Source organism: Dryobates pubescens, chromosome Z (assembly GCF_014839835.1).
Source record: "Dryobates pubescens isolate bDryPub1 chromosome Z, bDryPub1.pri, whole genome shotgun sequence".
Classification (NCBI taxonomy): domain Eukaryota; kingdom Metazoa; phylum Chordata; class Aves; order Piciformes; family Picidae; genus Dryobates; species Dryobates pubescens.
Genome location: NC_071657.1, coordinates 58162591 through 58223718, shown reverse-complemented (window position 1 = coordinate 58223718; position 61128 = coordinate 58162591). Strand labels below are relative to the sequence as shown.

At 41.3% G+C, this 61128-nt stretch overlaps 3 protein-coding genes across 3 annotated transcripts; 1 reads left to right on the top strand and 2 right to left on the bottom strand.

Moving 5' to 3' along the window:
* Positions 1–743: 743 nt before the first annotated feature.
* NSA2 (NSA2 ribosome biogenesis factor) lies at positions 744–4821 on the bottom strand. The gene is made up of 6 exons (XM_054178274.1): positions 4732–4821; positions 4323–4510; positions 3302–3452; positions 2813–2992; positions 1603–1795; positions 744–994 (listed from the first exon to the last, which is right to left on the bottom strand). The coding sequence occupies exons 1-6, from the start codon at positions 4732–4734 to the stop codon at positions 927–929; spliced, it is 783 nt and encodes a 260-aa protein (XP_054034249.1). The 5' UTR covers positions 4735–4821; the 3' UTR covers positions 744–926.
* Positions 4733–23342, top strand: GFM2 (GTP dependent ribosome recycling factor mitochondrial 2). The gene is made up of 22 exons (XM_054177777.1): positions 4733–4884; positions 5200–5371; positions 5947–6069; positions 6484–6568; positions 8249–8294; positions 9307–9404; positions 10390–10515; positions 10921–11009; positions 12158–12246; positions 12491–12551; positions 12646–12831; positions 15066–15146; positions 16155–16303; positions 16795–16935; positions 17018–17117; positions 17846–18035; positions 19854–19930; positions 20314–20452; positions 20593–20778; positions 22114–22229; positions 22457–22639; positions 23095–23342. The coding sequence occupies exons 1-22, from the start codon at positions 4733–4735 to the stop codon at positions 23221–23223; spliced, it is 2718 nt and encodes a 905-aa protein (XP_054033752.1). The 3' UTR covers positions 23224–23342.
* A 552-nt stretch (positions 23343–23894) lies between these two features.
* HEXB (hexosaminidase subunit beta) lies at positions 23895–40811 on the bottom strand. Its single transcript, XM_054178533.1, has 14 exons — positions 40525–40811; positions 40263–40420; positions 37609–37674; positions 36841–36887; positions 36519–36629; positions 33499–33600; positions 32104–32233; positions 30308–30488; positions 29205–29291; positions 28530–28602; positions 27866–28040; positions 27018–27108; positions 26699–26803; positions 23895–24254 (listed from the first exon to the last, which is right to left on the bottom strand). Exons 1-14 carry the CDS (start codon positions 40809–40811, stop codon positions 24191–24193), a joined length of 1677 nt encoding a protein of 558 aa, XP_054034508.1. The 3' UTR covers positions 23895–24190.
* Positions 40812–61128: the final 20317 nt, after the last annotated feature.

Here is a 61128-nt window from a genome sequence, read left to right as displayed (position 1 = left end):
TGTGGAGAAAGGGTGCTGAGGCTTTGGCTGGAGAAGAGATGTGGTCCTCAGAGCAGCTTCTTCATCTCCACGAGTTGCAGCAGGCGGAACTTAGTACACGGAGAGAGGGTTGGTTCAGTCTGCTTCTTCCAGGCTCCATGGCCTCTTTTCTTCGGAGCAGCACTGTCCCAGGCATTTTCTTCTCTCGTGCTTTCCTTCTTAGCGGCATGGTCCTTCTTCAGTGTTTGCCTTCATCTCCGTGTTTCTTCTGCTGAGCCAGTAGTTGCTCAAGTCTTTTGTACAGTTTTTTAGTCCTTAGGTATGTGTGCAAGTATTGTCCCTCAGGAAATCAGGGGCCAGGAAATCATCCTCCCTTCCCAGGGTACTTGACGGGTGGAGATTATCTCGTCTTACGCATATTCCCGAAGGTGGCCTCGGTCCATTGTTGTCAGGCCAGCTGTGGTCCAGTAAGCAATGTTATCTTTGCACCTTCCAAGAGTCGTTCCAGTGGCTCTGCCCAACACCTATCAGCTATTGTCTGGGCAAGCAGCAAGTGATTTTCTCTTTGTTGAGTCACACCAGGAGAGGCAAGCTTTTAGTCTCTCACAGCTCCTCTGTAGCTTTAGCTCTTAGAGCAGGCCATCACAGAAGACACTGTAATGTAGCAAAGCCAGGAAACTGCTATGAAAACTCCAAAAGGGTTTACATCAACTCCACACCACATCCAAAACCAATCAAGAATTGCTTTATTGGAACAGTCAGCCAAACCAACAAACACAAAAACCTAAGCAGTCAGCTCTGGCACATTTAGCCTCTTCATCAGCTCGTGGGATCCATCTTTGTGAATGGCTGAGGGTTCCAGAGTGGTTCCAGAGTTCTTGCAAACCTGCTGAAACTGCACTGCTTTTGCAGGAGCCCCTGTCCGAATACTTGGCGCCGAACACAACTCAGACGAGTAGAACTGCATTGATACAGCCATCATTTTCTGGATTGTTTGTTACCTGTGCGTATTTCCCTAAGGAGAAAAGAGAATGAAGTATCTGCAAAAGGCTGAAGTGGTTCATGTAATTAAGTAGCCTCTCTCTTAAATTTTCAAGTCAAAGCTACAAGCCTCTTTGAAGTGCAGAGAACACCTGTTCCAAACCTGCAATGCCTTTTGAAATCTAAAACTACCTTCTGCTGCTGCCCTGCACACTTTGGCTCTCAAAATATTTTATACAGGCTGGTTTTTGTAGATGAATCATCAGGAGTCCTGCATAGATGTAAAAAAACTCCACAACCATAGGGTCTGCTATTCTGCATGTCAAGCCCTCTGTTAAAGCAGTCAGCCCGATCCTGTGAAGATACTTCTACTGAAAACACACTTGGAGCGCTGCTTTATGTGAGCCATAGGCAAGCTAAGTCTTTGTTCTGAACTTCCCCTAACTTGCTTTGGAAAGTGTGAACAGAAAGCCTAAAATTAAAGCCTGCATTTTTAGAGTTGCCTAGTAGATGCTTTTACTGCAGCCCAAACCTAACATTTCACAGGGGATCATTTATGACTACAGGGCCTGGTCTTAAAAATACATCAGGCAATGAAGCTTTTAGAAGTAGTACTGTGGTACAGCTACTTTAACTACTTACCCCAGATAACTTTGCCCCCTTGTGTCACAAGGCCAAGCTCGCTCACGTTCACCTCTATAACGGTCCCCTTGGTAATGACACCCAGTGTTGTATACAAAGGAGAAGAAGGATTCTTTTTCACACCAAGGATAGGTAGGCAGAAAGTAGCTTTAAGTTCCGGATGAGTCACGTGTGCCTTCTTGAAACGTAAGCCCTGTTACACAAGGAGTGTTAGACTGAGTTAGTATTTACTTTAAACCCTTACAATGAATTTAGTTTAATACTTTGAGCATTGTTCTCAGCTCTGTATGTTTTCAAAGACTGGGCAGAAAAAGAACACAGAATGCAGAACGCTGTCTGCCTCGCATGGAACGCTTAATTCGTTCAAAACCCTGCCTTAATTACAAAGAAAAGCCTTCCATGTCAATTTTTAGTAGCCATATACAAGTAGTACTTGCTACCTCTAACGGCTTCTGTGAAGGCTACTTGAACATCAAATAGCATCAGAAACTGTGTCAATAAAAAGTTTACACAAGGTTTCTTTCTTAGACCATCAGAACACTAATGAGGTATGATTCAGCAGGAAGCTTACACAGTGATGATGGTGAGACCTGTGACCAAACAGGAACAAGTATTGACAGAAAAACTATGCTGTCCTGGTGAATCCAGTTCTTCCTCCCATGCAGTGCCACGCTGCTAGAGCCCAGACACTGCTCCTGCAGCTGCGTAAGAAAGGGGAAGGCTGAAGGTACAGCATTTCCCTGCCCAAGGTCGTGATGGACCCCCCAAACATGGAAATACTGTGTCTTGAAGACAGAGTGCTTGGATTTGATGATCTGAAAGGTCTCTTCCAATCCAGCCAATTCTGGGACTTGTGCAGCCAACAGAATCATAGCGGCTTGAAAAAAACAGCACCCAACTTTAGAAGCTATTCTCAGTGCCTTTGCTAATAACACTTAGCATGCCACCCGGACAGCTCGTAGCTTTAACTTCCTGGCATCATCCCCTTTAAGGGCTTAAAAGCAAAGCCATTTCAACACTGACTGCAGGGGCACGTCTCTGCCCTCAGGCTATTCTACATTTAGATTTCTGCCGGGAAACTAACAGGACTAGCACACATCAGTAGCAATCAAACGCATTATCGCAGAAGAAAGCTTCCTTGCCACAGGAACACAAAGCAGGAAGTATGAAGAATTATTCCTTCAACACTTGTAAGGCTCAAGAACATTACCATTGGTCGGATGAATCGTTCATATTTAGGAGGCTTCCTAGTAAAGCCATCTCCAACAAAACAAACTTTTGTAACCATTCTCTTCCAGGCCTTCTTCTTTCTCTTTCCTGTGCGAATTACTTTTAAAACTTCTGTTTCTCCCTGTGCACGGACCTTTGGCACAGGAACTTCCCATTTCCCCTGGAAGAGGGAAGAAAGAGTCAATAGTCTTACACACTGCATTGCTAAATAAAAGGGAAAAGCACAAACTCTAACTTCCTTTGAGAGCAGCGGTACACTGTACTTAAACAACTCACAGCTACTATTTTGGTTAGTATCTAAAGTGATGGAAATCAAGATAGTGCATATGCTTACTTTGTCCTAGATTGCTCCATGACCAAAGCTTTGTACAATACTAATGTTTAGACTTTGCTTGCAGGTTGTTGTCACTTTGGCATCAGCAGCACAGTGGTCCCAATAGCAGGCATCTCACAGTTAGTAGTTACTTACAGCTTTTTCTTTTCTTTTCTGCTTGATCATGTTGGAGAGAACCTTAGCCCGAGATTGGCCCTCTCTGTCCAGAAGGTACGCTGGTACAGCTCCTTTAGGTGTTTTTTCATCGTTCTTTTCCTTGGTATTTCTCTTTTCATGCATTTTAATGCTGCACGGAGAGAAAGCCAGTATGAAGAGTAGAAAAGAATTCAAAAAGCTCCTTTTTAGATCATAGATAAGTCTTTCTAACTTAGCTTGTGCCTGCTCAAAATTTTGTTTTAAAATTGACATTTATTTGTAAGGAATCCTAGAATCAATAAGGTTGGAAAAGACCTCAGAGGTCATCAAGTGCAACCTGCCACCCAAGACCTCACGAGTACTAAACCATGGCACCAAGTGCCACGTCCAGTCCCCTCTTGAACACCTCCAGGGACGGTGACTCCACCACCTCCCTGGGCAGCACATTCCAACAGCTAACAACTCTCTCTGTGAAAAACTTTCTCCTCCCCTCAAGCCTAAACTTCCCCTGGTGCAGTTAATCTCACCTAATAAAACGACAGACTGCAGAGTGCACAGAAGCTTGCAAATTCCCATTACGACAGGAACACAATTCTTATTAAGGAATTCCAGAATGACATAATGCAAGTAGCCAAGCACTCTGAGAGATACTAGCTTTCCTCTGTGACAAAGGAATAACACACTACTGCTACTCTCCAGAGATCTGATGGCAAATCTTACAAATCTGAGGAGTGTGTGTGTGTAAAAAGGGTTGTTTTGTGCATTTTGAGGGCATTTAGGGGGAAAAAGAAGACCCACAAACTAGTTAACAAACCTAATACCATTAGAAGCAGAACTGTTCACATCCACTGACAAGACTGCGAGTTACAAATGTCCTGTGGCAAACCCCACTTTCTCCTACCACCTGACCACTATTTAAACGTATGAAGTATGACGCAAGGAGTAAGCAGTCCTTTCTACCTACATTAACGTCTCATCTCCAATGTCCGTACGGCCAGACACGGCACAGGCAAGTACTTACGTCTTCTTCATCTGTATCTTCTCAGCATGCCGCTGCTTGTGGTAGAGCTTCGCCTTTAGCCCGATCATCTTCTTGGCCTTCCGGGACCGCTCATGAGCCTCGCGGCCCTCCTTCTTCCTCCTCCTCTCGTGGTAGTCCAGGCGGTAGCCATACCGCTTGCGGTGCAGCTCGATGTACTCGTTCTGCGGCTGTGGACACAAGGCAGAGCGCTGAGCGGGTAGCGGCAGCCCAGGCCCCGCACCCGAACCCAGCCTGGGCGCAAGTGGGATACGCGGCGGAAAGCCGCGTCCCGACGGCGGCAGAGAGTGCGAGGCCGTGGGGCCCGTGGGGCCCCCGGGGCCGCCTCCGCCTCTCCCCCTCCGCCTCGCGCCCGGCCGCCCTCAGGGCTCGCCGCCGCCGCGGCTCCTACCATGGCGGCGGCCTCCCCACGTCTCCCGCAGCCCGCCGAGCCGTCCGCACAGCCTCCTCGTGCAGGGCGAAAAGGGCGGGGCCAGGCGAGAAGCGGCCCCGGCTGGAAACGCTCCCCCGCGGTGCTTTGGTTCCTAGTGGCGGAGAGGCGGCAGTGCTAGGCTTCCGATAGCTATGCGTTCCACTTGCAGGGGCTGAGAAGAGTGGGGAAACGAAGACAAAAGAGCAGAGGGGCGCTTTTTGCCATCCAAGCCTGTCAGGTCCGGAGGGGAGGGTGGAACCCGAGGAGTTTCGGGGGTTGTGCCGGTGGGGACAGGAAGAACTGGCGCGCCTTCCGGCGGCATGGGGCATCTGCCGGCCGAGGCCGGGCTGCGGGCTCAGGCTTGGCCTTGTCAGAGCTCTCCATCTGGAGAGAGACGCTAGCGCAGGAGTCGACCAAATAACGTGCTGGTGCTTCGTAACACGGCAGACAGGGCAGCGTAGGTTTGCGGAGCGCTAGCGGGGAGCGGCCGCCTGGGCCGCTGGCCAGGCTGCGGCAGGCTTGTAACGTATGGCGTGTGGGCACTGAGCTCTTCCTGCTCTCCTGGGGAGGCAACGGCTCTACAGCACGTGTGTGTGGCTTGGCTGGGCAGGAAGTGGAAGTGAGCCGCTAGGCACGTTTCTCTGCCTTATTTTGGGACGGACAGGCAGTGAAAAATCGCAGGCACTGGGTAGTTGTGCCTCCTTCCCTAAGCAGCAGCTTAGCAGCAGTGAATGCTCTTGAAGCTTCTGCCCTTGGACTTTGTGTCACAGTGGTTTTGGTGACGCTTAAAAGCGCACCGTATTTAATACTTTCTCTCCCAAATGCTTTTTTTTCCCTTGCTCCTCTCGGTCCTTCAAGATCAGAAGAGCTATTTGCTCTTCACTGCTCAGTAGGCAGTATTCCAGAGCTTAGCATGAATGAAGAACTCTGATGTTAGTTTTTCTGCTTTACTGTTCACAGATTGCGGTGCGAAATACGTTTAGCTTGTGTGGGTTTGCATTTGTGCTGATTTTAGTCGCCTAACGTTCTTTTTCCAGATCTGACACCTGTTTCACCTGACAAGCAGTGATTTGAAAAATGATAACCTGATCTACGTGGAGCACTCTTAAGTTTCATACCTGATTTAAGCAAAGGCAATATAATTGCATTTTTCACGTCCTGAATGTTTTGTACGACTCTTTATTATCTTGGCAGGGGACAGCTTTAGAGATTGGAGCCGGTATGCTGAGAATTATGAGGAAATTCTTGGTGAGTGCCGTGAAGCCATCACGTGTTTGCAATGAGCTGTACATTCCCCCGGATTTAGATACTTTCTCTGTGAGCAAAAAAATAAATACAATTACAAATCATTATCCAGGCACAAGAAGATAATTTTGTATTGGAATTGGACTACACATAAGTCAGAATGTGGAAGTTGAATTTGCAGTTTTTCTTTGAACTTTTTTAGTTCTCTGGGATTTTGATTATGTAATGTTTGTCGCAGAAATAGACATATTTGAAATATTGTGGCTACTGACAACACATTTTGGTGCTATCAAAGGTTTTTTGTGGATGTTACCGTCTTCCTGCTTTCAACTATGTGTTGTTTGAAGCTTTTAGAAATATTTGGTAACTGTATCAGTTCCTGTAGACGTTTTTTGTTTAGTTTTCTGTAATGGGTTGAAGTCTAACTACAGGGTCATTATTTATAATTATTCTGTGTGTTGTTTGTGTTTTGTTTTTTTTATTAAGCATGCCTACTTCAGGAAGACAAAAATGAGAGTCCTAAGTGTGACACAGGAAAACTGCAGTCTAAGAAATTACAGTTCTCCACCAGGTATAAATTTAAATTGTTTTCTCAGTAAGAGTTAGTCCAAAACATATTATGAATGATTTCTATATTGTGTTCTATTGTGTCCTTTTGGTCATTACAGAATTTGGTGTATGAAGCACAAACAAAGCAGTTTAAAAATCCAGAGACTGAAAATGTGCTTTGTATTGCTGCTCTTTTCTCAGTTGGTGTGTGTTACACAGCCTTCAGAAAGCAAAAAAATATTTAGATGTGTGAGATGTTGGGGCAGTCCTGAACTGTGCTGGAACTGCTGTCCAGATTCCTGATGTATTATTTAGTTGTCAAGTAACTGATAACCAGTGTGTTAGCCCATGGGAGAAATGCAAGAATCTGAATTAAATAGAGTTTGAAGTTATCATTAGTGTATTTTCTTTGCAAATGCAGGCTAAAAGAAAAAGGTGTTTGGAAAATACCTTTTCTTTTTTTCCCTGTTTTTTTGAGTAGATACACTGACATTGAATAGAAATTCATTGATGTAAGGTCATGTTGGGAGTCAGGGCCACTTTTTCTACATCAGGATGAACATGGGAAGAAAATATTGGCAACTGGTTAAGCAGCTTCTTGTAATGGATTCAGTCCTGCATATCTTAGCAGAAGTCTTTAACCTGCAGTCTTGTGCCTGAGAAAAAGACACACTTTTAGTTGCTAATGGCAACAGTCTCTCTTGCTACATAATACTCTTCCTGTGTAGTTGGCTATAAAATATGTTCACCTTTTACTGTATTTATACCCAGTTTTGTTCTACTGGATACATCATTGTGTCACTTGGAGGCACAGCTTCATTCCTTACACAAGAAGATAATGTGACTGAGACAAGCAAGAAATCTTCAACATGCTAATGTGTTGTTTTAGAGACTGGAGGGGAAAAGGCAGTGTTAGTTGAGAGGTTTTTTTTGGGGTGTTGATGAATTTCCAGACTGTTATAGTCCACCTTGAATCTGAGGTCGGTCTTTCTCCTCATTGATACATTAGCCTCTAAGATGCCTCTTTAGTACCTCACTGGTAAATGGTATGATCTATAAGTAGATAAGGAAGAAATGTTAGTTTAAATACTGTTTGTACTAGGCAAGCAAGTCCCTGAAACACAACTTAAATGCCTTGACTAACTGAATTGTGGATCCGTTTAATAACGGATGTAGCTTGGCAGCTTATTTTCCAACTCAATAGGATGTGGGAGAGGAAGCACCTTTTAAGAAAACATGTATCTGAAACTCCTCAGTCCCCGAATTTCTTAACCTAGGTAATTTTGTGTTTTCTTCCTAGGGATTGTACTGTCTAGGCCTCAGTGTTTAAAGGAGAAATTACTTCTGAAATTTGTTACCTAACAGCCAGTTCAGATGAGCATCAGCATTACAGTTGTCTTCAGCTGTGACGTGTTTTGTTACAGCTTCTGCAGAGTAAGATTTTACTGTGCTTATGATACTTTACTGTACTGGCTTTTCCTATTGTTTCTAAAATACAGCTGATCTGAAAAGTTTTCAAGAAATTTGTTGAAAATTCAGTGTGTATCTTTACAAATTTGAAGTCCCAGAGACTGCAGGTTGTCATGAGTATTTTAATTTATTTTTTTTTTAAATTTTTTTTTTTGTTTGATTAAATATATTCAGTTTTATTAAAGCCTATCATTAGTCTTACAAATTGTTGCATGCTTTTGTTTGTCTCCAGGAGATGTTAAGTCTCTGCGTTCTGTCATTAATCCTCATATATCCAGGTACGTCTTGCCACCTTCTTTTTCGGATGTAACCAACAGTCAGAGCCGGTATTTTTGCCCTTCTGGCATTTCAATATAGAATGGTTGTTGGTGTTGGGGAGGTCTTGGACTGTCTCTTGTTCAGATCATTAGAATCAAAACAAGGGTTTCCATAGGGGAACTCCACATCCAAGGTAAGTTGCTGGGAGCTGAGCAAGGGGGAATACATAGAATACACCAGGTTGGAAGAGACCTTCAGGATCATCGCATCCTACCCATCAACCAATCCAACACCACCTAAACAAATAACCCATGGCACCAAGCACCCCATCAAGTCTTCTCCTGAAAACCTCCAAGAAATGTCTTGGCAAATAGACCGCTGTGTTGGGCAGGATTTTGCACTTTATGCGCATGCAGCACTCAGCTGTGTTAGATGGGGTCCTTAGAACCAGGGACAAGGTAGTTAGGGGCTGAGCTGCCAAAAGGAGTGGCTTGGGGTGAAGTTCCCTTGGAAGACTGCTGAGGGCAAATTCAGTTAGCATTAATGGTGAACAGGGGTGGCAGTTGCAAGCTTGTGATGCACAGAGCTAGTGAAGCAGTTTTGGAAGCTGCTGGCAAGGTACTTCAGAAAGGAACACTAGCTTGGATGGAGTCAAGGACAGCTTCATGGGAACTTGCATGCTGTATTTGGGGCATAAAAGGTGTGTATGTAGTGCATACATACAGCAGCAGATTCAACTCAACCCATGACATTCAGGCACTAGGGATCAGAACTGGACTAGATGAGAGTCTGGTGGAGAGGCTGCAGAGGGCAGATGAGTGAGTATGATGCCAAGAAGTGACCTTTTACTAAAATGAAGCATGGAAACCTGTTCCAAAACTTTTGGCTACTCTTGATCTGAAGAAAATCCACCATATTAGTACTATATTTGTCTAGTATGTTAGGCTCTGTGACTGTTAATTGTTTGTACAAATGGCAGAATCACTGAATAAAAAAATACTGTGGTAACAGCAATGTTCTTGCTTTATGCAGAATCCGAAACATTGGCATTATGGCCCACATTGATGCAGGGAAAACTACAACAACAGAGAGAATGCTGTATTATTCTGGATACATAAGAACACTTGGAGGTTAGAAATGGCTTCTTTGTATTTCAGTACATTTGAGAGATTTAACAGTATACAGTAACATGCAATGCACTTAGAGGTTGCTTATGGAATACCGAATGTAGAAGCCAGTCCTTCCAAAGATGGGCAGAAATACAGCAAAGTTTTAATGCACATTTCATTATGTTCTAAGGCATTTGTACTTGGAGAGATCATATGTTCATATTTTTCTTCTAGTGCAGTGGTTTAACATTTAATTAGAGGGTCTCCTTGTTGCTCATTGGTTGTTCTAATGAAGCTATTTCTTCATTTCTCTTTTGAAATGTAAAGAAATCAGATTAACAAAAAGTAACTGTTTATTCTGAAAGCCAGGATACAGGAAGAATTCCTTCCTTCAACAGCTCTCACAGAATTCTTCAAGATTGAAGGCGTCACAGCAGTTGCCATTTGTGCTACCTTTGGTCCTTTTAAACTTTAATTTCCTGTTCTTTACTGTGTATGAGAATGTTAGAAGATGTTAGGCTTGTGGGGTGATTGAACTTGGTGGCTTGCTTGTTTAAAAACGAGGAACTGCTTCTCTTCTTGTTAAAATTGTCAAAAAGCACAAAAAAAACATAATCTCTTAATTTTGTTGTGTTGTTTTGATTTGTTTAGTTTCAACGTAATTGCCTTTCATTTACTACATTTGGAAAAGTCAGTCACATTCCACACAGTGAATGCAGTTGGATTTTCTAAACTGCTAGCCTGCTCATGATTTTGAACTCTGCTTCAATTTTTACATTTCTGATGGTGTCACTAGGATTAAGAACAACAGAAAGGTTGTTGGAATTGTTTGTGTATGACTTATGGAGCATTTGTTCCCTGGAAAGGGAGCCTGGGTAAATTAGCTGACATTACCATTTTCTGAACAAGGCCAGTTTTCATGTTTTATACAATTTTTTAAGGGACAGGATTTCCAAATCTCAGTTTCAGATTTAGGATTATTTACCTACCTGTTTCTTGTTCACAGATGTTGATGATGGGGACACAGTGACAGATTTTATGGTACAGGAACGAGAAAGAGGTATTACCATTCAGTCTGCTGCTGTTACATTTGACTGGAAGGATCACAGAATCAATCTGATTGACACCCCAGGTACTATGCTTTAGCAGTACTTACCTTTTTAGGGAAGAGTAGATGAGGTGGACTTTCATAGCATGTAAGTCTTGGTTTTAAATGTGGTCCAGTATTTAACTGGTTTAATTGCAGGAGTAAAATGGCCTATACTGAGCTCTGTGCAACTTTGGCTACTTGTGGTTTGCTGGTGCCTAATCTAGCCTGTTTAAAGTGAGCTCACACCTTTCTGTGCTAAATTGCTCTGAGTTCTGGGATTGCAATGTGAGAATCTTGTGTGTTTCAAGAACTGATAGATTTATTTCTCTGCAAGTGAAGGAGAGGGTTGGTTAGATACCATTGAAAAAAAACAAATTAAAGTTGTCATGACCTGTTGATGTTGCCTGTTTGAATGATGGTGGTATAAAGGGAAGACTGTTTTTTTAGGTCATGTGGACTTTACAGTGGAAGTTGAACGTTGCTTGAGAGTCCTAGATGGCGCAGTAGCAGTGTTTGATGCTTCAGCTGGTGTTGAGGTAAAAATAAATGGTAGATTTTTTTTTTTGGTTGTTGTTTTTCTTATCTGATGAAAGAGTAGTAGTAGTACAGAGATGTTGCTCTGTATTGCCTCTTCTGATGCTTTGATGAAAATTCAGCTTCAGGAACCTGAGTATTTAGTTTCAAGTCCTGTAGTGTACAGGAATTTCCATAATAAGGAGAAAAGGATTCCCATTAAAGTCTGGGGTTTCGTTGTTGTTGTTTTGTTAGTGTCCTTTATGAACACAGATTGAGTTGAATACATCTGGTTAGTTCCACCAGTGGAAAGAGATGAATATCTGTTAATGTCTCATTTTCACATTTCATGTAGAAAATGAGTAATTTTGAGGCAGAATTTCTCCCTCCCCAGTGACCTGTTAACATGCAGAAAAGGTGGAAGCAGGCTGGAGTTTGACTTCTTTGGATGAGATGTTTGAGTTGTTCAATTCTGTATAAAAGTTACGTACTGTGAAATCCCTGTGTTCCATGGGACTTCTGTAGATGAGGGATGACAGAACTCTTAATCAGTATAAACCACATTATTTTACTTGTTGTTGGGAGGCATTTATATATGAACCAGAACTGATTAACAGCCCCCCACCCCACCCCAACAACAACAGAAAATTAGATCTGATTGCTTTTTTGGTTCTAAAACTCTGCAGGAAATTCTTGCAGTCTTTCCTTGTGTTGGTAAGAGACTATTTCTGAATTTGCACTGATTTTCATATATACCTGTTTTAACTTGCAAATAAAAATCTGTATCATAAATGGCTCAGCAATATACCATGGCAGATTTTATTATTGTCTGAGTAGGCACAGAAATGCTTGCCTGTCTGTGCTTAAGTAATTTGGCAATGAAATATTGAAGTCTTTACATCACTGAGTTTTTCTGTTATGTGTCTCCTGTAATGCTTATTTCTCTTCATGTTCCTCTTCCCACGTGCCTCTGTGCCTTTAGTAAAGAATGAGAGCTGACAACAGCTTAGGGAAGAAATGAGCCAAAGCTGGATGTGGAGTTCATCTGTGCTGCTAGACACAGGATTGTCACAACACATTCAGCAGTTTCCTGTACTCTGAGCACAGTAGTATTGGGGAGTGTATAGTTCAGCTATCAACACTAATGCTTCTATGTTGCCTTTTGCCTTAGGCCCAAACTCTGACAGTGTGGAGGCAAGCAGACAAGCATCAGATACCACGAATTTGCTTTTTGAACAAGATGGACAAAACCAGGGCAAGGTATTCAGCTATTTTCATCATTGCTAAAAGCCTTGTGAGAGAATCTATCTAATAAAGGTGAAGTTTTTCAGTTAAGCGTAGAATACAAGCCAGTTGTGTTAATACTTAATGTTTACATATTTGATTATGCAGGTGCATGTTTTTGTGTCATTGTAGGAATAATTTTTGCAGTAAGGAAGGAAGGTAAACTCTTCTACCATGCAATTAAACTTCGTGTGACTTAGTGTCTGTTGTTTTAATACAGTTTTACATACGCTGTTGAAAGTATCCAACAAAAGTTGAAGACAAAACCTTTGCTTCTACAGGTAAGCTTAGAAATTAAATGTTCATTTGCTTTCCTCAAATGGAACTTCCTTCTCAGTTTTTTGCACCTGTCTGATACCCTTGCTCTGTCTGCAGTTGCCCATTGGGGAAGCCAAGACCTTCAGAGGACTCGTTGATGTTGTGACTAAGGAACAAATAGTTTGGAAATCTGCTTCTGATCTGGATGATGGAAAAAATTACAAGCAAAAGCCATTGCTGGAGTCTGAAGATCCCAAGCTTTTTCAAGAAGTCCAGGATGCCAGAAGTACCCTAATAGAACAAGTAAAGTTCTAAAGTAAATACATAATATATTTAAAGCCATTATTTAGAAGATCAGGAAAAATATGCTGAAAGGGACCTCTGTAGGTGTGTGGTTCATGACGTGCTCAAAGCAGGGCTAACTTTGGCATTAGATGAGTGTTGCTCAGGCCTTGTTCAGTTGATTCTGCAAGTCTCTAAGGATGGAGATTACATGTGTCTAGGCAGCCTCTCCCAGTGCTTGATCATCCTTGTAGTGAAACATTACTGCTTTTTGTCCAACAGGAATTTACCATGCTGCAGCCTGTGACAGAATCACTTCCCTTGTGTACCTCTAAGAGGAATCTGGCTCTGTTTTCCCTAAGCAGGTCCACCACCACCATCACTATTTCATGTAGTAAGAGACAGCATCTGCAGCCTGCTTTAGCCTCTCTGGGTCAGACAAACCTGTCTCTCTGGGCCTCCAGCTGCACTCCAACCACCTTAGTGGTTTTCTAGTGGTCTTTCCCACTGTTTGTCAGTCTCTTTTGTGCTAGGGAACCTAACAGCAGACAAACTTCAAATGAAGCTTCACAAGTGAAGGGTAGATGGTACTGACCACTTGTCCTCATCCACAGGCTATGCTCTTGCTAATGAAGCACAGTATGCAGTTAGCTTTTGTCACCGTATGGGGACATTGCTGACTCTCACTTGTTCAGCAAGACCCTCTGACTTCTGCAGTTATGTCCTGTCTGTTGATCCCTGTTCTGTAACAGCATGTGGATTTGTTCTGTCTGAGGTGCAAGATTCTGCATGTGTTCTTATTTAACTAATTTCAGATTTTCTTCATTTCCATTTGTTAAAGATGCTTAATCTACAGTGGAAGCATTGATACATGATGGCAAGAATACACTGAATTGAACTCCCTGGCTGCATAGTTTGCACATGTATTACTCCTTGCTTTATAAATAAGGAATTGAAGAAAGTAGACATCAGATTTAGCATTCAGTTGGCTAACTTGGCATCTTGTACTGTCTTATATGCCAAAAGATATATTCACATGAGGCCTGGCAGATGTTACTCAGAACCTTCAGGATATCCATACCATTCTGGCATGAAGCTGGATGGGATATTGCAGGCTAGTCAAAATTTTACTGTGTTAAAGGCAGCTGAATCCCACCATAAGTCTTATTCCAAATGCATCCAAAAAGTCCACAGCAGAGATTAGAAGAGAACAGTATAAGTATTTCTTTAACATAGTTGTCATACTGTGAAGCTAAGAAAGATAACGGGAACTTGGTCTACTCAATACCAGGTTTCGCACAGTTGACCATTTCTAAGGTATGAAGAATGGAAGGGCTGATGCAAGTAATGGAAGAATTTGCCTGTTGAGCAGTGGTGTTTTGCCTGACAGCAGCTTTATCAGTCTGTTTTTGGGGGTTTTTCTCCCCCCATCTTTTCTTGAAACCTTAATTTCTGTAATGTTCTGCAGTTTGAGTTTATGATCTCTGATGCTTTTTACATAATCACAGAATCAACCAGGTTGGAAAAGACCTCAGAGATCATCAAGTCCAACCTATTACCTAATACCTAACACCTCATTACAATTGAACCATGGCTTCAAGTGTCACATCGAGTCCTTTTTTGAACAGTCCTTTTTTGACTCCGCCACCTCCCTGGGCAGCACATTCCAATGTCCAGTAACTTTCTGTGAAGAACTTTCTCCTCACCTCAAGCCTAAACTTCCCCTGGTGCAGCTTGAGACTGTGTCCTCTTGTTCTGTTGCTGGTGGCCTGGGAGAAGAGACCAACCCCCATCTGCCTACAACCTCCTTTCAGGTAGTTGTAGACAGCAATAAGGTCTTCCGTGAGCCTCCTCTTCTCCAGGCTAAACAACCCCAGCTCCCTCAGCCTCTCCTCGTAGGGCTTGTGCTCGAGGCCTCTCCCCAGCCTCACTGTCCTTCTCTGGACATGTTCAAGTAACTCAGTGTCCTTCTTAAATTGAGAGGCCCAGAACTGGACACAGGACTCAAGGTGTGGCCTAACCAGTGCGGTGTACAGGGGCAGAATGACCTCCCTGCTCCTGCTGGCCACACTGTTCCTGATGCAGGCCAGGATGCTGTTGGCCTTCTTGGCCACCTGGGCACACTGTTGGCACATGTTCAGCCGGCTGCAGTTCCTACTTTGTTCCTGCTCTGTTTAGCATATATCCTAAACAAGATTTGTGACTTGTCTGTGAAACTGCTACATGCCAAATAACAAAGAACTACTCTGTTGAAGGTTGCAGATCTGGATGATGAATTTGCTGAATTGGTTCTAGGAGAATATAGTGAAGATTTTGACTTAATACCAGCTGACAAGGTAATTTTTGCATCTCGGCATTTATAAATAACTGTTTACTGGCTGGTGTTCTGAAGGGCTGAGTTTTTCTTCCTGTGACACACGCAGATTAGGATTTTGCTGATGTGCATTTTTTTAATCCAAAAAGATCACACCAGCTTTTGGAACAAATTTAAAGTGCTTAGTATTTAGAACATAGTATATTCAAGCTTAGTATGAATTTTCTACGAGAATGCACTAACTGATTCTCAGAGCTGCTGGACACAATTTTAAAAGCAGGCTGCTTTCTGGATGGGTATTCTGGTTTTTTTTGTTTGATTTGTTGGGGTTTTGGTTGGGTTTCTTTATTGGGTTTGGTTGGGTTTTATTTGTTTTGTTTTACTTTTGTTTTTGTTGTTGGCTTTTACAATAGAATAGAATAGAATTAAGCAGGTTGGAAAAGACCTTCGAGATCATCAAGTCCAACCTATCACCCAACACCATCTAACCAACTAAACCATGGCACCAAGTGCCCCATCCAGTCTCTTAAACACTTCCAGTTATGGTGACTCCACCACCTTCCTGGCAGCCCATTCCAATGGCCAATCACTCTTTCTGTGAATAACTTCTCAGTTCTTTTGTCTTTTGTCAGAACTTTTGTCTTGGTTTTGGTGGGGATTTGGGTTTGGTTTTTCTTATGTTTGTTTTTTAAAGTTAGTCTGTGTTTAGGGACAGGTGAATGAAAGTTCCAGGTAAAGCCAGTGCAATGTATGTTGAACATGGTACAGTGTTCTAAATTAAAAGGACTGTTAGAACAAGAACAGCTGCAGATCTGCATGAAATGTTTAGAAATCTTAGAATAAGTGTCTCCTGTTCCATGTGGATTTATGGCTTGGAGCTCATTAAAAGCAGTGAAAGGAGTTTGTATGAGTGGTGTTGCATTTACAGACATACACTTTTGTGCATTTGTCAGCATATCTGATAGCTGGAATTGCAATTAAAGGCTAAATTGCAGTGTGCATGCTAACAAAAAGTGATTCTTTTTCGCAGCTGCAGTCAGCTATCCGTAGAATCACATTGGCTCAGAAAGCAGTACCTGTGCTCTGTGGCAGTGCCCTGAAGAACAAAGGAGTGCAGCCATTGATGGATGCTATCATTATGTATTTGCCTGCACCTAATGAGTGCTCATATGAATTTCTGTAAGTACAGGGTCAGGAATAATAAGTGGGAAAGCATGAAGGGAGAACATGAAAAATAGTTAGCAAAGCATTCATGTCTTTAAAAAATTTTGCTGTTTTTAGGTATTAAATAACAGTAAAGATGTGCAGACAAAAGCATGCTTACATACTGAACCTCCTGGTTGGTGTTACTGGAGTTGTGTTTATCTCCAGTTGTCAAACTTGCACCTTAGAGTTCTGAAGTCTACTTTTAATCTGAGGAAACTGATTTTACAAAATTTGGATCTCAGGATCATCTTTACTGTGGGATAAATCACATGATACATATCCTGGTGGAGCCAGAACTGATTAAGTTAATTTTTTTCCTACAAATTATTACTTTAAACAAATGCCTCTCTTAATACTACAATTAGAAACATGCTGCTTCTTAGATGAGTGGAAATTCAGGTAAATAGGAGTTTGAGTGGATTAACTGTACAAGTATGCTTTTTGTTGTGCTTTTTATTTTACAGACAGTGGTACAAGGATGACCTGTGTGCCCTAGCATTTAAAGTTCTTCATGATAAATGTCGTGGACCTCTAGTGTTCATTCGTGTTTACTCAGGGTCACTGAAACCTCAGTCAGCCGTATATAATATTAACAAGAGTTGCACGTGAGTAAGATCGAAGTGGGGGCTAGTGCAGCATTGGAATGTCTGTTGAAAGTCCTGAGTAATACAAGAATTTAACTTTCAGGGAGAGAATGAGCCGGCTGCTCCTGCCTTTTGCTGATCAGCAAATTGAAATACCATCACTCATGCCTGGCAACATTGCCCTTGCTGTTGGGTTAAAGCAGGTAATGGAAAATATTGATTCTGTAAGGAAGCTTGTTTTGTTAATGTGCTTTCCACTTCTGTGGCTTTGTATCTCGGGCATGTGTTTGATTATTGTGACGTATGTAAACTTCCTTTGTTTGAAGCCCCTGTACTTCTAAAATGAAATATTACAATGTACAAATGTCAGTAATTAATCTGGGAGATGCAGTACCAGTTGCATAGGAAGGACTACAGCCTGAAGAGTTCTGAGCTTGTATTGTATTGTATTGTAACTCTCAAAATACAGTGTAATGCTGTGGAGAGACGTCTGAGGAAGGAGAGTGGTGTACCAAATAAGTTACACAACTTAATTTCAAGCAAATTGTTGCATGCTTACTTCTATTAGTGTAGTAGTTTGATATTCTGTTGTCTGAACAGGCTGCATACAGCATCTCATCGGCAGAGATTTTCTAAAGTGTAACTAACTTTGGCATGCATAAATAAGTTTTCATTCACCCAAACTGTTCAAGTGTGGTTTCTATCTTGAGTGGTAAATTAGATCTAAAGTTCAATGAACAGAGCAAAGAAATACTAGTCTGAATTTCAATACAGTTTCTCCTCTTGCAGATAATTTCAGTTACTGAAGGGACAAGTTAAAGTAGTTGTTTGTAAATAAGTGTGGGTTTGGTGATTTTATTTTAATTTTTATTTTTATTTTTTAAATATCCCCTACTCGCCCCCTTCTGGGTCACTGGTTGTTGATCTGTAGAGTGCCACTGGAGATACCATAGTATCATCAAAGGCTTCAGCAGCAGCTGCAGCACGCCGAGCTGGAAGGGATGCTGGAGAAAAGAATAGGTCTAGAAGTGACACAGAGAACCTTCTGCTGGCAGGTGTTGAGGTACCTGACCCCGTCTTCTTCTGTACAATTGAACCTCCTTCAATGGCCAAACAACAAGGTACAACATATCTACCTAAGAGTATGATAAGATAGTCTACAAATGATGTATTCGAGCTTATTCTTCTGTATGAGGGACAGTACTCATCCCCAGTCCATGCACACCTGGTTAACGTGAGTGAGATGCACAAATTTGTCAGTCTCTGATCAAATAAGGTTCTCTTTGGTGTTTGGCACAGCTTATACAATTTAGATTGTGGTTGTTGGTATCTATGGCTGTTACTGTGTCAAGCAGTATTTGTACTTTTCTCAGTTTTGAGTCTGTAAAAGTGGTAGCTCTTCATTTTGAAAGAAGACATGGAGGCATTTTCAGCTCCTGTTGTCATGCCTAGCTTTGCTGCAGTCATACTGGTGTGCTGTACATAGTGTTTGAGTACAAACTTGAGAAGTGGTTTGTTTTGTTTTGTTTTTCAGTTAACTCTTACAGTTCTACTACATGGTGTAAAGTCTTCACTTGCCAAGGTCTGGTGGGTTGAAGTTTCCCCCCAGCATTAACTTTGCTAGATCAGCTCAGTTAGAAGTAAATGAAGCTGTTATGTGCAAGCATAATCTACACTCTATGATGGAATGCAATGAATATGCACTAAATATACAGTGTCTACAATATTATACAGATATTTACACTTGGCAAACAACACAAAAACCCGCTCGTCAAGAGACCAAGGAAGGCTCCCTGCTTCTCCCTCCCTGCCTCCCCTACCTCCCTGTACAAAAGGGACAAGAGAGAGGAGCAGAGAAGTTAGACTTAGCCAAAGCCAGCCGATAAGCAGGTTATCTCTCCTGAGCAAAGCAACACAGCCAGAGATCAGAAGAGAAAAGGAAGAATTGTTATGGTACAGCTCCTCTTATTCCAAATATTTACCCAATGAATTTGTTTAGAATAATATTTTGTTTCCTTTTTACACCCAATAGTGATTTGTTTATATTTTTCTACGTTTCTGCTCGAATCTGTAACTAAATTTTAACAGCATAGCCTAAAACCACCCCACAAGGATTCTATGCATTTGATTAGAATTCACTCATGCAGCTGACCTGTAATGTTACTGCCTCTTCCAAGAATCCCCACTGGAGAATTCGGTTTCATTTGACTGTTTTTGAAAATACATGGAAAATCTCCATTTGAACAAAGATGAGCTCAGTTGGGAGTGAAGGGGAGGAGGATCAATACCAGTGTGTAGTATGAAGGAATAAAACAAGGCAGAATGCAGATTTGTAGCGGTAAGTCTGCAGGCTGAAACACTGGGCTGGTAAGGTCTTCCTGGTTTTGAGGTGTTTCAATTTTTTGTTGATTCTGTTTGGGTTTTTAGTTGGTTTTTTTTCAGGGACTGTAAGGTAGACAAATGCAGTCAGCCTTAAATTTAGCGCTCTGTAGATGGTTTCCTGTGACTGCTTTCCTTAGCATCTAAGATAATGTGGAATCAGTGAAAAATAGCATTTTGGTCTTTTCATGTTGAACTTCTCTCGAAATATTTAGGCAAACCATACAATCAGTGTTTTCGTAACTGTAAAAAGAGAGCACTACTTTTGCTGACCTGAGGAAGCACCTCAAAATTACATTTTACAAAACACTTCTCTGAACAGAGTATTTTAATAACTAACTAAGCATTCTGTGGTGTGCAGTTAATTTCTTGGAAAGAATCAGAAGTTGCAGGTTGCTTGGTGTTTTAGTTGACTGCCAAAATCTGGATTTGTCCAGAGTTATTCTGATTCCTTCCGAGAATGAGATTTGGCCTTATAAAGGAGGTGATGTTTAGACATTCATTGTGATTCCCAAGTTACTGAAGTCTCTTTCGATGTAATGTTTGATATTTACGTACAGACTTGGATAACGCATTGAGCTGCCTCCAGCGTGAAGATCCAAGTTTAAAAGTGAAGCTAGATCCTGACACAGGACAAGTAAGATGAATCTTCTATTGCTCACTTTATAACCAAGCTTTTAGTTTAGAGCTGTCAAGACAACCCTTCAGTTAGATTTCCTTGAATAAATAGGACTGTCTAAATGTTTGTGTTGTGTATGTACAAAGTTCTCTGCATCAAACTAAAATGCTTTAGTCTTCAAGATACTGTAAAATGACTTTCTTTATAGTGGTCATAGTAGCTGTAATTACCCTGTCACTTACATGGTGTTTAGGTCAGCTGACCTAAAGCAGTCAGGTTTTCTTTCTCCTTAGAATTTGAAATACTTCTGAGAGCCTATGAACAGCATGCAAGTCTGTTCTTCAGAGGCTGGTATTAAAATCAGAGTTTTCCAGGATTTTTCTCGACTCTCTTCTTACTAGACTATTCTTTGTGGCATGGGAGAACTACATATAGAGATCATTCATGACAGGATCAAACGTGAATATGGAATTGAGACTTACCTGGGACCTCTTCAAATAGCATACAGAGAAACTGTCCTAAATGCTGCCCAAGCTACAGGTATGAGTGAAGGGGAGGAACATACTTTTTTCCTGGGTTTGTAGGTTGATGTACATTAAATGATGCTATGGATAACTTTCAGATTAAATATTTTTTCCCCAAATGGTTGGTTTGTCTTCTTTTCTTTTCTCCCCCTGCAGATGTATTGGACAAAATGGTAGGAGATAGAAGACACTTTGTAACTGCAGAGTTAGAGGTGAGGCCCAGGGTAGTGGAGACAGCAACAACGAAACCCCTCATTGAGTATTCTGCAAGCGTCACTGAAGTGCTGCCCAAAGAACTCCAAGGAGCTATAGAAAATGGAATCATGAATTCATGCATTCAAGGTAAAGGGAGTGCTGCGACAGCTATACTGGTCTAACATTTCTGTGAGAGGCAATTTAATGTATGTATAGAAGAAAACCTCCTCAGCAGCCTGAAAAATGAAAGATAGTACATATTAATATTAGGTGCAAAGGAAAAATCTGAAATTTCCTTAATTATACAAATTGCCAAACACTCTTTTCCCTAGGCCAGGAGTGGAAGTCTGCAAGCCTTTGGTTTTAAGGTTTGCTTTTTAATCTGGCATAAGAGATAAGGCATTTACTTTATGATATTTTGTAAGCCTCAGTGATGTGACAGAAGTGGTTTTGGAGGCTGGCATGTACATACCACATTTCCATTAGTTACCGACAGGGTTTGCTTTTCCTTTTTTCAAATACAGTATACCTGTGAGAGTAGACAACAAAAAGCCTTACCTTGTTGCCATGTATAGGCTTTCTAAAAGCATCATTTGTGCCTGATTAAAAATAAGAAGTATTCAATGACTTGTGATCAGAGGGCTGTCCCTCACAGTGAGATCAACAGGCAGTAGATTGATAAATGAGAATTACTAAGCAGAAGTATGAGGTGGTTTTCCACATTGCTATGTTGATTTGGAAAGCATCTCTCATCTCTGGCTGTAGAGTGAGTTGTGAGTGTGCTTTTTTTTCATACTCCTTGATGCTTCAGAACTGTGCTCTCTGCAGACTAAGATTCATGGCATGACCTGCTTCTTAAAAGTAAAACAAAGTAGATCTGGCTATGTTCTTTGTAGGGGATACAAAAAAGCCATGTGTGGTTCAGACCTCCCCTCCAGTCTCATGTAGCTTTAGCTCTGGTTCAGAGTCCTGGGTTGGAGAGAGATAACCTGCCTAGGTCACTACACCTAGTTCATCTCTCGAAGAATTAAGTTAACCCTTCAGTTTTGGTAGTGGCTTAGTGTCAGGCTCCACAGTGATGACACTGTGTTGAAAGAGAAATACAGAAGTTACTCTGGCTTTTACTTAAAAGGTTTCACTACTTTTCCAAATAGTCTTGTTTCAATAGACAACTTCTAGATGTTGTTATTTAAAAACTCCCTTTTGGGGAACAGTTGTATGGATGAGCACACTAAGGAACTTGTGGTCCTGAATGCTATCTATGGTTTCAGTAAAGAAAGTATGAGTCTGCACTCTTTTCACTGTTTTGGCAAAGCTGGGCAATGACACAACCACAAAATGAGGAGCCACTACAGTTGTCATGCCCTTGAAGCAAGAGAGGAAAAAGAGTAAAGAAAGAAGATCCAAATTATTCCTAAATCCTTTCTGAAAAAGCAAATATGCTGTTTCCTTTTTCCTTTTTTTCCCCCCCCTTTTTCCTAGGACCCTTGCTTGGATTCCCAGTTCAGGATATAGATGTGACAGTGCAATCACTCACTGTGCACCCTGACACGTCTCACACGATGGTATCAGCTTGTGTTTCCCGTTGCATGCAAAAGGTCAGTGAAACTGAGCTGCTATAGAACACAGCAGCATTACATACTACTGGGAAAGTGTCTATCAATATCTGCTAATGGTTCTCCTCTGGTAACACAGTGCCCTTGCTGAGGGCTTCATAGCCTTAAGAAGTAGAGAATTCAACAGGGCAGTGGTACCTGGAGCTACCCATGTCAATATTCAAAACAAACAAAAAAAGAGTTAACCTAAGTCTGTCCCTTCTGTATAGGCCTTGAAAAAAGCTGGTATACAAGTACTGGAGCCCCTGATGAACCTTGAAATCACAGTAAGTGAAGATCATCTCAGTGCAGCACTTGCTGACCTTGCACAGCGGAGAGGTAGCATTAAGGAAATCCAGAGTCGCCAAGATAACAGAGTTGTGGTCGCTACTGTTCCCTTAGCAGAAACAATGGTAAGTGATTGTCTTGTTAACGGTAAAATGCAAATCTGGTCTTTATGTGCTCAAAAGTAATTAGGTTTCAGTTCACTTTTCCTGATAGAGATGAGTAAGTTTGGATGGTTTTTTACTGCATTGTAATTAATTAGGTTCTGAACCAAGTACCCACAAATCTAGTACTGTTTTTGTGTCAGATTCAGATCGCTAAACCAGAATGTTTTCAACTTTTAAGTCAGAGAAGTAGTAAATACTACTAAACCAGGTTTTACAGAGAATAGCTTTTTAAAAAGTGTATTATTAGGCTGACATGTATTACACCTTTAATGCAGTAATATTAGTAAGTTAACTTATTAGTAAGTTGCAGCATACTTATCCCTCTCTGGGTCTTTCTCTGTGACCTAAGCAGCTTTCTGTGCTAACTTGCCTTCCTTTTATCCTAAACTGAATGACATGTTCTTCATTTTGTCCAGGGCTACTCTACAGTTTTGCGTTCCCTAACATCAGGCTCAGCAACTTTCACTTTGGAGCTTGCCACTTACCAAGCCCTGAATAGTCAAGAACAAAGTGCACTTCTTCAGAGGAAAATGGGGTTGGTGTGACAACTTTACTCTGTAGAATAATAAAGATATTTCTATCCCCCTTGTATGTATTTTAAGGACCCTATTCATGAACATTAATATGTTCTTCTGGTACCAGCTGGGTGTGGTAAACGATGATTTAGCAGACTGCTTTTAACTGTCCAAGGGAAGTGTCAAGAGATTGTGTTCTTCTGTTACAGTTGTGTAGTTGCAAAGTAGGGGAACTGGAGCTGCAGCCAGTTTGATGCTTTGCAAATTCTTCTCTTAGAGGTAGCTGTAGTGAGATGTGATGCAAATACTCTTCATAAAAATAAGCACCAAATGCACCTTAATGTGCTGTTAGAGCAGCTTCTTTAGGAGGTAAAATTTGTGAAGTTTGTAAGTGAAGTAACTTTACAGTTGTGGCAGTCTGTAAAGTACTTTGTTTTCAGATGAATAAAAGGATATGGTTAATAAGCATTAACTACAACTAAATAGTGCTTCTCGTATTGTTAGAAACTAATTTGAACCCGAGTTGAAGACTAGGTCTACCTTCTGAGTTTGCACATTTCAGCAAGTAAATGGACAAGACAAAACAAAACAACACACACCAAAAAAAGAGTATAGTGAGGTTTGCTTTTTTTTTTGGTCCTTTCAGAATAAGTGGCTTAGGCTCCATTCAGATTTAGGTTGATTTACAACTCCCTTCCGATTGGCAATTATCTGGTTACGCAGTAGAGTGGCAAATTAAAAGGTGCTTTGAAATAAACAGATAGTTCTCTATTGAAAAAGTGTCTTTATTTTCATTCAACATCAGAATGTAAAGAAATTGGATTTAGTAACTGTGGCATTAAGTTTCAAGATTTTACAGTGAAGAATCCCCATTTCTAGTGAAATTGCAAGAAGAATGTCAAGTAACTTTAAAGTTGTAAGTCTTGGTTCAAATGTCAAACTGCATGTTCATACCCCAGAGGCACTTCAGATCGTTGACTGGAAGTCGTTGGAGCAGTTAGTGCCCTCTTGCTTCATGGGCACAATAGCCAACAAACACAGGTTCAGCTGCTATGCCACGGCTGTTAAAATAAAGTGAAATATATATGATTGTAATCAAACACCTGGCTGGCTGTGTAGGCAGGAAGAAAAATACTGGCACTCCATTTTAATCTTTGTGTAAAGAAAACTACTTCCAAGAAAGAACAAAGAGCCTGATTATGCTGTGAAAACTAGCTCTTTTCTACAACTGATTGTATTGTTTCTATCAGATAGACCACGGTATTATAGAACAGGTTGCAAAGCTTAAATTCAGAGACTAGTTGTCCTGGATGTTCTGCAGAATCTATTGCTTTTAGTAAAGAGAAGTCATAAGAATGTGAAAATTTACATAGAACATTTACATAGAATAAACCAGGTTGGAAGAGACCTTCAAGATCATCACGTCCAACCCATCAACCAATCCAACACCACCTAAACAACTAACTCATGGCACCAAGCACCCCATCAAGTCTTCTCCTGAAAACCTGCAGTTGCACCTTTGCCCCAACTCCAGTGTTTCCTTTGCATGCAACTCTGCATCATTTTCATTATTTTAGGAGCTGGTTTTAGTAAACTGGACCTTTTCCAGCTACACTAACAAATTACTCCGTTCTTATGTGACTTTAAAAAGAAACAAACAAAAAATCCCTTAGATTTGGATGGTGCAGTAAGACAGTATAAAAAGATGTTTAAGCAGGTGTAATAAACTTTTCTTTTGCTTCTTGGATATTTAAAAGACAACATTGCTACAGTGATTTGTAGGATGTTATATATATATTAATCTACACACATAGAGAAGTATTGAAATTGTACTTACTATCTGCAATGCAAAAACACAAAAGCTCAGATAACTACTGCTTATCCCTAAGCTCTTGGTAAGGAGCCATGTGGTTGTCTAGGTATCTGGAGTGTATGCCCACCTGTTTCTTTCCCTTCTTCCACCACTATTCGTCTGCAGTTTGGCTGCTGTATCCTCCTGCAGGAAGCTTACTTCAGATCTGAACAGCAGCTTCTGCTTTCATAGTACTATTTCAATAACAGTGGCCTCAGCACTGGATGGATAGAGCCTACTTCATTCTTCTGGTGACCCTGATCTAGCACTTCAATCTTGTTTTTAACATGTTAACTCCCTCTTAATATATCTATTTTTCTCATAGCTAACTCCCTCTTAATGTATATCTATTTTTCTCATAGCTAATACAATTTACACACAGCTATTTTCTTATAGCTTTATTTAAAGCCAGCTTGAAATAAACCCAGGAAGTCAAACCTTGAGTCTTAACCTGTTAAAAAGCTACTTCATACTTGTCATGGTTTTAAGCCCAGCCACAACTGACCTGCTGGTAGGATGGGAAAGGGGAGTTGGGAGCAAAATGCCAAACTCCAGGGGCTGGGATAAGGAGAGTATCAGAACAATGCAGAGAATGGATTACCTTATAGAAACAATAGTAGTAAAGTAATACAGAATGCAGTACTAGCCCCCATGCCCCATTATACAGCAGGCACAACATTTTATATGGAATACCTCACAGGCTGATTCAGCTATCTGTCCTGGGTGTGGCCTTCACAGCTTCTTGTAAAGAAAATTAACCCTGTCCTAGTCAAACTCAGGACAATAAGAGGCAGTGATGCCATCAGATAATCCTGCTGTGACATCAACTGGAACACGGGCAGACTCCTTGAGTTTTGAGAGCTGATGGTAATGTCACTGTATCTTGCTCTTTATAAAAGCTGATTTATTGGAGTATTTCTTAATGTTGGGACTTTCAGTGGCTTGTCAGACATTTTTTGTAGAGAAATTACATGGCATTTTTCATTCCTGCTGCAGTCCAACTTCACAGCAGCATTTAGGAAAACCTAACAGGCTCTCTGACTGTATGCTTTTAGAACTGGAGTAACTTGTCTCAGTAGCTTTTAGGAAAGAACTGCAGAGAAAATGTTATAAACTGGTATTTTTTTTTTACAGTAGCCATACAGGTAATTAATTCATCAAGGATTCCTTATCCACTCCTTTCAGTTTTTACACCAAGGCATTATCTGAAAGAATAGCTCACCCAAGCTCACCCATCATGAGAAGAGTTCCAACTGGAACTGTGTACTCATCCCACATACCCTTTAATATCTTTTTTGACTGACATGAGTAAATAATAGTGTTGGTTTTTGAGGAAAGACAAGTATAGATGAGTTCTAGTATTTCACTGAATAGTGAGCTCTGAAAAGGTACTTGTTAGAAAGCTATCTAGAACTTTTAACATATTAATGTATCTGTTCTTCCTCTTCTGAGTACACAAAACCACATGGGGTAACGTTTACATGGTAATATCAGACTGCTAGTTCTCCTCCCTTCATTTCCAGGTAACTGGAAAGGGAAATATTCACCAGAGGGTGAACAATTTTTTTCCTAGACCAGTAGTTTAGGCCTGTGCTTGAACTCCATTGGCTGTAAGGCTCGAGAACAAAGTTTCACTGTAGCTCTTTATCTTACCGGAGCATGCGGCATCGATGGTTGGACAGCCTTTCATAGGCATCTTGCAAGTTGGTCACATTCCTGCTGCTCCAGAGTCTCTCTCCTACAGCACTTGCCCTAGGCCTGTAAAGACAGATTGCGTTTTAGAGCAGGTACTAGTCTATAACCAAGAATGGATTAAAGTTTAATACCACATTTGATGGTCCAGAACCATCAAATTTTTATAGCTGCTCAAGTCCAGTACAGAGCACTGTTATCACTAACATACAGTCCTGCTGCACAAATTGGTGCTCCTTGTGGCTACCTTCCTAAAATCCAAAGATAAAGCAGTTCATACCATAATCTTGGTGTGAGGTTAGTTGCATCCACAAATTCCCCCCAGAGGCAGGCTTCTCCACCTATTACAAGTTTTTTCTGTTCTTCTGATCCTGAATTCAAAGCGGAAAACTAGAATTTTTATTTGCCCAGAAGACTTGCACACAACATTCCATTTTCCAATACTCAGAGAGGACTGCTGTTCAATTATTTGTTTTCTCATAGAAAATACCTGTACTCAGCACTAACTTAGTGTTCTGGTGGTTGTTACTGAATGTGAGAACCACCAGGCCATTTGCCCAGAGAACCCATTTCCTGTCTCTGTCAGAATTTTAACTTTAATCCTCTGAGGACATTCCTTAGTGTTGGGACATTCTTCAGAGATTTCAGTCCTCATTGAAACTCTTCATTCTATCAAACACAGAACATTCCCTGAAAAAGCTACATAAGTCAGATGTTCTCCTTAATAGGCTCTGAGAGCTACCTTGCACAAAATGAAGCTCCAAGTAGAGCATACAAGATGTTTGTATCAGCTTTAGCCAGAGGGAGGAAACATGTCCTTTTCTGGAAGAGTCTAATGTTCTAGAAGCTTGTTAACATTCAATGCCTTTTTGCTAACAGCCATTCTGCACAACTCAGCCCCTAAAGAATGATACATCCATCCATCTAGTCTAGCATCTGTCCATACATGCACCAGTATTGAATGCCTGAACACTTTTCCCTGTGAGAAACTGACAGTCTTTTGATAACAGCGTATCTGATCATAGTGACTGCGTGACCACTCTAAATAGCCTTATTGTTCCATTTAGACCTTACTATGAAAAGACTTCCATGCACAGAACATGCATACAAAAAACCAAAGTAACGTACCAGGGAAGTTGAGTGGCTCAACACTGTAGTATTTCTTCCAGTCTTGCCCATAACTAATGTAGTCTAAGTACCAGGGAGCTGCCAGAATAGCAGTGAACCCAGCTCCTGTAACACTGCTCAGTTCATGAGCATAGTTGTTTCCCATCCACACTTCAACTACTGTGTCTGGTTTCAGCTAAGAAAAATAAAACCAAAACCCTTCAGAATGTTAATGTTACCTTGGAAAAGAATGATGCATTTCAAAACTGGGAGGGTGGTATTTTGTTTTGAGGAAGAACATTTTGACAGCTGATTAGCTCTTTGCTGGTTTTAAACAGTTCACACTAGAGTGATGCCTAGATCATACTACTGACAGTTAATGCCTTCAGAGGGTTCAGTTATCTGACTAGCCCTGAAATGCTAAGCATCTGGTGTTACTAGACCTCATGCACCCCTTAGGTCATTAACTGTCTGTGGTATAACCTAGCCTTCACTCAAGTGTGAACCCTGTTTAAAACCAGCTAAGAGCTAATGAGTTTTAGACTTGCGGGGGGTGGGGGAGAAGACAAAAGATGGCTTGCAAAATGTTTCTTCTCAAAACCATAACTCCTTAATAATCTACATCTGAAGCCCCTCACAATATTATGCTGTTATGCAAGAGTATCTTACTATTTTCTTATCTTACCTGTGCTTTGTTATCAAACACTTCCTGCCAGACCATGTATCCTTTGTTATAGGAGGAAACTATATCCAAAATCCTAGAATTCAGAAATGTTACCATGTTTGTGAACTTCAATTAGATCAGTACAGGCATACAAAGTAGCAACATTTTCTACCCCAACAGGGTACAGGGTAGAAATGTAACAAACAGCGCTGCTGGGTAAGTGACCCAGAAAATTACTTTTTGGTTTTTTTTGGCCTTCAGTGCTCTGCCTCCTAGAACTTGTTCTCCCATGTACAAGGATATGCATGTGCAGTAACACAAACTGATGATGTTCAAAACTACAAGCAACTCATACAAGTGTCTAAATCCATGTTATTTAAGAAGAGGAAAACAATTACTGCAAAAACCTTAATACTTTTACTCCTTAACATGTGTGCTGACCTTACAACAGATACTCAAAGCTAACAAATGCATTCAGAGTGTGCACAGTACTAGACTAACATCTCCTTGTGTCCCACATTTTAAAGCTCTGAACTTTACATTCATTGTGCTAAAAGAAAATGGGTAGTTCCCAACACATGGTAATTTCTGAAACCAATATAGGCTAACCTAAATCATCTTCAGTATCTGCACCTCAACACCACCCTCAATTAGTGTCTGTGAAATGCTAAGCAAGAATTTAAACAAACAACATACTTTTGAATATAGTAAGACTCCAGTTTAGCATAGTCAGTGCCAAATCCTTGCTTCTTCATGAACTCCTTCACCTCAGGGTTAGATTTCCTTTAGAAAAAAATTTAAAAATTAAAAAGTATTTTAAACCTATTTTCCCAACCGCTTCCTCCTATGCACATCACAGTAGCTGATGCCTTGGGCACACCATAGCTTGGAACACACCCAGAGCAGAAGCAGCAGGCTAATGTGATTTAGCTATATTGAAAGAGTTTCATCCTTGTTTGAAATAAAGAGTCAAACTTCTCTGGTAAAAAATAACTGGAATTCCTGCTCTGAAGCAGTCCCTGGCAGGCTGCCTTAAGCTCCTAAGAGCTCTAAGGTTCCTGGCTTCCCTGTGACTTTGTGTGAAGGTTGCCAGCAGGTCTGGAAACTAAGCAGCCACAGTACCAGGGGATCTGCAGGAGTGAGACGAAGAACTTGTGGAAACACGCCAAAAGCAAACCAACACTTGTGAGAGAAAGCATGTGCCAGAAATTATCTTTCTTTTTAGAAATGAAAGCAAGTCCTGCATGTTCAGATTTAATGTTTCAAGAGAGCACATAAATACTGACTAGATCAGTTAATACTCTTCCAATTAGATCTGCTCCAAATTTAGTTCCTCCAGCAAAGAGACTCCAAAATACTCAGAATCCAAAACCAACTGATGAACCACGTGAACACAACCCATACTTTTAATACAAGCACACAAGAGTCAGTACCATAATAGTTAATTTCAGCAGATTTTCTGGTGGTCAGAATTAATTGGAGAGAACTGCTTTCCTTTAACACAAAGCATTTAACCGTCAGTTATTTTATACAGAACTTTTCTACCATACTCCTTCCTGGCAGGCTGATTTTCATACATAAATTCTTTAGAGTACTGGAACATTTCTGAAACTACTAGTCAAAGCAGAATTCTGTGTAATATGACTTGCTTGGTGAGGATCACAAACTCTCTGCCTGTAAATAGTCACAGAAGTGGAGACCTTTGGGTTAAGCTGTCTCATGCAACCAAATTCCGTGATTGATAGATTTAGTGAAGTTTCAGAGGCACTAGGTATTTAATCTTTGAACTGTCACCATACCAACAATCGAAGTTCACTTCATCTCCTCCCAAATGAATGTATGCATCTGGAAACACACTGCTGATCTCTTTGAAGAACTTAGTCATGAAGTCGTAAGTTGTATTCAAAATGGGATTTACAGGTCCAAAGGACCCAGTTGGCTGTTGTCCATTGTAACAAGGGGTGAGAAGATCTTTTTGACCTAATGAAACAATTAATAGAGGATATTCAGGTCCACTGTGGTACACTAATTTTGCTAGCAGGAAGAGGCAGTTACCCATATTAAAGAGATTGATATTTATGACTTAAGTGCTCACCTATTCTATATATAATCAAATAGAGGCAGGATGAAATAAAAGAACTTCTGTGATTCTGTGAACTTGCCCAAGGTTGAAGAACCCTGGAACTGGAAATCAAGACTGACTTTCAGATTTGTGATTTAACACACCCTAATTCATAGAACATGTCACTGTATCTGTAAAACAGCTTCTGGATGACTACTCAAATGAAAAATGCTTTAATGCATTTAGGAAGGAAGCCAATTAAAAGGAAGCCAAACATAACTGGCATGCTCCAGAGGCCTCCTTTCTCTATTAATCTTTGTTAACACCTAAATACATGGGAGCTATATGGCTCAAGACATGTCCTACCTCAGTCTGCTAGGAATTTACCTCTACAGAAGAAAGAAAATATAGACAGACATCAAAACCAAATACTGGTTCTTGAGTCAAGGTATCTGAAGGAAAAAAACATTGTACGTAGTTTGGGGATTCCTAAGCCCAGTTGCAGCAGCAGCACCTTCTTGCCTATGTGTTTCATATTCCAAGTACATTGTCCCCAAACAAGGCCCTAGTGATAGATTGCTCTAACTATCCTCTTTTCATGCCTTGAGACTTCTCCCCAGTATCTTGAATTTCAATGTAAACAAAGCATAGCTACTCCAGCTCATGGGCAAAGCCAGGACTGGTTCTTCGGCATCACATTTAAAATAGCTTTAATACAAAGAGCTATCAGCTTGCTTTTAATAGGAATGTAAAAACCTCACATATCACCAGGCAAGACTCTGGTGCTTCATAGCAGCAAAGACCACATGAGATGAAGGACTTGGAAAGAGTGTTCAGCAGATTTAATTTTTGCCTTGCTTCTTTCCTCCTCATTTTAAATTAGTGAGACAGAGTCTGACATATCTTCCAACATTATGGCCATATCCCCAAAGGGTTAGTACAGACTCACCCTACAGCTAGAACTCTGAAATGCTACAAAAACCTTCATTATTTCCAGTTTGGCCAAAGCCACCATATGTTAACTGCAGTGAAGTCACAGTCAGTGCACCTTGAATTAAGGCAGAAAGTTACCTGTTCTTTGATTACTTGCAAACACACCACTGTCAGAATTCAAGCACTCTCTGCCAAGAAGAAAGCGAAGAAGCATCCAGCTTTATTGTACATTGGCAGATTAACGCTTTACTACTAGTCAGAAACGTCAGCCACTTTGAAAGAACCTTCCCAAAGCAGAAATATCTGGTCCAGAAGCAGCAACACACTACTTTTAGCCACTGCCTTCTTATTCTGAACTCAGGAATATTATGCAGGGTGGTAACAACATGAAGTCTCATCCATACCTTCACATGCATATCCAGCACAGGAAGTGTCCACCTTCTCTGTTCAGTTCATCTATCACATAAAGGTCATGACTGTCACTGAGTCTGCTACTCACCTCTTAACAAGGACCTTCAAAGCATTTCAATGGCTACTTTTTAACAAGTTCTTTTATTTGCTGAAACTATGTATTAACTATTAATACTTTCCTAGACATACCTTTTCCCCAAGACTGTGTATGTCCAGGGGTATCAAACTCTGGGATAACTCTAATGCCTCTTGACCGGGCATACTCAATCACCAGACGGACGTCAGCAGGTGTATAGATGTGGTTATAGGAGTATGCTCCCTGTAAAATATTCACATTTAGAGACACTTTACAAAACATTACACCAGCAGCTCACAAAATTGAGACTGAAGTGTTTAAACACTTTAGACTGGAGAGCAGTTCTACAAGCTGGGCTTTTTTTTGTTTATAACACTGACAGACCTCTTCTATTGCCTAGCTGGGGAAACACAAAAATCAACCCCTTTTTCTGCAGCAAGACAACTATCTTGAGGAGACTATGCTTTCCTCCTTACCTCACAGTTACTGAAAGAAAAGGAAGAGCTGCCTTCTACTCCATCAGATTTTGGAAAAATAACAGTTTTTGAAAAACATTTTTGAGTTCTGTATAGAAGCACCTCTGCATCATTAATTCTGAAGCCCAGGGCCCTTGTCCCATGAGGTGCAAGACTCATGGAAAAAATCTGCCAAGTCACAACAAATGGCATCCTGCTCCAACACCTCTGCCCAGCAGCTCTGATACAATGCCCAATTTAGCATCAGGGCCTGTCAGTGGGGAAAGGACAGAACTCCATAGACATTACTAGCAAAAATGATCTGACTGCACCATGTAACATCTACGATCTTTTAATTAAAAAATTCTTCATGGCACCTGCTCAAGCACTGCCTCCCTAGTTTTCTTGAGGGCGAGATTCTAGCATGCATTTTAAAAGAGCATCCCAAATCTGGTGCTTAGGCTCACTCTACTTAATTACTGATGCTTGATACAGCTACTGCTGTACCAAGACTAGGCGACAACCTCATGGTGGCTGAGAATCAGGAAACAGAGACACATTGCACTGCGTTTTAGAAAACCACCTCTTACTTTTGGGCCTCTTATAGACATTATATTCTGTAACTAGATCTCAGATAAGGCAAAAGTATTACCACAGTAGTTCCAAACAGGAACTCTTCCATTTGTTTGAGTGGCAGGAAGTATACCAATTAAGCAAACAAACCAATCAACAGAAATCCAAGCATTGTTCACTATACTTGGTTCCTTGCACACCATTAGTGCTTGAGGGCTGGGAAATGCTGAGGAGCACTGTCACCAGCAAGTCTGCACAGAAGACCTAGGAAGGTCATTTACTATGTGTTCACCAAAGAGACTTGAATACGGTCCACAGGTAGGATCCCAAATATAGACTTGCTGGTTCCCAGTCCCCTGGTACTGATTCGCTATCAGCCAAGGCAGTTGGATTCAACTGTTGGTGGGGTCTGCCTTTTATTTTCATGAAATATGTGCCAGATTTCTGCCCTCCCACTCTGCTCCAACAATGCTGACTCACCTTGTCACTTAACTCAGGGAAATAAATACTCTGGTAAGGGAACGACTGATCATCTACCACATGCCAGTGAAGAACATTGAACTTGTTAAAAGCCATGGCATCCTGTAACAAATAATGCAACACACTTCAGTTACAAACTATTGCTCTTACAGAAAACCTATGGAAAAAGTAGTCCTGTCTCAGTACATCCTGCATGCCTAATGCAATGACCGAAAACCAACCAAGCAAAAACACCAAAGGAAAAGCATACCATGTCTCACTGAATCCTGGAAGTATACACCAAAACACAGAGCCTTGTTTATGCTATCACTCCATTCCTCTCTCATCTGTTTTCAAGTCTTGTCAACAAGCTCTTAATGTGATTGTTCTACACTGAGTGGTAGAAAGGGAACTGCTATAAAGGCTGATTAGTTTCTTCCACTTCAGAGCATATCCAGGCAATTCTCAGCTATTTCAACTTACAGAAAAGCTTAAACTGTTCTACCCAACTACTTGAACTCGGAAACTGAACAGCATGAGAGTTTCCTACCATTTAGCATATCTGTACTTGCTGTCAGCTTCTGAAGAATCCATTTCAAATACATACAAAGTAAGCTGTGAATTTTCCCCACAGAAATTAGTGTTCCCCTTATGTTTTCAGTCATTTTTGTGGGTAATTCTCTTTTACTGAAGATCATCAAGACAAATGGTAACACACCTATTTTAAAACTATGACTCCAGATGGAGGTTACACACACATACTGAGCTATGCAAGTTTGTTAGAGTCACTGGAAGTGACAGACAGTGGGCTGACAGAGTAATTGTTCTTCATATTATTCATGACTAAGTATTAGCAACACAGTTGCTTCCAAACCCTTGCCACAATACATTTCCACTCCTTCGTCCTCCTTTTTTCCCCATTAACTTCTATTTAAAGAAGCAACACCAAATCCAAAGGAAGATTTTATGCCCTGTCCATTCCCCCAAATTATCTCATCTGTTTTAGTAGACATCAAAAGCTTTAATTAATGTATATCTTCATGCATTTCTATCAAATACCATCTTTCCACAGAGAAAACTATCTCCTGACCTTCATCTCATCCATTCCTTCCTCAAGGACAAATGCCCTCCTTGGAAATACAGTACAGCAGCAGGTGGAGACAAACAAGAACTGTACTTGAACTGCTGCCTTAAGCATCTAATTACCACAGGTCAGCAAAGGGATTACTGCTCATCTTTATTAGGTTAGCCTGGATCCAAGCAGGCAGAGTGGTCAAACAAATAGTGCACTTGTTCTTAAACCAGTAAAACGGCACAAAATGTAGCTCTAGGAAAGAAAGCCATGGAAACCAGTATAGCAACAGTTACAGAAACACAAAAATGGTTAGAAATGCAAATCTCTGGTGGCACATTTAGACACTGTGTTTTTTCAGAAAAGACAACAAATAGTGACAAAAGTAACTACTTGAGATTTTAAAGAAAACCTCAGCTGCAAATTAAACACTGCACAAACACTGCTTGCTGAAAAGAGACTGGTCTTACTAGTGGTGAATACCCATAGAGGGACATGTTCCGAGTATAGTTGAAGAATGCCTTGGAAATGAAGACTGGTTTTACCTGCAATCTCTTTCTGTCCATCTTAAGCCTGCTCTGCAAAGTTCTACAACATAGAAGGGAAATTCTAATACTATTTTATCTTGGAAAATCAAGACAGAGACCAACAGGAAACGGCACATTCCTTCACTCGGAGGTTACTCCATTTCAACCTATCAAACAAGCCCTGCTACAAGAATTTCAATAGCAGAAAAGCAGAGTACAAACCAGAAAACTTTAGAGCTTTGGCTGCAATGATTACATGAATTCATCATCTTCCCCCATCAGGGTGGGATTGCAGTAACAGTGTGGCCAGCAGGAGCAGGGCGGTCATTCTCCCCTGTACACCACACTGGTTAGGCCACACCTTGAGTCCTGTGTCCAGTTCTGGGCCCCTCAATTTAGGAAAGATGTTGACTTGCTGGAAGGTGTCCAGAGAAGGGTAACAAAGCTGGTGAAGGGTTTGGAGCACAAGCCCTATGAGGAGAGGCTGAGGGAGCTGGGGTTGCTTAGCCTGGAGGAGGCTCAGAGGAGGCCTTATTGCTCTCTACAACTACCTGAAGGGAGGTTGTAGACAGGTGGGGGCTGGTCTCTTCTTCCAGGCAACCAGCACCAGAACAAGAGGACACAGTCTCAAGCTGTGCTAGGTGAGGTTTAGACTGGATGTTAGGAAGAAATTCTTCATAGTGATTGCCCATTGGAATGGGCTGCCCAGGGAGGTGGTGGAGTCACCATCACTGGAAGTCTGTAGGAGGAGACTTGATGGGGTGCTTGGTGCCATGGTTTAGTTGATTAGATGGTGTTGGATGATGGGTTGGATGTGATGATCTTGAAGGTCTCTTCCAACCTGGTTTATTCTACTCTAATTCAGTGTGCTAAAGCTTTTCAGAGAAAATTCTGTTTGCTTGCACTTTGTTGTTCTTGTTTGTTTGTGTTTTTTTTTTTTGAAGGAACATAGAGAAGGAAATCAGTAGCTTCCAATCAACACTTCTAGTTTCCCCTTTTGTACTGTACTATGTAATTACTGGCTTGCTTTCACCAGCCTAAGAAAGGACTACCAAAGCCTGTTTATTGTAAAGACTGGAATTTCCCTGCAACCACTGTCACCGAGCTAGGACTTGCAAGGTCTCCAATGTATTGCCTGGTGATGGTCTGGTGTCTAAGAACATGCTTCCAAGAAATACATGAGCTGGTTTAGGCAACAGAAAATACAGAAAACTCTAAAGTACCAAAAATCTCAGCCTCCTTTACAGGTTCACTAATTACTGTGTCTGCCCACTCAGTCTCTCTGTTGTATGTTCTGACCTTCATCTAGCAAAGTTTGGCCTGTCCTTTTAGAGTCAGCCAGCGATGACTTCTCCTTTCCCATCAGCTCCAGGTGCTACCTACTTGAGGGGGCAAAAGACAGCAATGAAAAGGCTTAATAATTAGTGATACTGACCACTTACCAGATTTTTAAGGATAGATTTCAATGGTAAGTAATGCCTTGAAGTGTCTAGCAAGATTCCTCTGTGAGCAAATCTTGGGAAGTCATCGATTTCAGATTCATTGACAAGAAACTACAAGAACAAAATTTAAAAATTGGAATTCTGATTTTATATTTATCACTTCAGACAGGAAATACTTATTTTCAGTTTGTTAACAGCTTTACAATTATCAGAAAAAATACTTAATGAAAGTAGTAGATCTGTTGTTTCTAGAAGAGCACCCTAATAAAGAATGTGGTTGCCTATTAACAGGATTCTGCTTTTAGTTGATAGTTGTACTTACACTTCCATAGTCATCCTCATGAACCAACTGGCTGAAAGTTTCCAAACCTGGAAAAAAATCCAAGAAAGGGACATGGAGTACAACCCAGTACTTGTCCTTAAAGTTTTAGGTAAAAGCAGGACCTTAACTACTCACAGGCATTCACACAGCTAGAAAGAATGCTGAGTTTCTTCCTTTCCAGCAGTTCACTTAATTGCTCAAACACTACAGTTAAAGAAATTCTAAAGAGACCATTCTACCTCCCCATTAGACAAACACTGAATATTAGCATTACAGCTCAGCTGTACCAAATTAATCCTTCAGTAGTATGGAAGCAATTGAGATCAAGGTAGGAATTTCTGATGTTATTATATATTTATTAATGACACTTCTGGAACTGATAAAGTTTCCAATTCAGCATTAAAAATCAGCTAATTTAGACTAACATTCCAGTAACAACAGCAAACTGAAACTTCAGCATTACAGTCTTCTAAGCAATGTGCTCAGTATGTTCAGTTATCAAGTGCAGTCAGAGAATAATTTGTTGTCGGTGGAGATCAGAGAGCTTTTTTAGCACTTAGAGTGTGTCTGGTTTAACTGACTTCGGACACAGCACGATCCATGTCTGCCACTGATTCTGAGATGCTGACCAATACATATCTGGGTATCCTTCCAGCCTCTAAGCCCAAGACTACTTCCCACGAAGGGCAAGATCAGCTGGTTTTTAGGTTGCCATGGAGTTTGCATAAGGCCAGAAGAAACTGCTCTATAGCAAAAGTATCATCTTACCTCTTAAAGCCCCCCACACCTCATCTGCTTTCAGTACAGCCACAGGTTCAGTTACAGTTAAATGATCTAAAAGAAAAAAAAACCAAAACATTCCTCAAGCAGAGATTAACATGACATTAAAAGACTCTTCAAATGCCACATTTTCCTTTTGTTGGTTTTTTTTTGGGGGGGGGGGGGCTTTTTTGGGTTTGTTTGGTTGTTTTTTTTTCCATTTTAAACAATGCTGTTTTTAAGAGTGATACCATATAGCCATTCAGGCTGCTGGTCAGAGTCAACAGTTAACCAGAAGGATGAGAAAACAATTATGGTGCTTAATAATGGCAGTGTTAAACATGGCACATGGACCAGAATTTCACCCAAGTTTAACTCAATTGGTTTAAAACACACCAGATGATATTTCTGTATTTAAAGCGTAGAGTGATAAGGGCTGGGTAAGTAAACCCAGACCCACCTGCAAAAGCCTTACATTTTTGAAGGGTTTTTTTAGCAATGTTAATTAATGCTATTAAGTGTTCACTATAAAGGTCTAATTACAAAGGGGAAAAGATTTTTTTTAAAAAATCAGACCCTGTCATCTAAATAAGCACATGTATTGGGCAGTGAAGGTGCAGGAACATAAGTAAAATGAAGAATGGTATGCTAAGGTCCCCTCTTGAGTGCTGAAATAAAGTACAAAGTACTGGGTTGGGCAGAGAACTGAAATAATTTTACATCTTAGTGGAGAAACAAGTATCTTTAAAATGTTAACATTTTTTACTATAAAAAATACACTGCAACTATAAATCTATATTGCTGTTTAAACATCAAAGCAATAATAAACTGACCTGTGAAACAGCTGAGAGAGAAAACGCTGCAGAAGGATTTATTGGATCTGCCTCGGTATGGAGGAGCAGTTTGCTGTAAGTTATACTGTTTGAACATCTGTCTGAACTACCAGAGGAAAGCCATCCAGGGATATGGAGAAAGTATCTCAAGCTTCCATTTTAGCCTGAGTACAGATTGCATACACTTTTTCTGGGCGAGAGAGAGAACTTACAAGAGTACCGCAGTCTCCACAGGTCTTTCTGTGGTAAACTGTAGTTTGGTCAGTTTCTAAATATATACCATACCTCAAACAATTGCACAACAACAAGTTTTGCATGGCTGTTTAGAACCTTTTACTCAACCAGGCAGGAAGCCAGCAGGCAGAAGGACAGGTAACTTGTACTTTGATTACGTATCCAACTCTCTTGCTGTAGGACAGTCACTGACTGAACCATACTGTATTAAGGATGGGAGCCAAACTGCTGCATCCAGCAAGTGACTAATAACTCTGTATTTTAGCATTTACTTCCTGAAGAAGTTATCCCATTAAAACAAACAAACAAAATCTTGCTAAAGGCTGGAGAGTTCATCTTACTCTATGGGAAAAAACTCCACTTTTTTTTTTTTTTTTTAAACAGGAAACTCCTCTTTACAGCAAAAGAATAAACTCCTGACTGTTCTGAAGAGTGCAACCTAAAAATCACATGATCTGACAGATTCCTTGACAAAAGAGGAAAACCAGCTGTGGTTAAAATCTGAAGTTCACAAACTGGCTCAAAGTTCAACTAGCAATAAAACAGTACAACAATCTGACTGTGTCACAAAAATTCTAAAGCACTAACAATTCTTCTGTTACACCCCATTTACACTGAAACATACAATACACTTGCACACAGAAATTGCACCGTTTGGATAAATGTACCAAATGCAAAATCAGTACATTCTATCATAAGTCAGGTGGAGTTAATCCTCCTGCAGATGTAGGATTTGAGATTAAAAGGATCTTTTTCTACGGATCTGTATCCTGGATACCAAACAACTGCCTTGCCCAGTACAGAAGATTATCTCAAAACAGAAAGATGTAAATTTAGTATGCTGTGCTAATCTGGCAGACAAAAACCAGCACTCCTCTTTATTTCTACTAAGAAACTTCTCTGGTTATTAGGACTTATTTTAGAGTACTTCTCCACTCTGGACTTCAGTCACAGAACTAAAGAAGCATATCAGAATAAACCAAATACAATCACCACATTTTTAAATCCTTCCATGTTTATCTATTGACAGGAACAAAGTGGATTCATAATGCTGCAAGACGAATAGCAAGGGGTTCTGTTTTACTTGCAAAACCAGAAATACCACATACATAAGCCAATGAAGGTAGCTGCAGTTCAGATAAGGTTATTTCTAGAGAGAACAAATGAGAAAGCAAAGCCACCTTCATTCAACACCTGGATGTTCTCTTGCCTCTGCAAAGATCTCACCATACAAACCTGGGGACAGCAGAGCATGATGCTGCCGATTTGCAACAACAGCTACTAGAAAGGGCATCAGGAGATAAATTAGTCAAATGCTAACTAAAGTGCACCAATCGAAGGCTACACTTCCAAGCAGCTGCACGATTCACTGTAAGCTGAGATTTCCAACAGCATTAAGAGCAAGTATTATCCTCTGCTTGGCACTGCTGTGAAATGTTCTCCACTGCCTCAGCGAGCTTACGATGCTCAGCTCCTTAATAAAAAATAATTTGCTGACTTTTAAGTTGGTCACATGACTGGAAAACATGCGCTAACGATGCTATTAAGCCGGGGACTGAAAGAGGAACGCGGTGAGCGGCCGTGCGCGGTACTCACAGGCCTCGCTGGAGCCAAGGTGCGGGTACCCGCGACAGCCGGGGTCCAGGGACTCGACCACCACCTGCAGCTGCAACAATTCGGGCTCCGCTCTGGCGCCGAGCGGCCGGCGGCCGCGCTTCCCCCAGTCAGAATGCCCGAACATGTAATCGTAGTACCTGCCGGGGAAGCAAGACACCGGGGTGGGGGAGCTGGGGTAACCGTTCCCGTCACAGAGATGCCGCCCGCTCAACCCCCACACCCCTGGCCCGCCGCCTTTCACCTGCGGAAGGCATCCTGCAACAGACCGCAGGCCGTCCCCGCTGAGGAGCCGGTGCGGAGCACCATCTGGAAACGGCCGGGGGCCAGCTGCAGCTGGCGGCGGGACGTGCGGAGCCACTGCGGCAGGGGCCACAGCGAGTCCTCTGGGACGGTGTCTGAGATCGGCTCCCACTCGGCCAGCTCCGGCTCGGTCCGCAGAGCGCCATGGCGAAAGCTAGTGCTCAGTAGCACGGCGGGAAGGAGGAAGAGCCCCAGAAGCAGCCCGACCAGCCCCATGGCTCTGCCCATGGCGCAGCGGCTGCCGCCACCCCCTCAGTCCGCGGCCAGCGGCTCGAAAAGCAGCCCGACTCCGCCTGCGCCATCACGGGGACGACAGGGGCGGTGCTCAGCAGCGTGCCTCAGCAACGGTCGGTCTGCCCGCCCCCGCCTCCCCCGGCACCGCCTCCCCCGTCTCCACCTCCCCCGGCACCGCCTCCCCCGTCTCCACCTCCCCCGGCTCCACCTCCCCCGGCTCCACCTCCCCCGGCTCCACCTCCCCCGGCTCCACCTCCCCCGGCTCCACCTCCCCCGGCTCCACCTCCCCCGGCTCCCTGGAGGCCACTCAGCGGCCGCAGTGGATGCGCTGCAAAGGAGTACGGCGAGGAATTTGCGTTGCCGCGGGAGGGTGCTCCTCTGGCCGGGTTTGCTCCTGGAGGTGCTACCGCGCGGTCTTCGGCACGAAACTGCTGGAATAAGAGGGATCGTTGCTGGGTCAGAAATTTTGCGCGGTTTAATTTCTGTATAGAAATATCTTCACTTAACGTTACGCTTTTATAAGGGTTAAAACTAACGCATCCCATGTACTGCTACAAAACAGTTTCAGCCTCAGCAGAATTACTTTTTAACAGATTTTCTGCAGACTGTGTTATAAACTAAGTAGAAGTCAAAGTTGCAGTGAAGTAAACCAAGCCTTAACCAAACAGACTAGGTGTTTTCACAGATCCCGGTACAAACTTTGAAAAGTTGGTGCAAAGTGTTTAGAAAGCAAATCAAGCATTGGGAAGCTGGAAGTCACAGTGGGGAGACGGCCAGGCTTTAAAACACTTCTAATCGAATGGTTAATGCAAACACTGGAAGTTGCTTCCCCTGCTGCGCTCGTTAAATCCATGATGATGAGGAAGCTGACGCCTGCGTGACTCAGGAGCAGGCCAGACACGGCTCCCTTAGCGATCTTCGTTGTCTGGAATGTTAAGTCACGTGCTCCAGGTTACAGACTAGACTCTTCAGTTTAAAAACATAAAAATAAGAGCGTCGCAATAATGAAGATTCTGTCTGTTTGGAAATTAGCAACAGACACCTTGCTGTGGAATTGCTATGGGCAAAAATCCCCCTTCTCCTTCAAGCAGGGTTAGTCCTCCTCTTTCAGCTTATGTTGCTTTTCAGGTTTGGAAGAGCAGCTCTTGCTACCGTCCAAAAGACTCCCTGGGGGACACAGGGAGATGCTGATTGAATCACTGCAGGGCTGGGCATCAGTTTAAGAGGTGAGTCCCAGGTGTCCCTAGAGCTGCTCCCAGTCACACAGGTTTATATGATTGAATGCACAGCAGGTGCAGGGAGCTGATCTAATCTTGCCCATTAAAAAAAAACAGTGATGGTACACTGGAAAGAGTGGGAATAAATAGCAGGATGAGGGCAGGTTTGCTTTATCCCATGTTTGTTTAGACTGTCATCTGCACCTGAAGGGAGTGAATCACAAAAATGTCCAAATTTTGTCATTCACTGTGCCCATCCATAAAACTCGAGCACGCAGGCTATCCACAGCTGTAAGTAAAATGCAGTTCTCTATTACTTGATACTGAACAGGCGCACAACACTTGCACATCTCCCCTCCAGCCACCAGACATGCTGTGAGATACATTGAAATGGCAGTGGAGTCTTCCCTGGCCCTCTTGGAGGCAATTTTCTGTTCAAGCGGTAGCAGGGCTTCCAGGTTGCCTATTATATTGACCTTTTCCTTTGCCTGATGTGACTATCTCTGCAACTGTGACTCAACTGTTCATATTGTCTACCTCTTTTCATCTTTTTAGGCATATTTTGAAAATCTGCATTAGAGTCATAAAGGTTGGAAGGGACCTCTGGGGATCATCTAGTCCAACCTCACTGCTAAAGAAGGTATGCTTAGATTGAGTTGGACAGGAATGCATCCAAGCAAGTTTTGACAGTCTTCAGAGAAGACTTCACAATCTCTCTGGGCAGCCTGTTCCAGTGCTCTGTCACCCTCATAATAAACAAGTCTGCCCTTAAGTTCAAGTAAACACCCCTCTGTTCTAATTTGTAACAGTTACCCCTTGTCCAGTCACTAAGCACCATTGAAAAGAGTCCAGCCACATCCTCTTGACCACCACCGTTTAGATATTTATAAGCATTGATAAGATCCCCTTTTAGTCATCTCTTTAACAGACTAAAGAACCCCAGGTTTCTAAGCCTGTCCTTGTGGGAGAGGTGCTCCTGTCCCCAAATTATGCTCGTGGACCTTCATTGGACTCTCCCCAGTAGTTCTCTGCCTCTCTATAACCAGGAACCTTGGAACCTGGACACAATACTCTGTGTTTGGCCTCACCAAGACAGAGTTGAGGGGTAGGAGAACCACTCTCAACCTGCTGGCCACACTTTTCTTAATGCACCCCAGGATATCATTGGCCTTCTTGGCTGTGAGAGCGCATTGCTCGCTCATGGTGAATTTGTTATCCACCATGGCTCCCAGGTCCTTCTCTGCAGACCTGCTTTCCAGCCGGTCAACTCCTAGCCTGTACTGCTGCATGGTGTTATTCCTCCCCAGAAGGACTCTACACTTGCCCTTGACAAACTTCATGAGGTTTACCTCTGCCCAACCCTCTAGCCTGCCCTACCTGTTTTGTAGTTTTCTTCAGCACAACTAAGGGAATCAGTGGGCAAGGATGAGTAGCCGAAGTTGCTGAGGGTGGGAGGGGCTGTAAGATACTAAGCTAAGTCTGTTGTTTATGATCTTAACCAGCCTGACAATCCCAAAGGGCTGGTTCCTATAGAAACACTGAGCATCTTTACCTTCAATTCTGTTTTCAGTAGTTGTAGCTTGCATAGAGCAAGGCTATTCCATACCGGTTAAGTACACCTATTTATGAGTCACCTAGTAAATATGCACTTATTTAATATTGTCACTCTTTAAAGACTGTTCTGTGCACAGAAAACTAACTTAAGTTTTGCATTTTATTTTTCTTCTCTAGATAGATTTTCTGATGATTAAGAAAGAGAGGAAGTGAATGTGTTTCATGCTCTCAAAAAAAAAAAAAAAAGGAAAAGAAAACCCTTAGTCACTTCAAGGACTATGTAAAGAGGATGTTTAAAAACAAAAAAGTGACTAGGCTAGGCTTTTTCTTTTTTTTCACTTCTTGCCACATGACTGATTATGCATACAAGATTATGCACTGTGGCATTTAATTATTGAGTAACTTTTCTGCCTTTTACAGAATTACTAGTCCCTAACTTACCTCTTTTGTAGAATCTCAAATGAATGTTGGCAGTGGGGGAAATGAGATGTAGTAAATAGAATAAATGTGGATGACAGATGAGTCTTGGAAGAGAGGAAACTTTTCCAGCTATCTATATAGATAAGGAAAGGGGAGCATAAAAATTGGGAACAATGATGAAGAAAACACCTCAGCTGAGGCATTTTAACCTTGTTTGTATAAGGAGGCTTTGACAATGGAATTAGATTTCAGGTAAGAGGTGGACCTTATTTTAGATACTCATTACTGTGTACTCATTAAAGTGTCACAGTGTGAGGAACACTCATTCTGTTTTGTTTGGTTTTGGAATTTTTGGGTAGGCAGATGCATGAAGCAAATCTTCAATGACAAGAGATATGGTTATGCTTCCAGGTCGTATGATGGTCTTTTGTAGTATCTGTGATTTGTTTCTGACTTTATACATCTGATTCATAGGACCACCTAGGAAAGCACTAAGTGTATTTCTCACAGGTAACTATTCTCTAATATTGGCTCAAAGTCTTAGGTTTGGAAATCTATTATGATTTATCCTTAGCCTGTTCTGTAAATTTGATGATGTGCTCCTGAGAAGAATGGATTTTGATCCTCTTCTAGATATTGTGGCCTTTTTACTTAAATTGTAAAATGTGTAGAACAGGAATGTACTCTGTACCTATAAAGAGGCTTACACAACTTTACAGCTCATACATACCTCATGGGTGAGTACTGGAAGTACTATTTTGTGCTTTTGAACACTTAACAACTCAGAAATGCAAGCAGGAGTCACTATCCCGATAAGGAACCTGCACTCCCTGGTTCCATCAGAAATGGTTTTTTTTTTTCATTCTTTAAGGTAAAAATTAAGTGTCAACTAGTTACAGTCTAACCTTTTCTTCTAGGAGGTGAGAAAAAACTGCTGCAGTGGAAAATACGATGTGAATATAGATGTTTGACTTCTACAATGGCATTGTACAGACTCCTTCACGTGTTAAACAGGAGAGGAGAAAAAATAAAAGGCATCTCAGAGGTTCATCTTGCTTACCAAAATAGTGGCATAGGGCTGAATTGTCTGTATTGTTTGTATGAGGACGTGGTAAAGGTGGCTCTCAGTTCTCCCAGTTCTGCTATGGCTACAACAGTCAATTCAAAGTTACTGGGGATCTTTCAGCACCGTTTCCAGGTGTGCAAAGAAATTTACCATATAGTCTCTGCAGCTGACTTGCCTTCTTAAGAAAGAGCAAAGCAACAGAGAGGAAATAGTGACTTATTATCACTAATATTCTTCGGCCACTGTAGTCTGATCACCATATGGGGATGTTACTGCCCAGTGAGCTAGGGTGTGAACTGACACCAGGCACTGGTGTCTCTTGGAGAGATTTTTAGAGTATGTTAAAGATCCATTAATTTTTGAAAGAACTTCATCAGTTAGCAACGTGTGACTTTCACGTATTTGCAAAACAGGTGATATTCTACTTACTGCATTTCTAAGCCAAACTAAATTCCCAAGCTAACTGAAGCTGTCTTAGGATTAGAGAATCATAGAATTGTTTTGGTTGTAAGAAACCTTTAAGTCCAACGAGTGGTACTGCCAAGTTACCATTAAACCACATCCTCATCACCACATCTATACATCTTTTACATACCTCTAGGGATGGTGATTCCACTGCTTCCCTGGGCAGCCCGTTCCAGTGCTTTACAATCTTTGCTTTTCTTTTTGGTGAATAAATTTTTCCTAATACCCAATCTAAGCCTCTTCTGGTGCAACTTGAGGCCATTTCCTCTTGTCAGGCCAATTATTATGTGGGGGAACAGGCTGACCCCTACCTTGCTACAACCCCCTTTCAGGGAGTAGTGGAGAGTTCTAAGGTCTTCCCTGAGCATCTTATTCTCCAAACTAAATAACCCCAGTTCCCTCAGAAGCTCCTCATCAGACATGTGATCTAGACCCTTCAACAGCTTTGTTGCCCTTTTCTGAACAAGCTCCAGCAACTCAAAGTCCTTGTAGTGAGTGGCCCAAAAATGAACACAGTATTTGAGATGTGTCCTCATCAGTGCTGAGGACAGAGAACAATCACTGCCCTACTCCTGCTGACCACACTACTCCTGATACATGCCAAGGTGCTATTAGCCTTCTTGGCTACCTGGGCACGCTGCCAACTCATATTCAGCTGGTTGTTGACTAACAGCATTTTCAGGTCCTTTTCTGCCAGCAGCTTTCCAGCCACCATTCCCTGAGCGTGTAATGTTGCATGGAGTTGTCATGACCCAAGTGGGGGCACCTGGCACTTGGCTTTGTTAAACTTCATACTGTGGGAGACAGCATCAGAAGCTTTACTAAAGCAATATTCACAGTCTTTCCCGCATCCACTAAGTGGGCCACCTTATCATGGAAGGAGATCAGCTTAGTCAAGCAGGACCTGCCTTTCATAAACCCATGCTGACTAGGCCTGATTGCCTAGTTGTGCTGTATGTGCTGCATGCTGTCACTCAAAGTGATCTATTCCATCTGCTTCATAACCTTCCTCCACACAAAGGTCCTGCTGAGAAGCCTGTAGTTCCCTTCTGGTCTTTCTTGTAAATGAGTGTCATATTTGCTAAGCTCTAGTCTACTGGGACCTGCCTGATTAGCCAGGAGATGTAAAGTGGCTTGGTGAACACTTCTGCCAGCACCCTCAGTAGCCTTGGCTGGATCCCATCCTGCCCCCATAGACTTGTGTGAGTCTAAATGATGTAAAAGTCACTGGCCATTTCCTCTTGGATTATGGAGGCTTCATTTGGCTCCTTGTCCCTGTCATCAAGTTCCAGGGGCTGGATATTCTGAGAACAAATGGTCTTACTATTAAAGACTCAGGTAAAGAAGGCGTGCAGTACCTCAGTTTTTTTCTCATCCTTGCTCACTACATTTTACCCTCTGCATTCAATAAAGGATGGAGATTCTCTGTAGTCCTTTTCTTGTTAATGTATTTATGGAAACATTTTAGTTGTCTTTTATGGCAGTAGCCAGATTAAGTTCTAGTTAGGCTTTGGCACTTCTAATTTTATCTCTGCATAACCTCATGAAATCTTTGTAGTTTTCTTGAGCAGCCTGCCTCTTCTTCCATAGGCCACAGACTTTTCCTCCTGAGTTCCAGCCAAAGATCTCTGTTTAGGCAGGTCGATATTCCCTGTCACATTGTCATATGGCATACTGGAATGGCTAGCTCCTGTGCCTTAAAGATTTCCTTCTTGAAGACTGTCCAGCTTTCCTAGACTCCTCTGCCCATCATGACTGCCTCCCAAGGGCTCTGTCAACCAGTCTCCTAAACAGGCCAAAGTCTCTTCTCTGGAACTCCAAGGAGGCAGTTCTACTAACCCCCGCTCCTTACTTCCCCAAGAATTGAAAACCCTACTATTGCATTATCACTATGTCAAATTTGGTCACAAGCCTTCACAAGTCCTTAAATTGAAGTAAAGTTTTTCACGGTGCTTATAAGCAGTTCAGCTATGTCACTACGTGAGTAGTGGGATACATCCTCTGAGTAGTACATATCCTTTGCAGACGAACCTGAATCTTTACATGCAGTAGGCTGCTCTCTAGGTGAAGGGCATAGGGTACCTCAGCTGAAGAACTTCCCTGTAAGGAGGCATTGTGACTGAATAAGGTAGGATGATAATTTCATACTACATATAGCTTCTGATATTAGTTTCCTGTAGGAAAGGTTGATAAGATTTTGCAGTTTGGAAATGAAATAAACTTCTAGCAGGGAGTCACTTGCTGCATGGTAAATTCCTAACCTAGCTAATACACAGTCTTCTGTATGCTGATTGTATGTCCAGGTTTTGCCACCTGTATCTTCTCTTTCATCCTCATCACTTTGAACAGATTTTTTTTTAATAACATCATTTATGTATCTGGGGTGTCCAAGGCACCTACTAGATCTGGTAAGCTGAAAACCCATGGCAGCCTAGAAATCATGTATGTGACCACAGAGTTTAGGACTGGCTGACTTCAAGTATGTCTGCTGGCTGAGAAGAATTTCAAAATGGAAGAAGATTATACAGGAGCTGTCTGTGAGCTACACATGGAGAATGTTGGTACTGATGCTGACATAATGTAAGTAATTAGAGATGAGAACTAACCAAAACAGGATGTTTAACTGACGTAACATGAAGAAAATGTGCAGACAAAACTCCTTCAAACAATAGGAAGGACAGTTGTGAATAGATGCACATGCCAGATACATGGTTAGTATAAGTATGTGAACCAGCTACAAAGCAAAGAGTGGACACAATATGAATATTATATATTCATATTGTTTTGTGGAGGGAATTGTGGTTTAGGCTGCCAGCCTGTGAGTTACTGTTAGTGTTTTGGTGCTTGTTATGTTGTTTGAATACAAGAAAATCTGAATTGCTCTGGTATTGGGCCAGTTTTGTGGCTTCTGTATTTAAGCCACCCCCTAGAAAGGGTGAAAAACATGTTGGGAAAAAGTGCCAGCATATGCTGGATGAAGAAATGTTCTAGTCTGCTAGCTGGCTGTAAAACTCCTCACAGTCTTTTGTTGATTTGTCTTTTTGCTTCACAGCTGTCTGGCAGTTCGGAGGTCTGGAGCAGTGCTGACTCAAGGTTTGGGGAATCCAGACTGATGGAATCTCCTGTTCCCAAATAGACTGCTCCAAGATCTTATCCTGGTATCTTTACCTCTGTGGGTTTTGTTTTGTTTTGTGTTTTTTTGGGTTTTGGAGGTTTTTTTTTCTTTGTGTTTTTTTTTTTTTCCCTTTGTGTTTTTTTTTTTTTTTTTAGTTTTTGCTTTTTTTTTTTTTTTTCCCCAGTCTGCAGCAATTGCAATGAGTTATCAGATGGGGTAAAAGGACAAAGCAAGTAAGTGTTCTTGTATAGTCTCTTTGAAGTAATGACTTGTGCCTGTTCTTTATCTGCTACATTCTCAGACCACTGTCCAACACTGCACACACAGTTTGTCGGGGTAGGACACCACAGAGCTGTCCTGGTAGTTAGTGAGGTAGTCATCATGAGCCACTATTCTAAGCACAGAGGAATAAGGACTATTCCATCAGAAGGATAATTTCTTACACTTCTAGGGCCACTTCCCTAAAGATCAGCAGAGCTTTTATCATTACAGCCCAAACATTCAAGTAATTCTGGCCTTCTGCTTAATAAAGTTGTCCTTAAAAATAGCTCCAGTTCTTCTTTCATTTAGGCAGCTTCGTCACAATTACACACTGTAGTCTCCAGCCTCCTATGTGTCTGGCTTCCTGCAACTGCATTCCTTGGTCATGGAACTGTGTGCTATTAAAAGATCTTTTAGTGCAAAATTTCTAATCACATTAGAGCTTAGAATTATGGAATCATAGAATTATTTAGATTGGAAATGGCCTTTAATCATCAAGTCCAACCATTAACCCAGCACTACCAAGTCATCACTAGACCAAAGCTTCTTTGTATGCATTTACAGATAGGGAAAGGGGACTCAGACAGGACCACATGTTTGTCTGTGGAAGACAGCTATAACATCAGTTCAGGGCAGTAATTTCCTCAAAAATGTTCTGATGTTGAGCATTCAGAGCCTCCTGTCTCTTTGCTGCTTCTTAAGGGGATTAAAATTCAAGATCCCAGAGCAGCTCCAACTGATAATATGACAAGGCAGCACAGCACATGGACCAGGTACTAAGTTTCCTTGTTAGGTGCTGTGTCTCCTGGAAGAGGCCAAACCTGCCTGCACAGCAGCATTTTTTCAGAGGTGACATCAGGATTCTCAGATCTTAGGAGAGCAGAGCACATCCACATGAGCATGCTGGTGAATCAGGAAGAGGTGCGGTGCAGGAAGACACTTGCATTATGAACCAAAGCAGACCCACACAAACATAACTGCTCTACATTTGAGGTTAAATTACTGTCAGAGCATCTTAGTCACTCATCTCTTGCATCATTGTAATAAATTACACACTGAAAACACCCTCTACTATGTCTTGCTTTATTCTAAACTGCCTGTGTGTACAAGCTCTAAAATGGAAGGTTTCCTAGAGAAGCATGTTGCCAGCAGTGAATGTGAACATAATAACTGAAATGGCCCAGAAAGACCTAATAGAAGTCTTCACACAATGTCTGAGGTGCAGACCCTTGCAAGTTTTATGTATTAGAGACTTTAACAGTTGAAGAGGATGTGGACTATAGAGAGAAGTAAGCCCCTTCCCCTTCCCCTTCCCCTTCCCCTTCCCCTTCCCCTTCCCCTTCCCCTTCCCCTTCCCCTTCCCCTTCCCCTTCCCCTTCCCCTTCCCCTTCCCCTTCCCCTTCCCCTTCCCCTTCCCCTTCCCCTTCCCCTTCCCCTTCCCCTTCCCCTTCCCCTTCCCCTTCCCCTTCCCCTTCCCCTTCCCCTTCCCCTTCCCCTTCCCCTTCCCCTTCCCCTTCCCCTTCTGGTTTAAGATTAAATCTAGCAATATTGAGGGGAAAGGGTAAAATCTTGTCTTCGCCAGCAGGTGGTACTATGCTCTCACTAAAACAGCGTTTTGCTTTCATTCTTGGGACATGACCCTGACAGTACAATCACAGGCATGATGGAAACAGCAATTAGTCCCGTCTGCACCTTTTGTAATTCAGGATGTTAGAAAAGTTTTTATCTCCTTCTCCTAATGATTTTATGTGCTAAGTCCCAGTTCTGTGATTCTCTAGGGAGAATCTGGGCCTGTTGTGATGTGATGTACAATTTGTTTCATCCATTTGAGCTTGGCTAGGTAAAGCTGTGGCTGACCTTATCTACTCTTTGTGTTAGTCCACTATGCACAGAAGCCCTTTCCTACCAACACTTAATGATCAATGCTGCCATGGCTTAATGCCAGCTGCAGTAGATCTATATTACACGCTACAGTTAAATTATGTATATGCACTGATTAATAAGATAAACGTATATTACATCAAAGTTGTTAGGCACTGTACCTACCTTAACAATATTATGTTCTGTCCTCCTTGGACACCCTTAACTAGGTTCATCTGCTCTATGCCAGCTGCCTATGTTGTGCCTCTTCCTGCTGCAGGTGAAGAGAGACACTCTGCAGCTTCATTGTGAGTTTGCTTTGCATACAGGGAGAAGTGATGGAGCAAAGCTACTATTGTGTTTATGTTGTCCTGTATGGGGAGTAAGTTCTTGTAGGAAGAGCCGAAGAGAAGGAAAAGGGTGGGTGTGTCAGTATGCCAGGTTTTCCATTAAGGTTAAGTCCCATAAGTCAAGTTCTGGATCAAGAGCAATTAGATCACCTAAGCAAGACAGGGGTTAGCAAAAGGGGAAAGGCAGAGATGCTCTGAAAATATTTGAGATGCTTGTGTTGAAGCTTAGATAGTGTTGCCAAACTAGATCTGGAGCGTTGTTTACAGTTGGCAAATAGTTACTGATTTTCCATTGCTTTAAAAGGACTGTGATCCCCAAAAGCAGCAAGCTGCATGCAGGGTAGTCTGTTAAGAAGAAAGTAATCTAACCCCTTTTTCTGTAAATGTCAAATACAGCCTTCTTAATGCAGGATGGAGTGGATGGGGAAGAAGCCTCCTTAGGCTCATTTCATTTTTATCACAAACGTCAATTACAGAAGTGGCATACTTTATGGAGAAGCAAAGAAACCAGTGAATACAAACTCTTCCACTGGTCCTTATAAAATGAAACAAGAACATGTGTTAGAATTACAGCATGTATGCAAACAGCACCCAGAGTACATACAAGGCAGACACATTTTGTAGTCCAGAAAATCAAAGATAGATGTATATTCTTTTCCCCTTGGATTTCATGAGACCTGCAAAAGGATACCCTGTGTTTTAGACAGTAATATAGGTAACAGTAATTTGAAAAATCCCCAAAGGGACAGACTTTGATTATTCTCTTTTGTTTTTAACACCACTTCTCTTTCTTTTGACAACAGTGTATTGCAATGACAGCTTGTAGCTGCTTTCTAAAAGTTGGTAGTGAGACACAGGTGAAAGTATTACTCTAAAGATGGAAGATGAGGACAGTTCTACCTGCCATATCATTTAGGACTGCTCTATCTGCATCATTTGGTTAGCATGTTTTTGGGTATTATGATGTTGTGAGAGTTGTATCTCCTTTGCAAAATATTTGGAGAACTCTTAACACAAACACCTCTATTAGTATTTTTAGTCTTTATGTCTAGCTTTGGGGAAAAAAAATCTATTTTGAGCATAAAACTGTAAGTCTTGTGATGTTTGTAGCAAGCTTCTTGGTTTGAATGCTCTTATTATGTGTTTATATTGCTGTTATCAGTCAAGTTTAAATTCATTCTGTTAGACATGCTGTAGACATATTCTAAAGTAACAGAATTGATCCCTGGAGGTGTCAGGATATTTAGCAGTGCAGAGAAGCCATGTTCAGTATCAAGAATCATGTAGTGTCTCTGTATTAATTTAACCAGTGCTTCTGTGTTAGATCCAAAAATGAACAATTAATTTATGCTCCAAACTTGGAAGCAGGATAATTATTTTTCCAGGACTGCATAAGTGGATTGTTTCTCTCTTCTTGGTGTATATCCTGTATACAGGATATTTCTGTGTCCTCTGTTCTCTTTGAGCCATTCCACAAGCAGAATTAGATGTGCTGTCTGTCCAGACTGCTTTATATTACTGTAAAAGAACAAAGAGCTTGAAAGAGAAAGGGGAAGGAACACTGTTATATACAGTAAAAAAAGAAAAATCTACCTCTTTAGTCTTATCACAGCTACATAAATCATTATACACAAACCTTTTGAGAGGGGATGTGAGAACTCCCCTGGCTTTGGCCACATATGACATTGAGAGGCCCTTCATCTGGCTATTCACTTCCACCAAGAAGTCTTGTTTACCAAGGATAATAATCTCCTGTGCTGTGCTACTCAGTCTGACACATCCTAGGTGTCCTGATATTGTAGCTAGTGGTACACTAAACTGCAAGTTTTCTGGCTGGTTTAGATGGCCTGATTAAATGCTTATGAATAAGGCAGATGATGATTTAGAGAAAAGGGCTAATGCCTGCAGCAGGACAGGCCTTAACCTGAGAAGCAGGGTATGGTATTGATGGATCATCTTAACTAATTTCTGAGAAAGTAACAGTAATGGTGGAGTAACCACCATATTTTTCATGGACAGGCTGACAACTATTGTCCCATCTTCTGAGTCCTGTCTAAGCCATGGGTCATATTTGTATGTTGGATTTCAGATAAATACAAGTTGTGGGGTCATGCTATGATGCTATTTTGAGGGCAATTGTACATTTACCATAGTAATTTTAATTGTCTTGTTTGTTTGTTTCTTTGGTTTGGTTTTGGGTTTTGCTTGGGGTTTTTTTTTCTTTCTATGGATAAAATCAGAACTATCACACAAATACACCAAATACTCTAAAAACTACTCTGTTTTCATTTAGCAATCTTCCCATTTCTGTATAGCTTGTACTTCACTAAACCAAATCCTGAATTGAATGAAGTGGTTTTTTTTCATTACAAGTGAAACTAGTGGCTACTGTATAACCCTTATCTTAGCACCTACTTTCTAGTGGTATTTTTGCAGGTGCTTCGTTTCTACTTTGCTGTGCTCAAATTAAACCTAGCCCTGTCTATTCTGACATCTTGGTGAAACACCATTTCTATGACACAGTGTCTTGCTTTTCCATTCCTTTATGTGTTCACCCACATACCTTTTTATTTCATCCTCTGCCTCATACTTTTACTGTTGCAGTAGAAACCTCACTTATGTGGGATACCCAAACAAGCTTTTCTTATGTCTTATGGCTCCTTGATAACTGTCACTTTCATTTCAAAAACTATTTGAAAACACATTTCTGTTCCTTACATAGAAAAAGGCAGCCCAATTTCAAATTGGAGGAAATAAAGGATGTAAATTTTCAATGTCTTCAGAATTTTTAGCCAACTGCTTGGTATGGCTTTAGATATTGCTATAGTTACCAGCAACTTTTCTACTAATGGTTTCCATTTAATTTCCATTAGTTCCTCTTGCTTCATTATTTGTAAATATTACCTGCAATGATGTGCCATTTACTGCTGGAAAAATAATTAAGTGAGTATTTTAAAGAAGTCAACTGAAATTTTAATCTGAAATCGAATTTTTAAATCCATCTCTTTAATCATGATGGCACTGATGATTCAGTCATATGGTTTGCCAATAACTGTATCACAAACATTTCCTCTAGCTTAACTCACTGTCCCTGTCCCTTGTCCTCTTGAAATAAATGGACTTCCAGCAACAGTTTTGACAATACTCTTGTCTACAAGTAATAAAACATCTGGAAATTAGACTAGATGGATAAAACAGTTCCTTGTAATAATACGTATCTGGCATTCATACAACCTTTATATAATGCATGTTTTTTATGGACCAGATGTGGTATTTATGTGTTATAAGGAACAGAGGCATGTTCAGTCATGCTTTTTATTGCATTTAAATGCAAGGTATATTTTAATAACTCCCAAAGGGAATTGCCTCCTATTGATTAGAAACCGTTAGTGTGTTTGACATAAACCTGAAAAGGCAAATTAATCTGTCAGAAAACTGTGGATGTAATTGAAGTTGCCATTAAGCTGTATACTTATTGTGAGCTGGCTTAAAAAAGAAAGAAAAAGGCAACTAATAAATTTCTACTTATTCCTCCAGTGAAGGTGATCTATGAACTCTTTGATCTAAGAGCTGTTTATTTCTTCTCCAGGACTGTGTTCTGTTACATTTACAGGTCTATGAAACAATTATTCTTTTATGTTTATTCTTCAGCCTTTCACATTATTTTTTTTCATTAAGACTTTGCTTTGCATAAAGGCCAGCTGCAGTCTCCATTTTTACAGTTTGGCACAGCATTTTCGAATCAAGTGAATTGCACATCTATTGGGTGGAAAAGGGATTCCGCTGAACCCTGTCCACCTTCTTTTGTCATTGTTAGTTTCCAAACAACCCTGAAAAGCATGCAATTGAATTATTTTCTCCTCTGCACCTTTTCTTTGTCTAAGGTTTTTACTATTTGCAGCCTGAATAACTTTCATTTACCATTCCCATTTCTGTTTAACCTATTGAGCTCTGTCTACATGAGATTATTCTACACTAGTCTGCATTTGCTATAATCCTTCTGCTCCATGTCATTTTCCATTATTATTACCTGTAGAAGAGATGCCAGTGTAAAATTTTACACTTTCTTTAGTTTTTTGTTTGTTTATTTTTCACTCTGCCATATCTTCTCAAACACATCCTATGTTATCTGTTGTTTTAAAGTCAGTTGTACTAAGGCCAGCCTTGATGGGTGTCAGTACCGGAATAGCACTAATTCTTCTAGTGCATCCCTCCTTTCCTTAACTGGAAAAGGCTCCAGGGATGCTGTCTTGGCAGCTATGAAATCTGTTTTTAATGTAGAATTATAGAATCATAGAATCAATAAGGTTGGAAAAGACCTCAAAGATCATGGAGTCCAACCTATCACCCAAGACCTCATGACTACTAAACCATGGCTTCAAGTGCCACATCCAATCCCTTTTTGATCACCTCCAGGGATGGTGAGTCCACCACCTCTCTGGGCAGCACATTCCAATGACTAACAACTCTCTCTGTGAAGAACTTTCTCCTCACCTCAAGCCTAAACTTCCCTGGTGCAGTTTGTAAGAGAACTCAAATTAATGCAATAATTTGCTTAGTTATCTTCTGGATTAGTGACGGCCAGAAATCTTGAAGATATCCCAGAGCCTGAACTAATTTTTAAACCTGCTACCCTCCTTACAGTTTGCTTGTTTGTCACTGACCTTTCACAATGTCCACAGCACTGCCAGGCTTCTTTCTTGCTTTAGCTCTGCATAAATTCTTACCCATTTTGGATCATTTCCTGTCTTGACTATTTCAGCTCTTTCTTTTATAGTTCTTCTAAATCCCTATACTCTTAAGATTTGTGAGACCTAGAAAACTGTGCTTAGATTACTTTTTCCAGTATATTCCCTGTTCATCCCTCCAGTCTTTGAATTCAGTTTCAACACAAAGCTTCTGCTTTTCAAAACTCTTGCTGGATTTGTATCTCCTTTTCTGATTTTGAGTCTGTAATGAACAGAGCAGATGTACATATTGTTCAGCAACAGCACTGAGGAAGGCAAAAAGAAACCATGGTTTAAAGAAAAAGGTCTAACATTCAAGTCCAGGATTCAAACACTGTTTCTGTGAACCCCTTGACTGGAGGAAGAAGTAAACTGCCAGATATGCATTTACTTGTAATCTACATCCCTGAGAGAAAGGAACTAAGGCACTAGGAAGAACATGATGTGGTTCTGTTTGGGAAAAAAAAAATATTCTAGACCAAAATATTAGAGTTCTCTCAACGCCTAGATTGGAAACATTTTTTAAAATGTCACAGTCCCTGTTTTCAATTAGGCTCAGCCTCCTTGTGACTGACATCTTTATTGGCCACTTAGGATATGCCCATACATAGCATACGGCAGGCACCACAGGAAACCTGCGTGGTAACAGACCATCTGCCTTAGCTCAGACACAAGAAAGAAGTCAGAGATGGGATAAACTACCAAGAGGGGTACAGAAGCATCACTTGGGAATGCAGTGATGGAATTAGAAAGACCAAAGTTTGGCTGGTATTGAAGCAGTTAATATTGATGAAGTACAACAAGAATGGCTTCGGCAGGTATGATGGCAGAAAATGAAGACCAGGGAAAATATGGACCTGGTAGTCCAGGCATGGAAGGGGCTGAGGCACTCAATATTTTATTTCTGTCTTTACTAACAGTCTCTTCCTGCTAAGCCCTCCAGGTTTTGCTAGTTCTTTTCAATATTTTTATCAAGAGTTGAATGCACCACTAGAAAGTTTGCTGATGATACTAAACTGGGACTCATCCTGAGGGATGAGAGGCCCTCAGAATGATCTGGATAAACTAGGGCATTAAGCAGTCACCAGTGACATTAAATTTAGCAAGAGCTAATGCTTCATTCTGCACTTAGTATGGGGAAATGCCAGACACAAGTATAAATTGGGTGAGAAGTGGCTGGAAAGCAGCCCCGTAGAAAAGGAGGTGGTGATGCTGGTCAATAGCAGGCTCAGTAGGAGTCAGGAGAATGCTGTGGCAGCTAAGAAAGCAAACCACATCCTGGGATGTATCAAACACAGCATAACTAGCTGGTTAAAAGAAGTGATTATCTTGCTGTATTCAGCAATGGGGTGGCCTCACTTGGAGTACTGTGTGCAGTTCTGGGTCCTACCATTTAAGAAGGATGTGAAGGTCTTTAAGTGTGTCCAGAGGAGGGCAACAAATTTGGTGAAAGGGCTGGAAGGTATGTTCTATAAGGAAGAGCTAAAGACTTTGGGCTTGTCTGGTTTGGAGAAAAGGAGTCTGAAGGGCAATCTCATTGCTCTCTACAGCTTCCTGAGGAAGGGAAGTGGGAAGTGCTGAGCTCTTCTCCCTGGAATCCCGTGATAGGACATGTCGGAATTGTTCAAAGCTGCACCACAGGTGATGTAGACTGGACACTCAGGAGCATTTCTTTACTGAGATAGTGGTCAAACCCTGCTAGAGAGGTGGTCAATGCCCCAAGCCTATCAGTGTGTGAGAAGCATTTAGACAATACCCTTAACAATATGCTTTAACTTCTGGTCAGCCCTGAAGAGGTCAGACATTTGAAATATATAATCATTGCAGGTCCATTCCATCTGAACTATTCTGTTCTGTTCTGTTCTGTTCTGTTCTGTTCTATTCTAACAAGCTTCCTCTGACAACTACTGAATTTTGGAGGACAGAGAGAGTATCTACAGTAAAGGAGGATCAAATTAGGAAATAAGCCAGATGTATACAAACCCATGGAACCTTGCAAACATGGAACAAGTTCCAGAATAAATGTGAGGTCCTGCAGCTAAGGCATAAAAACTCCATGCATTTATAGAAGCTGGGCACTTCCTGTGAGAGACCAGCTTTGCAGAAAAGGACTGAGTTACACAGTGGACAGGAGGTTGAACCTGAGTCAGCAGCGTGAAGTGATGAAGGCAAACAGCATCCTGGGTGGTATGAGCAAGATCATCATAGTGCATTGAGAAAAGTTAATACCCTCCATTCTCAGAGATTGTTCGGAATTTACACAGAGATTTTCAAAAGAGCAATAAGCAACCTGATTTAACTGTAGAAGCAACCCTCCTGAGCAACAGGTTGGACTAGAGACCTCCAAAGACCCTTTCTAACCAATATTTTATGATTTTGATGCAATAAAGAAGATAATGTGATATACTTTTGTCAGCTCTCAAAATTAATTTAATGAGGAGGTTAAGAGTAAATTGGAATTTATAGAGTGTATATTTAAAAGTGGCATGTGTGTAAGAAAGAATTTTCATCTGAAACACTTCTAACTTTCTGAGTATTCCAAAAAAGAATGAATGATTGACACTTTAATACGTGATCAGTGTAGTTACTGATACCCACAGTTCTCCGAGGCACAGAAGTCCCCCTTCCTTACTGTGCATATTTAATTTATTTTGATAATTTCTTATAGAAATTTTTTAAGAAATTGTATCTCAAAGAAAGATACTGCTGAACACTGATTTAACATCTGAAGAGCTACCACAATACAAGTAAAAGGCATTTCTAAGCAGTCTTGCTCTGTACATTGAGTAAGACCTGTTGAAAAGTATTTCTAGATTTATCTGAAATATTTTGGGGGAAAGCTTTTTTTTTTTTTTTTTAAAGTGATGAAGAAAACCTTACAAAAGATCAAGTTTCAAAAAACCCACTAGCAATACATCCAAGAGAACTGTGGATTTTAAGAGCTACAGAATGGTTCTGACTGCTGTTTAACATTTTCTTTGTATAGGTCTCAGAAACAGATGTTGCTTTCTTTTCAGGCTGTCTGTAAGTGATCTCTATGGCCTGTGTATTGTATTTGCCATTTAATTTATCAGAAGAAGTGGTCAGATCATGTTATCTAATTCCTGTTTCTTGTAGTCATTAGTTACTTATATTGCAGAGGGACCTTGACAGGCTGGACAGATGGGCAGAATCCAATGGCATGAGGTTTAACACATCCAAGTGCCGGGTTCTGCACATTGGCCACAGCAACCCCATGCAGTGCTACAGGTGGGGTCAGAGTGACTGGAGAGCAGCCAGGCAGAGAGAGAGGGACCTGGGGGTGCTGGTTGATGGTGCAGTGTGCCCAGGCAGCCAAGAGGGCCAATGGCATCCTGGCCTGCATCAGGAACAGTATGGCCAGCAGGAGCAGGGAGGTCATTCTGCCCCTGTACACTGCACTGGTTAGGCCGCACCTGGAGTACTGTGTCCAGTTCTGGGCCCCTCAGTTTAGGAAGGATGTTGACTTGCTGGAGCATGTCCAGAGAAGGGCACCAAAATTGGTGAGAGGTTTGGAACACAAGCCCTGTGAGGAGGAGAGGCTGAGGGAGCTGGGGTTGCTTAGCTTGGAGAAGAGGAGACTCAGGGGTGAGCTTCTTGCTCTCTACAACTACCTGAAGGGAGGTTGTAGAGAGGCAGAGGTTGGTCTCTTCTCCCAGGCAACCAGTACCAGAACAAGAGGACACAGCCTCAGGCTGCACCAGGGGAGGTTTAGGCTGGAGGTTAGGAGGAAGTTCTGCACAGAGAGAGTGATTGCCCATTGGAATGAGCTGCCTGAGGAGGTGGTGGAGTCACCATCATTGGAGGTGTTCAGGAGGAGACTTGATAGGGTGCTTGGTTTCATGGTTCAGTTGATTAGGTGGTGTTGGATGATAGGTTGGACACGATGATCTTGAAGGTCTCTTCTAACCTGGTTTATTCTATTCTATTCTATTCTATTCTGGCATGCTATGCTATGCTATGCTATGCTATGCTATTCTATATTACCTGGGGTGCTTTCTGAAAATGTTCTTCATAGTACTGTCATGAAGAAATGGTATCAGAAATAGATTGTTATTATCTATAATGCCTTTTACTATTACAATTTTCAACACTATGTTTGGTCAACTGAAGAATGCTGAGAAAGCCATCTTTGTTAAAGTCAGCTGTGTGGATAGCAGGAATATGCAGTCAAATGGTATCCTTTACTGCCTTTACTGATGCTGACAGTGTTAAAGCAAACCCCTGGATGGAGGAGACCTGTGCTACTCACATTTTGTGTTCTTGGTGTAGCACACATTCATGTTCTGCCATTTTTCCGCTTTCCCTCCCCAAGGGCTACTGAATGTAAAGACTGTGAAAAGAAGCTTGGAGGTGGCTTTTTGCATTGCGTGTAGCTGGAACTGGAGAAAGGGAAACAAAAAAAAAGGAAGGACAATTTAAAGCCTCATCTCTCTACTTCATTCAGTTCTGCCAAGAGCTGTTGTGCCAACATGTCAATATTTTAAGAAGATTGCCTAGTGTCATTAGACATGTTTTGCCATATGTAGATTTATTATCTTTTTAAAATAATCATACAAAAAGATACCTCAGTCAAAAATACATACCTCTAGGCAGAGTCTGAAGTAATAGCTACACATTTTTATGAAGATCAAGTTGATTTTATGATGAAAAATGAGATTTGAATTTTTAAAAATTATCTTGGTCATCTTGACATTTGGTGCTAGTTGAGCAGAACAATATGGCATGGAACTTACCAATGTCCAGTTTACAGGCTTCAGAAGGAAAGGAGAATATATTCTGGTCCTGAAAGAGGAGTGGGAGGAAAAGAGAGAAAACAGGGTTGCAGACAGAACTTCGATATTATGTGATGGCATAATGTTTCAGTGTTTCAGTTCAGAAGTCATAGAATCACAGAATCAATAAGGTTGGAAAAGACCTCAGAGACCATCAAGTCCATCCTATTACCAAATACTTGAAACCTCATGACTAACTAAATCATGGCTTCAAGTGCCATGTCCAGTTGTTTGAAGTTGTTTAGAGTTGTGTCTTCCAACAAAAGAAACATGTAGAAAATTTGATGGTTTGATGAAGGTGTGCGGTCCCGTTGCCAGCAAAGACAAAGGGTAGCTTGCCTCTACTTCATGAAAGCATGACTGGATGCCTAGTAAAATTACTCTGTAATACAGCATGATTGGCAGTTCCTGCTTAGGAAGCCGAGAAGTAAAACAGCAGAGGTGTTGACATTCACTGGCAAAACTCCCACTGACTTCACAGGA

What these genes read in the sequence shown, in the direction of transcription:
- HEXB (XM_054178533.1), bottom strand. Translation starts at nt 40,811, where the DNA reads ATGGGCAGAGCCATGGGGCTGGTCGGGCTGCTTCTGGGGCTCTTCCTC. An exon ending in TTGCAGGATGCCTTCCGCAG is followed by an intron (nt 40,421 to 40,524) that starts GTGAAAGGCGGC and finishes CTTCCCCGGCAG; the next exon opens with GTACTACGATTACATGTTCG. An exon ending in TGAGCCACTCAACTTCCCTG is followed by an intron (nt 27,109 to 27,865) that starts GTACGTTACTTT and finishes CTTTGAATTCAG; the next exon opens with GATCAGAAGAACAGAAAAAA.
- GFM2 (XM_054177777.1), top strand. Translation starts at nt 4,733, where the DNA reads ATGGCGGCGGCCTCCCCACGTCTCCCGCAGCCCGCCGAGCCGTCCGCA. An exon ending in AATATTAACAAGAGTTGCAC is followed by an intron (nt 16,936 to 17,017) that starts GTGAGTAAGATC and finishes TTTAACTTTCAG; the next exon opens with GGAGAGAATGAGCCGGCTGC. An exon ending in TTGCTGTTGGGTTAAAGCAG is followed by an intron (nt 17,118 to 17,845) that starts GTAATGGAAAAT and finishes GTTGATCTGTAG; the next exon opens with AGTGCCACTGGAGATACCAT.
- NSA2 (XM_054178274.1), bottom strand. An exon ending in AACGATTCATCCGACCAATG is followed by an intron (nt 1,796 to 2,812) that starts GTAATGTTCTTG and finishes CTTGTGTAACAG; the next exon opens with GGCTTACGTTTCAAGAAGGC. An exon ending in AGGGGGCAAAGTTATCTGGG is followed by an intron (nt 995 to 1,602) that starts GTAAGTAGTTAA and finishes TTTTCTCCTTAG; the next exon opens with GGAAATACGCACAGGTAACA.